The sequence below is a fragment of the Ipomoea nil genome, unplaced genomic scaffold, assembly GCF_001879475.1.
Source record: "Ipomoea nil cultivar Tokyo-kokei standard unplaced genomic scaffold, Asagao_1.1 scaffold0302, whole genome shotgun sequence".
Classification (NCBI taxonomy): Eukaryota; Viridiplantae; Streptophyta; class Magnoliopsida; order Solanales; family Convolvulaceae; genus Ipomoea; species Ipomoea nil.
In genome coordinates this window covers 4193414-4265502 of record NW_017616730.1, presented here as the reverse complement: position 1 = coordinate 4265502, position 72089 = coordinate 4193414, and the positions used below count along the sequence as shown (strand labels likewise).

Here is a 72089-nt window from a genome sequence, read left to right as displayed (position 1 = left end):
GGGTCATGAATGGGCCGGCCCTCTGGGTCAAAAACTAAGGCCGAAGGCCCAAGTAGAAAGTGGGCCATGTCCAGGTCCGCCACAGTAACGACGGACGGTGGCCCGGACGGCCGGACGATTGAATCGAACTTGCCTCGCGGCCGTCCGGCACCATCTGGCAGAGCCGCCACCGTCGTTAGGGGAGCGGGGCTAATAAGAGTAACCGCCCCGGAAGAAGAGGGGGTCGGTGGAAGAGAAGACGTCGATTGAAGATCTGCCGGAAGTTCCATGCGACGAGGAGAAGAAGAAGAAGAAGAGGAAGGAGAAGAAGAAGACGGGGAATTCGCCGCCGGGTTATCGACCGAGCGACGACGAGAAGAAGAAGAGTGTGAGGAGGAAGACATTTACCAACCTGAGTGTGTGGACTGAAGAAAATGCAGAAGAGGATCGGAGGTGCTTGACGCTGAGTATGGAGAGTTGAGAGAAAAGTGAGAGGAAGATGAAGAAGATGGCAATTTAAAAGGGGGGAGAATCCAAACGGACGGCCACGTGTCACCCTCTCATTAGAGAAGAGAAGGGTGACAAGAAGTGAAAGGACGTCGTAATTAATGCCTCGGAAGGCGGAAAGACGGTTCAGGCCTAAGGCTAGACTGCAGGCGGCGCGTCTACCCTAGGCTTGGTCCGGTGACACTGACCCGGCCTGCTAAGCCAAAAGCCCATAGTAGGCCGCGGCCTTTGGGCCCACCGGGTCTAGTTAGAAGCTTCCAGAAAAACCCGAAGGAATCTGGTCCGTCAGTCAACGCAAGCAAGGCTCACGAGAAGATTCCAGTCTCGGATTCGGACCACCAGATCTGGCGACTCCCCAACAAGAAAGATCCCATTAGGGAGGGAGTGGAAATCGATCAAAGAAAGTACAAGTATCAAACAAAACGAAAAGCATACAGTTTATTCGATAAAACACGAAAAGTACAAGGCCGAGGACTCGGCCAGAGGCAAGATACAAGGAAAAAGTAGATCAGGACTTGGCTTCTTTCTCCTCCGACGGGCGAGCTGGCGGGGGACCCTCCAAGAAGTACTGAGGTCGGAAAGGCGGAGGACTCGGCTCAGGCTCCGACACCTCGTCCAGATATACAGCCGGCTTCCCATCATCGATCATTTGCAGGGGCCTCTCTAGGGCGCTCGTAGACATAGCCACCCCAAAGAGCGGAGGAACCTCCCACACTTCTTCCTCCTCTTGAACTGGGTCGTCCATCACTGGTTCCATTTCCGCGACAGCAGGCTCCTTGCACATCAGGTCCAGCATGTCCGGGGGCACCACTGTAACACCCCGTGTTACGGCCTTCAATCCCGGATTAATTATTTAATTAATCCCGTTAATAATAATTAAATATGATTTAATTATGTTAGGTTTACCTTTAATTAATTAGTAAGGTCCACCATGAACCGTGGACCCTTACCCGAATAAGAATCTTAAGCCTGTTAGGAATAAAGGAAGTAGGCCTTTTACTATTCAGATTATGATTAGGATCCTCTTTAATTAATATGGTCCACTATGGACCATGGACCCTTATCCCTAAAACATGCCCTAGCCCTATAAGGAATAGAATTAGTAAACCCATACCATTCAGGCCCTAACTAGGAGTCTTAAATATATAAATAGGGAACTTAGGAGGCACCTAGAATCCCCACCACAATAATCTCTCACCACCCAAAGAGTTCCAAGAATCCCCTTAGGAGAAATCAAGAAATCAAGAAAGCTTAAAGAAAGATCCTTCATAGCCAAGGAATTAATTAAGGCTAAGAGGTAACCCATGTCTCAACAAAACCTATTTTCATAGTTATAATTCCCCCTTAGGGTTTCCCCATATTATTGTGTATTAGCAAGTTATGATGATTATTATTGGTAATTGATGTGATGATCCCATGGGGGATCTTGATAATCTTGATATTGGGAGATTCTTGATAATTATGGTGTTCTTGATGATTATGTGGAGTTCTTGATGATTATTTGTCGTTCTTGATAATTGTATGGCGTCCTTGATGCTTATGTGTTATTTGTACCGAATCTCGCAATTAAAAGACGAACCGTATTCTTGTTGGTATAAAAGTGATTAGAACCCTAGGTTGTATCGTATGATCTTATTCTTGGATTATCGGGTGGGAAAATCGCATGTTTGGGTGTTGATTATATTTAGAAAAGCATGATAGGTTATGTGCCGTTCGTTTCTCGTATTTGATCCGTTAATTGTCTACGTGTTGTCGTTAATTACGTTGTAAAGTGTCCAAGCATGGTTTCGGGTTCCACAACGGTTCCCGGGGCGTAAAGTGTGTGAAAAGAGTCAGTGGGGGGTAGGGGACCCGCCACCTACCCACGGCCGTGAAACACCGCCCGGCAGCAGGTGGCCGGCGGGCGGGCAGCTGCCCGCCGGCGACCCGCTGCCCGGAACAGTAAAGTCCGGCGGGTGGCCCCCACCCACCGGCTACCCGCTGGAAATTATCCCACCTCGGGATCCCGGCTTCCCCGTTTGATGTTCCCCCATTCCCCGTGGTGTCCCAACGGACTCCGTTTATCGTGCCTATGTCTAGTTTGATGTTTCGGGTACCGTTCGTAGGTTTATGAGTCTATTATATTGCATGCTAGTTGAATTGGTACCCCGTTGACCTAGGTGGCAGAAGTATGAATCCCTTAGGACTATTCTTAGTATGTGATGGATCACGCATAGGTTTTGTTATACGTTTCCTCCCCCTTCCCAATGTGCAATGTGGGTTGCATGTGCTTGCTATGTGTTATATGTGTGTGTTACCCCAATTCGGTTGCGATCGGATTGGTTATCCTAAGCTGCGGTTCAGAAGCTGGCTGCGGTCAGATCGATACTCTTGGGCTGCGGTCCACCGTTTGGTTGCGATCAAACGTTTCTATACGAGCTGCGGTTCGTCCTTTTTCCTGGCTGCGGTCAGATGACATTCTCTTGGGCTGCGGTCCACTGTTTGGATGCGATCAAACACTATGATGAGCTGCGGTTCATCGGTCGGTTGCGATCAACCCCTCCGTGTTGCGATACGGGGCAGGGTGCTGCGGGGCCGTGTCAGAGCTATATGCGCTGACCCTCATGTATGGGCATGCGATTGGTCCTGTGGCGCCAACAAAGTGTGCTATGTGTTGTGATATGGATGAGTTGTGATTACGAGTGTCTTGGGGGATGTGACTATGGGATTTATATGGGGGATTGTTCACGTTGGGTTATGATCATTGTTTATGCTTTGCCTTATCTGCCTTATCTGTTGTGAACTGCATATGCTCGTTATAACTGTTGCTTGTGTCTGGCCTTATCTGTCGAGTCATTCCCGGTTTTTAAAGCTAGAGTTCGTAGGATATATCTTCATGCTCAAAATGGTTTTCGTATATCTATATATATCTCTATATGTATTGTATTTCAATGCGTTGGAGTGGGTTACCAGCATCTCTCGCTGAACAGATATATTTGGCTTTCAGGCACAGAAGATTAAGTCACTGGAGTGCGCTAGAACTTAGAAGTAGATAGTTTCCCTTTTGGCCTGCGTGTCACGTTTACGTATTTACGCTTTGAGGATATTAGTTAGTTAGCCTGTGCACTTGGGTTCTCTAGCCCAAGTGTGGCATAGCACCCCGAACGCTTGTATTTATATCTTGGGATTTAATAAGATTCTACCTTTAATATAAGTTTTAAATGTCTTGAAAATCTGGGGTGTTACAACCACAATGGGGTCTGAGGCCGAGTCGCCTACCAGACGGCCTCCGTTAGCTAGCCTCTTTTGCTTCAACTTCTCCAGTCGAGCATGCTCCTGGTTACGAATGGACCAGCGGCGATCACCGTCTCTGTAGCTCATAGCTCCATGCTTTCCAAAATGAGATGTATTGTCATTTGCACGAACCATGAAGGGTCCTTATATAGCCCAATGGAAGCGAATACCTAGGCGAGAATCACGGAGGAAATTGTAACTGACATAACTGAGCCGGATTGGACGGAAGGCGCGAATCTCTGTCAGAGATTAGTTCCATCAAATCCGCCCGGGAAGAGCAAGATTCGCACACCGTGCAGAAAAGATTAGATTCACCCAAGATATGGGGAATCTTGCAGATGTCAGACTGAAAAAGGCCTGACGATGCGGCCGACTCCTTAATCAGTCGGCCGGAGGGATACACGACAAACACAAAATATAATACAGGACGGGACATTAGCAGTTTATTGAAAAGAAGGGGATACAACGGGTCGGGAGCTTATTACAACGAAGATAATTAAAATGCTCCTAAGTAAGCCCCTCGGAAACATGAAGTCAACACTGGTCAAAGATGATCACTCGCCGGGTGAGGAGGAGTTGCTTCCAAAGAACCTTCCCCCAGGGATACGTCTCCAAGTAACGAGCATAGTCCTCATCGTCCATCAGACCCGTGACTGGCCCGTCGGGGTCATCCAGAGGAATAGAGAAAGTCATGCGGAAAGTCAATTGTTCGGCGACGGCCACCTCCACGAAGGATCCATCTTGAGAGGTCACCCTGGCGGTTGTTGGAGTCGGCGGACAAAGCAAGGGCGGCACGACCTCTCGCTGAGGCGGGGTCGGCGGCTGAGAAACTGAGGAGGTAGCACCAGTAGGAGATCTCCGAGGAGTCGGACGAGAAGCTTTTTTCTTGCTTCCTCCCAGGTCGAGTCCGCTTCGAAGGAAGGGGACGTCGAGGAGAGCCAAAATCGATCCGCTTCCCTTTCAGAGGTGAGTGACCCATGGTGGACCAGTGGATAAGACGAGAAGAATAAGAGACCATTTATAGGAGCCGCACGGAGCTAGGAGAATCGAAACGGTTCCGATGAATCCGGAAAGATGGCAGAGAATCCGGGCGTCATAAGGGATATTCAATGCATGGATTCGGAGATTGAGAAAGACGATCGGTTACTACTTTTCCAAATCCGGATTAGCGGACCGGATGTGGAAAAGTGAGGGACTAGTTGATGGAGTGAGAACCCCGGCCCAAGAAGGATTGGCCCAAGAAGGGAATCCAAGATAAGGAACGTGGGCTAGCAGTGAAAGAAGCCCAGTGGGAACTTGGGCCGAATCCAGGAGTCGGCCCAGGCCCAAGTCCACGAAGGGACGGCTCAGAGCCGTTAGGCGAGCGTCGAGAGGCCTCATTTAAGAAGACCCGGCCCCGGAGCCGTTGGAGGCATTCAAGGCAGGACTCGGTCAGACCGTTATGGATCCAAGGAGCCGTTGATCAATCCGGTAACGGCGCCCAACGGCTCGACGATTGTAATTAGCCTTGAAGTCAGTCATTAATGGCCTTCAAGTCGGTAGGAGGGGAGCCTGCTATAAAAAGGCTCCTCCACCCTTGTAATCCAGACAAGTTTATCCGGAGAGAAGAGAGAGATACACTGAAAGCTATTACGAGTACTGTCATTTCTCTGCAATTTTGTGTGAAAGGTGAATCGACCAACTAAGGTTGTGTTGGACCTCCCTGGGCCTGAAAACCCAAAAACCAACATAAATCTTAATATTTGCCAATAATTGAATGATAATTTAATTATTAATTTAATGCTAAAAAAATAAATTAATTAAGAACTTAAATGGCATCAATATTCCAAAACAAGTAATTATCATATATTTACCATTTGCCAACAATAATATACAATATTAAATATGGTAATACTGATATGGAAATATTTAAACCACATTATTTCTATTTACCAAAATTTAATAAGTAAAATTAATTATGAAATAAGGCCAATAAATATATATGGTGAATAAATATAAAAGTAAATTGCTTTAATAGGAAATGTACCAATTGCAGTAGCAAGATTGCATCAAGATTCTAAAGCCGCATCAAGTTGCCTATGCCGCCTGCCTCTCCGTCGGACTCGTATATTAAATCAATTCGCCAGAAAAAAAAATCTGGCGAAACAAACGATGATTCTCCAGCGCACAATTTCAGCAAGTGAATCGGCAAATAAATAATTTCAGGCACAAATTTCAGAAAAATTAAAATCCTTCTTAATGTTGAAATTGAATTAGTAGTTCAAAATCAACTAAAATTAATTTTTAACCGTCTTAAACGGTTAAACCAATTAAAAATAATTCATTCAAAGTATACATAATATTTTGCTTAATTATATCAAAAGATATCTTTCATATGCATATTTTGATGAATGTAATTGAAAACCGAAGCATGTACTAAACTTGATGTACATAACATTAATATTGTTTTAGTCAAAACAATCAACCAAGCAGAGATTATAAAGGCTCTGATACCAAATGTGAGATTTAAATATACAGAGCATAATCTACGAGAAACTTAACTCGTAACAGCGGAAGCGGAAGCACTGTAGATCTCCAGCCATGGTTGATATCATATTGTGTTGCCTCTTGAACGGTAGATCTGCAGAATAGGGTTAGCCGTTTTGTCTCATACTTGACTCAGAACCCTAGATGGTGTACTGGTATTTTCTGAGCAGTATGAGTACCATAACTTTATGCTATATAATGAATGTGTCCTGTATCCCATCAATACAGGGTTTATATAGGCATATGGGTGGAATACACACTTAACCTGATGTCCAGTCCAACCAATTACTTAATGGGCCTAGTCCACTTGCACCACATAATTAAGGCCCATATGGGAAAGTCTTACAGTGAGAAGAAGAGAGACTAGGGACATGTAAAACATCATGTAACTTAAAAGACATAGAATCAATAGCTAACGAAGCGGAACTAACATTAACAATAGGCAAACATGTACCACTGCCGACTCGCAGAGTCTCCGGGCCATCATAACGTGTTGCAGAAGTCATCAAAGAAGAATCAGGCGTAGCATGATTTGTAGCACCAGTGTCAGGGAACCCCTGATGAGGACCGTTGGAATCACCATTATCACCAGAGACGGCCACATTAGCCTGAAAACTCAGAGCCCCTGAATAACGCCGAAAACAGTTGGCTCCCGTGTGACCAAAACATTTACAAATTTGACAAGGATCATCATAGCGCCAAAAACAATTGGCTCTCGTGTGACCAAAACGTTTATAAATTTGACAAGGATCATCATAGCGCCAAAAACAATTGGCTCCCGTGTGACCAAAACGTTTACAAATTTGACAGGGATCATCAATGCCACGTCGTTCACTGGACTGCTTCTCATACGGTGTATCTTGGTTTGATGCCATCGGCTATTGCTACGAAGCGAGGTGACGTCGTGTCTTTACAAGAAATTATTTTGGTTTGTGCTTCCGTTATTTTGGCCCTCATAATAACCCTAGCTAACTGATACCAGATGAGAATATAATTGTGTTGTATTCAATAATAATGTCTGAGAGTACAGAGAGCGAATATATAGATATGCTAGATAGAATCCTAGTCTAACACGAATAATATAGTTCTAGTCTAATATGGATAATATAGTCCTAATATTAAAAAGTTTGGACTATACTATACTTTAAGGTACATTTGAAACTCATGTGAGTTGCTATCTTCTTTAGAAAGGCCTCAAATACAATGTCTCTAAACCTTATGTGCTTTCTATTTTTTCCTAGATACATTGGAAGGGCTATGGTTCAGATTTTGACACATGGTAACCTAAGGGTTTGAGGTATAATTGAAAAATGTATGTTATTAATATGTATTTTATTTTATGGTATGTAGTCACCATCTTTCTATTTTTTAAAATACAGATTATGAATTGCTTTTGATTTTGTTAATATCTTTTTTATTAATGGATTTGTAAACTACATTTTGTAATGTAGGTATCAAATGAAGAAAGTGGTCTTCAATCTTTACTTGGATTATTCTGGGTTGAGCTCTGTACAGCAGCAAGCAGTCAACAAGCCAAAGCTTCAGTGGATTCCCCCATTGGGTTCAGCCAAGAAGGAAGAATTGGCAGCTATGACTCCTTTAATTCTTTCTGCATTACATAATTTGAGTATGTAGTTTGGAAGGCGATACTTTTAAAAAGTATGTTTCACAATTTTTGGTTGATTTAGTCCGGAGTGAGCATATCTCTGGAGAAGTTGAGCTAGTTCTGTAGACTTTCAGTACTTGAATATGTAGACTTTTGTACTTGAATATTGTTTGATATTATTATTTGACAAATATTTGTTATAATTGATTTTCTTTTAAATTGAATGTGTATATGAATTTGTTTGTGGTTGCAATGAAAATTTGAATGTAGGGAATTATATTAAAAAAAAATTAATGAGAATCATAAAAAATAAAATGAAAAATTTAGTGGCAGTTCAAAAATGTCACAATTATTAAATAAGAAAACAATTTTAAAAATAAAAATATATTTTAGCGGCGGTTTTATTAAAACTGCCGCTAATATTTATGGTAAAAATAAAATAAAATTATATTTTAGCGGCGGTTGTATAACTGCCGCTAATATTTACAGTAAAATTAAATAAAATGTTTACCGGCAGTTATATAAATGTCGCTAAAAGTTAACAAAAAAAAATGATTAATTTTTCGCGGTGATTCACGAACCGCCGCTAAATGTAGTAAAAATCGCCGCTAAATGATTGACGAACTAATTTTCGCGGTTGTAAAAAATCGTTGCTAAAGTCTTCGTGACACACTATTTAGACGCGTTTGGATAACCGCCGGGGAACGCAATAGTGACGGTTTTTAACCGCCGCTAAATGCCATATTTGGTGTAGTGCTAGTCCAGGTGTGTGCATCTGACCATTCCTCCGATCAGCAGTTTTCATTTCATTCTGCACCCAATTGTTTATTTCAGGTTTGTGGTCTGGAACGTTTCTATTATCAGTTTCACCCTTTGCTCCCAGGTGCTGATTTCAGGTTTGCAAGTTAGTTCTTTTCTAGGTCCACCAACTGTCCCATAAGAATTGAAGCTAACTATTTGCAGTCTGCAAATAAAGAAGAATATGCCAAGGCTTAAGCTGATGCAAAATAGTGCATTACCAGAAACTTTTATTGTAATTGACTAGCCCGTTGGCCTGTTAGCTCCTAACCGGTGAATTGAGACAAAGAGACAAAGAGCAGCATGAAAGTAAAGGGACAATGTAATGTATCATTCTCATTCCAACCAACTTCTCAATACAATGATACAACATATATATAAATACAATATGTAACACCAAATAATAATGGTGGTAATAATAATGCCATGACCGTTACATCCATTTTGTATTGAATGTTCATAATGTCCATATAATATATACTTATAACAACTTTATAATAATTTTAAATTTCAATTTTGATCCACTGACTATTGAATTTATATTTTTTCAAAAATGTTAATTTAGTACCTTGACTATGCAATTTTTTTCAATTTTGACCACGCCGGCCAAATTATCGGTCAAATGTGATTGAAAAATATTAATAAACAAAATAATTAGAGTATTTTAATCATTTCACTACTCTTTTTTTCTTCTCCGGCGAGTCCATTTTTTCCACCATGCTTTCCAGTGAATGCAATGAGCGGGAATGCACGTGCCGATCCGAAGCGGCATACCGCCATCGCGTTGAGCCCTCAGACGTGGTTGTGCTTTGGAAAGGTCTAGGGTTTGAGTCCTACTCGGGTTAATGTAATTTTTATGACATTTTACTAACTATTATTAGTAGTGAGCAATATATATATATATATATATATATATATATATATATATATATATATATATATATATATATATATATATATAACATTCTTTTATATTAATAATGAGATGTATTTTATAGGTTTCATATTTTGTTATTAATATTTTTATAAAGTTTTGATATGTTTTATTTTTTACTCATATCCAATAATATTTATGATTATACTTTTTTTAAGTGTTTCATTTTTTTTCAAACTATCTATTTTGTTGTAATGTTCCGTCCTCACTGAACAAAAATTCTGGCTCCGCGCCCTGCTTGCCAAAATAAAATTCCAAAATGAAAACAAGGCAAATGAAAATAATACTTCATTTCCTTTTCAAATAAATATATAGCATATTGGCCGAATTTTGGTCAGTGCATGAATTAGAACTTCCTACACTACAATCTACTAAATTAGTAGCCGAAACGTCGTAACAAAACCTTATTTCTGTTATATACGTCCTACCATTAGAAGCTGTCCGGCATATAACCGCTGGACGCCTAATATTAGTGAATCCCCGCTTAACCTGAATTTGACTGAATGCCCCCAAAATACTAGTAACGGTTGTAGGTGCACTATTGTCTGGGAAAATTTTCCCGCGTGCAAGGATAGTAGTTATATTGTATGCAATATATAACTGTACGGTCTTTTCAAAATAATCTACTTGGGGGAGTAGATTATTTGAGAGCATGCCATGAGTATTCCACTCGTACCTCCAAAACCTGTTATTGTAATTCCCATAATAGTCTAACCAAAAGCGATTTAATCTGGACAGCAAGTTTGGATACATCTGCAAATGCCATTTAAAATAAAAAATTAATTACTACAAAATGTATAAACCAATCAAAGTTTACATGTAAATGGCTAAGAATTGAGTTTATAAATTAATATAAATTATATATATATATATATATATATATATATATATATATATATATATCAATATTTTCTTTTTTTTTTTTGAAATTGTTTCTGGAAAGTTCACTAAAAACAGGTGTACCATGTTAAATAATAATAATAATAATAATAATAATAATAATAATAATAATAATAATAATTTTACCAAGTTAGGATTATATAACGGTGCCGTTGGAAGATTTTGACCTTGCGTAACTTGTGGCCAAAGGCCATGAATAGTGAAATCCTCTCTTATTTTAGCATATATACAGTTCACATGTGCACTCATTATAACTCTACAATAGCCCGGAGGCCAAAACAGTGATAAATGAAACCCATGCCAATGTGGAGGTGGAGGTGGAGGTGGAGGTGGAGGTGGAGGTGGAGAGGGAGGGGGAGGGGGAGGAAGGAGAGGAAGCTTAGATAGTTGCATATGTGAATTCAAATTTGAACAGATGGCATCACTCACTTTCAAACAAAGAAGAAGAACCACAAACACAAACCTATTCATTTTTTTTTGGAATAAAAACTCTAGTAATGAAGGTTGGTCATTAAGAGTGGCATATAATACCCTTTTATAATAAGATTTGTTGATCTCTTCTATGACACAACTAAATATACTAATTAGGTACTAATTAAGTTAGTCATGAAGGTTAAATATTAATATATATATATATATATATATATATATATATATATATATATATATATATATACTTAGGTACTAATTAAGTTAGCCATGAAGGTTAAATATTGATAGTTAATATATATATATATATGTAGACAACTAAATATACTAATTAGGTACTAATTAAGTTAGTCATAAAGGTTAAATATTAATATATATATATATATATATATATATATATATATATATATATATATATATATACTTAGGTACTAATTAAGTTAGCCATGAAGGTTAAATATTGATAGTTAATATATATATGTAGACAACTAAATATACTAATTAGGTACTAATTAAGTTAGTCATAAAGGTTAAATATTGATAGTTAGGGATGCAAATTTATTGATTTGCTTTCATGCTGAAATAATTATTGTAATTATTACACATTAAAAAGAGCTAATACCACATAATCCTCACTAATTTTGAATCATAGACAAAGCAAATCATTATTTAATTAACTTTTATGGAAGCATTAATTAAGGCAAAATTAAAGGTAATTCACTGAACCTCCTTGCAAGAGAAAAAATTACTAAATTTCTTTCTTAACCTATACATCAATACATGCATCGATGCACCAATGAACTTTGAGCTAATACTATACCTATCCTACTATACTATAATAATAAAGCCACATCCCTTTCGTAATTAAAATTAGATAAAAGTTTCCCGCTCAAGTAATACGGTGCCGTTTTATTGTTAATAATAACCAGCGCATCTTTTAGGTTTTAAGTGTATTGTCATTTAAACATCCGATGAAGCGTGGGTAATATAACTAGACAACTTTAACTGATCAAGCATCACCATCTGTGGCTATTTTGAAGTTAATGTCAGATGAATTCTCTCTTGTTTAGAGCATCCATAATAGAGAAGAATATGAAAATAATGTCAGATGAATTCTTTCTTGAAGATAATAATTGATGTAGGAAAGAAATAAATGAAAGAGATTTAAGGAGAAAGCGAGATTTAAGGAGAAAGCCTTGTAACAGCAAGGCAACAACCAAGCCCCGTGCACGCACCCGGCTGTGCGTCAAGCGCACCTGACATGCGTTTGGGTTATATATTTTTTTATTTAAAAATTCAGTTTTAGTTTTTTTTTCTCCCCTCCCACATTATCTTTCGTAATCACTCTTACATTCTCCCCTAATATCCCAACTGATAAGGATGCTCTTAGGATAATAGCAAATGTAGGGTGAATGATTTGAGAAATAAATCTCCTGCAACAACCCACATCATGTCAGATCCAAAAAAATAAAATAAAATGGAAGAAACAAGGGCTTAAAAATTAACACGTGAGGCGCGTCAGGCTGTGAATGAATAAATATTTAGAATACTGAATACACATTTAAGCAATAAAGCCAACTAAAACATTATGCACAAATAAATAGCTCAGTTTGATGGGTTGGGCACAGGTCAGGTTCAGGTTCGCCCCGAGCCTAAATATGTTACTCGAAAGTTTTCGGGCCCTGTGTTTTTAAATCCAAAACTGAACCCAAATTTAACGGGTTCTTTTTGGATTCAGGTACATCGGGTTCGGGTGATTAAACCCAAAAATATAAATCTTTTTTAAAAAATCAAAATTTCTAAATGTTCTGAGCTGGAAAGTTATACAAGTATTAGAAATAAAGTAATAAGACCCCCCCTATTACATCAAAAGGCATTGAGAAAATAAAGAAAGAAAATAAAATTCTAAAATAAACCTAAAAGATCTAAATTAATAATTTACAACAAAAAACTTTTTTAACATTACAACAATTTACTAATCTAATAAAATAATGATTAGAGACATGAAGCATAAATAACAATTTTTTTTTTTAAAAACAAAAAAAAGCAGTGAAAAATCCTTGTCAGTTCAGTTAAAGCTGTTGAAGTTGTATTCCCCCTCCTCAAATTCCATATGTTGCTACAATAAAAAGAAGAAAAGTGAGATAAATATCATTTCAATGTGTCATTTTGTAGTGCGACAATTCATGCATATATTTGAACCAATATCACTGTTATTTGAAGAGAGAAAGAACATAAATAGAGAAATGGTGTGACAAAATAATGTAATATTAGATTGGTTTGCAGATTCAAATAGCATTGCAGTATAAACAAGCTATTGCTATTCCAAAAGTAGGGAGAAGCAATTCACACTTCATTTGTCAAAGCACAAAAGAGAACAAAGCAAGTTAAGCAACTAAGCCAAAATGGTATTTCTTTCACCAATACAAATAAATACTTACAATATTTAAATGAGATAAGGGAGAAAAATCACTTGAATCAACCTTAATGCACATGAATTTGTAAGATCTACTTATTTTCAAATCAAAATTGATCTACTTGGCTATATCTACTAATAGTGTATTCGAAAACTATTAATAAAAGAGAAATTATACCAAAAGCATTTGGCAAATTAATAAAAAAAAAAAAAGAATTTTTTTCCAAACACAATTAAAAAACCCAAAACATATATTTTCGAGAAAATAAAAAGCCAAAAAAAATAGTAAATTACCTGTTAATGAGACATAGATTTTTTAGATATTTATGGCCAAGTTTGGTTTTTTCCCTTTGAGTAGGGGACCGCCAGTCGAAGCCTCAAAGATCTGCCCAGATCTACGTTGTGCTTAGCAGATCTAGGGTTTCCTGTGAAGAAAGTGTGAGAGAATGAACGTCAAAGACTATCCGTATGAGTAAATTAAAATTTAAAAGACTGAAATTGATAGGTTAGAGAGAACTCACCGAGAATGGGTTGAGTGTCTGAGAGCCTGAGCGAAGGCGAGAACCGAGAGGACCGAAGTCGGAGTCGCATTCCGGTGGAGAGGCGGAACCAGTGAACCACGGCGGAGAGTTGGAGAGGGTGTGAGAACTGAGAGCTAAGAGGCGGAGACTGGAGATTGGAGATGGTGAGACTTGAGAGAGTGATGGATGATATACTGAGATGAGATCTGAGAGACAAAGAACAGAGGAGAAGGGAATCGCAAGAGAGAAACAAGGCGGAACTCGAAAGCATAACACAACACTCCAGATTATCTAACCCTAACTATTATTTATATACTATACGTATATTACGGGTATCGAGTCGAATCCGAATCTAATATTTTAAACCCGCGAACCAAACCGAATTACTAGCCTTCAACACAGTTTTTATCGGGTTGGACCCGAACGGTTCATATCCGAACCGGACTGCATTTTTCCGAGTTGAACCCGCGAAAATTCGGGCTAGACCCGAAATATGCCCACCCCTGACCCAGTGTAAAAAGTAGAAATGGTTAGGGGTGCATCGTTCGGTTCGGTTAGGCGGATGGACAACCCTTTCGTTTCGGATGTTATTATGTAAACCCTATTTCATTCTATAACTAGTATTTGTCCCTGTGCGATGCACGGAATGAATTTGTTAAAATATTTTAAGAATATTTGAATCGATATATAATTATATAAATTATTATATCGAATATTATATAATACAATTGATGAATTGAGTTGGATCGGTTGTATTTTCTAATGTTACCATTGCTTGAATTCGATCAAATAATTGATCAAAATTAATAGTCAATGTGTAAATGTGCGCTTTAAGTACTGAAACTTTAGATATTTTAAATATCTGATCATTGAATTATATCTGGGGATCATATTTAATTTTGAGTGAAATATTAATATTCATTACCTTTTCCAATTGGTCTAATTTGTTTTCCATCTTTAAGCAAAATCTTCCTTACACATTCTATACATAATTTTACATCTTTATATATGTGTATTGTAATGAGGTCCTATAATTTTGAATAAAGATGTGCTACAAAATCAGTCATAATTAATTTCTTTTGAATCATCCATACGCATTGCAAAAACATTTCCATCTTTAATTACACAATTTTCCTTATAAATTGTGGATACTAAACGATTCTATTCAATTTTTCATTTGTAAATATATATATCTTTACACAACTATATTTCTAGTAACATATATACACACGTTTTTTTAAATATTTCCAGTAACTTTACATTTTATAAAATATATAACCGAGATTAATATTTTTTCCATCTCGGCTAAACTTTTTTTTTTTTTGACATACTCGGCTAAACCTTATAATTACACAATCCTTATATTCTTAGTATAAAATAACATTTGGTGTAAAAATTATTAATTTTCATATCAATTAATATTATTTCCATCTCGGCTAAACCTTATATTTCCATCTCGTATTGCAAAACATTTTCCATCTTTAATTACAAAATTTTCCTTATAAATTGTGGATACTAAATGATTCTATTTCATTTTCGATTTTTAAATACATATCTTTACATAACTATATTTCAGTAACATATATATACATATTCTTTTTATATTTCGAGTAACTTTATATTTTATAAAATATATAACCGAGATTAATATTCTTTCTATATACTGAGTCAGTTTGGAAGTATTTTTCATTTTCAGTCAATTATTAATAGTGATTTCCTATTTCAATTGGCCTAAATTTTGTGTCATTTTTATTCTCAGTCAATTATTCTTTTTAATACATATTAATTAATTAATTAATATTTCCACAAACTTTACATTTTATAAAATATATAACCGAGATTAATATTTCTTTCTATCTCGGTTAAACATTAAGATGCAAACTTCATTTTACATTTTTATTAATACATTTTATACTAGTAATTTTTATATTTTTAGTAATTTATTAATATTCAAGTATTAATATTCATTTCCTTTTTCAATTGACCTAATTTTCATAAAAAAAATTTATATTTCCAGTAATTTATTAATATTCAAGTATTAACATTCATTTTATTTTTATTTTTTAATCAATTATTAATATTCATTTCATTTTGTGCATTTGAGTCAGTTAAAAACATTTTTAATTTTCAGTCGATTATTTATAGTCATTTCCTATTTCAATTGACCTAAATTCCGTGTCGTTTTTATTCTCAGTTAATAATTATTTTTGTAATATTCTTTTAAATACTATAATTTCACTTATGGACATGCATGTGTGGGTAAATGAATAAAACAAATGAATATTCAAAGGAATGTAAACCCATTAAATCTTTCAATTTAAACAAAAGACATAAATTTAAAATTTAAAATTTAAAATATAAAATCTATATGCTTATTTGTGCAGTTTACTGATTATGTTTATTACCAATTAATTATATTACCAATTATATTATAAAATACAATACACATTATTACCAATTATGCTATTATGTTATTGCCTAATTAATATTTTTTGTACACAATATTATAAATAGAATATTTAATTAATTGAGTACAAAAGTTTGAGCGGAAAAATGAAATAGGAAGATTATATATATATATATATATATATATATATATATATATATATATATATATATATATATATATAAGAGGTATTATTTTTATAATTAAGGTATAATATTATTAAATCGAAATTATTTAAAATATATAGATCCACATTAAGAAAAATCTTATTAATTTTGTTTATTAAAATTATATATTTATATTAAAGGTGAAATTATAAATAATTAAGTTCCAATAAGTTTAGTTACTTCCTAAGTTATATATGGGTAGTAATGAATATTTTCTATATTAGATTATGCTTATATATGGTTTACCCGTATTAGCCATCACTATATTAGATTAATATATAATTATTTTAATATAATATATAATTAAATCTAAACATATGGTAAATATATTCAATATTATTATGAAAGTAGTACAATTCTAAATTTACAATTATAGCTTTGTATATGAAAAATAGAGAAACTTAAATAGTTTAAATCAAAATTATTAAAAACAATGCGTCTACCGTACAAAATAAATATACTTGATTTAATAATTAATTATTAATATAATTTCCTAATATAAATTTATAATTATTAATAATTATTTGTGGTAATTATTATGCATTAAAAAAATAAATAAAAATAATAAGAAAAACAGAAGAGAAAATAATATATAGATGCCATACGATATCTTACATATGGCAAATCAATAAAATTTAATCTAGAATTATAGTAGAAATAGGAAAAGTAGGAAAGAAAATATTATATTATGAGTTGTATTACCATATTTTAATGTACAATCTATATCTATATATCTATATATATATAAAAGTAAAATCCTCCAAACAAATTTTCCCCCTAAAACTTAGGGTCATTTATGTAAATTAATATATATTATGTTGTTTATGGAAAGAATAATTTGGGATTGGTACGTGTGAATTAATTAAGAATAAAATTAATTAGGAATATTAATATAATGACTTAATTAAGAATAAATCAATATAATAAATTAATTATGGCAATACTTTAAAGAATAAATCAATATAATAAATTAATTATGGCAATACTTTAAAGAATAAATCAATATAATCTATATATATATAAAAGTAAAATCCTCCAAACAAATTTTCCCCCTAAAACTTAGGGTCATTTATGTAAATTAATATATATTATGTTGTTTATGGAAAGAATAATTTGGGATTGGTACGTGTGAATTAATTAAGAATAAAATTAATTAGGAATATTAATATAATGACTTAATTAAGAATAAATCAATATAATAAATTAATTATGGCAATACTTTAAAGAATAAATCAATATAATAAATTAATTATGGCAATACTTTAAATAAATAAATACAATTTCCTTTTGAAAAATCTTACAAATTTACAATTCTCATATTTTTTACCTATAAATACAATGAGATGACTAAAAAAATTAAACTCTTCATTTTACATTGCATCCTTCTTTTCCCTTGAAGGGGACTCTCTCATCACCAATTTAATCATTGTGGTTCAATAGTTGCTCAAACTAATATGCATATTTCAATGCATTAAAGGTACAATTTCTCTTTTAGCTATTTCTATTTCTGTGAAAAAAATATATTATTTTTTCATTTACATTCTTTATCATGTATTTGTCCAGGTCGATGCCACTTTAGACCAGCTGTAGTTGCTCTGACTAAGCCGATGCAGAAATGTTTAATTTTTTTAGAAACGTATATTTTTCGTATTATTTTTGTCTGTAATTGATCTTCCATAGTTTTTAATTATTGTTTTTTTTTTTTAATTTTGTATTATATGTATTTTTTTTTTTGTATTATTGTTTTGTTTCAAACAATAATTTTGTAATATTGTTTATCTATTTTATTTTCAGGCATGATTTTTGTTATTTGTGCGATGCAATGGTTACGGAGTCAGTAGGGGATACTATAGAGAGAAAAAAATCGATGGCAAGATTCAGAAGAATGTTGTGGAAAGTAGTTCCTCTTCATCTAATGAACATACTTCTTCTTATTCTGAGAAAGAATTGAAGGCCAATAAATTAAAATATCTCTATATGCATACTTAAAAGTACCATTTAGTGTTTTTTGCTTTTATTGACCTAAACTTGATTTCCTGTAATTAAATTCTTATAAAACCAATGTTCTTATATTTTTTGTTTGTTTCTAGAGTATGGATTATTTGTTCCATACATTTTTTATTTAAATATATTGGTTGTGTTTTAAGTACTGAGTATCTGATGGTATTTTTTTATTGTTCTCTTTGTGTTATGCAGGGAGGATTTTATTTTTTATTAATAGAATACAATATTATATGATTAATATTATTAAAGTAAGAAATTTATATATGACAAATTACTATATATAATTATGGTAACGTTTTATTTAAAATTTAAAGAAATTAATTTTTTTCTATACTATTAATAAAAATAAATTTTTTCTATGTACAATAATTGTATATTAAAATATAGTAATACAATACCTAATATAATATATTCTTTCTTACTTTTCCTGTTCTTACTATAATTATAGATTAAATTTTCTATCAATTTGCTTATGTAAGATATCGTATGACATCTATATATTATTTCCTCTTCTGTTTTTCTTATTCTTTTTATTTTTTTTAATGCCTAATAATTACCACAAATAATTATTAATAATTGTAAATTTATATTAGGCAATTATATAAATAATTAATTATTAAATCAAATATAATTTATTTTGTATTGTAGACGCATTGTTTTTAATAATTTTGATTTAAACTATTTAAGTTTCTATGTTTTTCATATACAAAGTTATAATTGTAAATTTACAATTGTAATACTGTTATAATAATATTGAATAAATATTACCCATATGTTTAGTTTTAATTATATATTATATTAAAATAATTATATATTAATATAATATAGTGATGATTAATACGGGTAAATCATATATAAGGATAATCTAATATAGAAAATATTCATTACTAACCATATATAACTTAGGAAATAACTAAACTTATTGAAACTTAATTATTTATAATTTCATCTTTAATATAAAATTATAAATATATAATTTTAATATCCAAATTTAATAAGATTTTTTTATTGTGAATCTATATATTTTAAATAATTTTAATTTAATAATATTATACCTTAATTATAAAATTAATACCATGTAGTCAATTAATTAAATATTCTATTTTATTTTTCCGCTCAAATTTTTGTAGTCAATTAATTAAATATTCTATTGGTAATACCGTGTACAAAAAATATTAATTAATTAATTAGGTAATAACATAATAGCATAATTGGTAATAATATGTATGGTATTTTATAATATACTTGGTAATATAATTAATTGGTAATAAACATATTCAGTAAACTGCAGTAAACTGCACAAATAAGCATATAGATTTTATATTTTAAATTTTAAATTTTAAATTTATGTCTTTTGTTTAAATTGAAAGATTTAATTGGTTTACATCTATACTATTACTAAAAACAAAATCATCCTTTCCAAAATATCTATACTATTACTAAAAACAAAATCCTCCTTTCTTATTTTCAAAAAAAAAAATCCTCCTTTCTTACTTTCCTTCCCAAACAATAAAAAAAGCGAAAAAAAAATTATATTACCAATTAATAATACTAATAATTAGTAAAAATGTTAGTAGTAAAATAGAAAACAAAAACTTAATTCACGAAAAGTAGAAAAGGAAATTAAATTCACTGATTAATTAATACTAACAATAATCAGTAAAAAAAAGTTTGTAGTAAAATAGGAAAATAAAAAATACCCTTAATTCACTAAAAACTAAAAATATAAACGGAATTTACTGATTACTAATAACCAGTAAAATAGAAAAATAAAAAATGAGTCTTAATTCAATGAAAATGAAATAAAAAATGGAAGATTGTGAAAAAAAAAAAAAGAAGATCATAATAAAGATAACAGTAAAATAAAAAGCAAAATTCTACCCAAAATTAGAAATATAAAAAAGATTCTTTTTTGAAGTCATAAAAAAGATTCTTAATTCATGAAAAATAGAAAAGGAAACAGAATTTACTGATTAATTAATACTACTAATAATAATAATCAGTAAAAAGGTTAGCAATAAAATAAGAAAATAAAAAAAGATCTTAAATTCACTAAAAATCTATACTCTATACTATTATTAAAAACAAAATCATCATTTCTTACTTTCCCGCCCAAACAATAAAAAAGAGGAAAAAATTATCAATTAATAATATTAATAATAATTAGTGAACAGGTTCATAGTAAAATAGAAACAACAAAATCCTTAATTCACAAAAAATTGAAAATGAAACGAAATTCACTGATTAATTAATACTAACAATAATCAGTATAAAAAAAAAGTTGTAGTAAAATATGAAAAAAAAAAAAAAGAATCCTCAATTCATTAAAAATGAAAAAAGAAACGGAATTCACTGATTAATACTAATAATAATCATACAATATTTAAATGCACTATAATTTTTTAATTATAATTCTATCAATATAAATTATAATTAATGAAATTATATTATAGAATTTTTCTATATACATATTAATAAATATTATGTGTATATACAATGTATTATACAATCATATGAGGAAATGCGTCCGATTAGAGTTTAAATTTATTCATACAAAATTTAAAATTTATATATATATTTTTTATTTCTAAGTACAATTCTCTTAGTTAGTATTCATATTTTTAGAATTATAATATATATAAAATACAATTAGGAATGAATCAACTTAATTATCTGAATTTTTACAATAAATTTATCTAAATATGTACATGATTAGAGATTATATTAAGTATACAAAATTTTAATTTTAATTTTGTATGTTATGAAAATAGATACTTGACCAAATATATAAAAGTCCAACTATATTATTATATTGTACATTATAACATCTTTTAATTGTTTTCTATTTTTATTTTTAAATTCATAATATAAAAAATTCATGTGCAACACATGGGTAAAACACTATATTTTTAAAAATACAATTTGATAAACATCATAAATTAATTAGTACAATATCATTTATGTTTATAATAATTAAAGAAAAAATAAATAATTCAAATATGTGAAGCAATGATTTCAAAATGAAATTAATATACAGTTACAAATAAATATAACATGATTAGATTTACTTTAATTAGTTTTAATTTTCTTAATGAAGTGACTTTTCTTTATTCATTTTTTTATGGGATACTAAGGGAGTGTTTGGATTGCTAGAAAATCTATACTATAATTAAAAACAAAATTCTATTTACCTGATTTCCCGCCGAAACAATAGTAAATAGTAAAGGTAAATTAAAAAATGAACAGAAATATTTCACAATAATTCTCTACATCATCATCAATTAAAAATTGAACAAAAATTAGGTAAATTGGAAAATAAATGAATATTAATAATTGACTGAAAATTAAAAATGAAAAAAAGAAACAGAAATTAGGTTAATTGGAAAACGAAATGAATATTAATAATTGACTGAAAATAAAAAATGATCCATAATTGACTAAAATGGAAAAAAAAATTGTCAGATTATTGCATTTTAATTTTTCACAATAATATTACACAGAAGAATAAATCAAATCACAATTATATCATAAATTTTTCACAAATTTTAACAATGGAACAGAAATTAAAAATGGAACGGAAATATTTCAATAATAATATTCTACATCATCAATTAAAAATAGTTCGGATAGGTAAAAATATCACTGCATCTGATATTCTAATTGACTGGAAATAAAAAAGAATAATTATTTGAAAATGAATCTGATATTACTAATTGACTGAAATTATAAAAGAAAATGAATATTAATAATTGACTGCAAATAAAAATGATTCATAATTGACTAAAATGAAAAAAGAAATTGACAGATCATTGCATTTTAATTAAAAAAATGGAACGGAGATTAAAAATTGGACGAAAATATTGCAATAATAATATTCTGCATCATCAATAGTAAATTTATATTTTAAACAATAGTAAATGTAAATTAAAAATAGAACGAAAATATTTCAATAAAAATATTCTGCATCATCAATTAAAAATGGAACGAAAATTAGGTAAAAATATCAATGCATCTAATATTCTAATTGACTAATTGACTGAAAATAAAAAAAAAAAACAAAAAAAAAGAATAATTGACGGAAAATTAATCTGATATTACTAATTGACTGAAAATAAAAAAGGATCACTAATTGACTGAAATTCTACCATTATATATTTTTACCCGAGTCACCCATACTTTTGGACTAAAGGTGTTAGCTCTAGACGAAGATGGAAAAGATTGTGTTGTTACTACCAATGTTGTCTACAAAGAGGTTTTAATAGTGTGCATGTAAATACAATATGTGATATTATGTTTTTTTTTTTTAATGACAAAATTGTTATATATCTAGACAAAAATATATATTTTCCGTACAAATAAATTAGAATATCAATTCATTTTTATAACTGAGTTGCTACACATTTGTCTAATTTATAAAAATACTGAACAATGATAAATAAAATCTTCAAACTTAAAGCACCGCGTGCGTACATCTACATATTAGCTATTAATTTGAACAATTAATAACATAAAAACACATAAACGATCCAAACCATACCTTCAATTGCAATATATAATATTTGATGTTTTAATTTAAATAATTATATATCGATCCAAATATTCTTAATATATTACAACAAATTCATTCCGTGCATCGCACGGGCGCAAATACTAGTTGTTGTAAATAGAAGAATTTTATTTTTATTAATAGTATAGAAAATTTTAATTTCATTAGATTTTAAATAAATGTTACCATAATTATATGTAGTAATTTGTCATGTATAAATTTCTTACTTTAATAATATTAATCATATGATAATCTATTCTATTAAAAAAAAAATTCTCTGTGCATAACACAAAGAGAACAATAACAAAACATCATCAGATACTCAGTACTTAAAACACAACCCACAATATATTTTTTTTTAAAAAAACTTTGAAATGAACAAATAATCCATACTCTAAAAACAAAAAATAAAAATAAAATATAAGAACATTGGTTTTTATAAGAATTTAATTACAGGAAATCAAGTTTAGGTAAATAAAAGCTTTAAACACTAAATGGTACTTTCAAGTATGCACATATAGAGATATTTTAATCTATTGGCCTTCAATTCTTTCTCAAAATAAGGAGAAGTATCTTCATTAGATGAAGAGGAACCACTTTCCACGGCAAATTATATCATGCACCGCGCGTTCTTTTTTTAAATGAAAAGAAACGGTGTTTGTTTTCCGCCGTTTCGCACCCTTTCGCAAAAAGTAACTTTGTTATTCAGTGTCATTTTGTATACACTGCAGTTTCGGTTCAACACAACTACAGTTTCATTTTGATATAACTACAGTTTCATTCGATATTTATAGACTCAAATATGTGAAAATGTTATTTAATTTTATTTTATATACACTATAGTTTCATTAAAACACAACTACATGATCATTTTGATATAATTACAGCTTCATTGTACAATATACACTCAAATATGTGAAATGTTATTCAGTCTCATTTTATATACACTACAGTTTCATTTCACTACAACTACAGTATCATTTTGATATAACTGTAGTGTCGGTTTAGATATACTGTAGTGTCAATTGGTGTTTAATACACCAAACAAGCAGACTCCGTTAACAGTAACGGCGGGCCGTTTTTTACCGTGGTGCATGTGCACCGCTGTCTATGATATAACGACTGACTTTCCACCACTTTCTTCTGAATCTTGTCATCGACTTTTTTTTTTTCTCTTTAAGATTTTACTTTTAATTATATATAGATTTCATTAATTATATTAATTATAATTACCAAATATTGTGGCAATTACCATAATAATTTCATTAATTATATTAATATTAATTATAATATTTGTTCTCTTCCAATATTTAAGTACATTACCATAAAACCACCTTAATAATTACACAAAAAGAAGGAAAGAAAAATTATGAGAATAATTACCTGTAATAAAAATTATGAAATTATATTAAAAATTAATTATAGGGAAAATGACACTTCTTCCCCCTAAGTTATATACTTATAACACTTTTTCCCCCTGAATTATTCAAGTGGCTATTTTTCCCCCTGAAATGTTAAATGGACATATTTACCCTTAAAATAAATATTTCATTTAGTTTCCTTCTCCAACAAATTATGACCATAATTTGGTTCAAACCAAACAAACACTATAGCAACCAAATCGAAATATTTCAATTACAATTTAGAATCGAAATTCGATATTTAGAGTTTATTAAAATTGCAAACCGGAACGGAAGGTTCATGTTCCGAACTGAAAAAATAAAATACATTTATTGTTGAATTTAGACTATTTAAAATAAAAAATAAAATTTTAAAATAAAGACGGTTCAAAATCGCGAACCGGATCCAGAACCGCCGATTCACGGTTCAAGATCCAATTTTTTTGATCCATAATTTTAATAAATTGAAATCCAAATATTCGGTTCTAGATCTGAATCATAACCGGAAACTTTTAATTCAATTGCTATAGTGTCCAGTTGTTCAGTTTGATCTGAACCGTGGTCATCCCTACGTATACGCGATAATTTGTTGTAGAAGTAAAATAAATAAAATGTTTACTTTAAGGGTAGAAATGTCAATTTAATATTTTAGGGAAAAAAACCACCACTTTTAGAATAATTGAGGGGGCTAATATGCTTACCTAAATAATTGAGGGGGAAAAAGGGCTATAAGTATATAACTCAGGGGAAAAAAGTGTCATTTTCCCTTAATTATATATTAAGGTAAGTATAATTTATTTTGTGCCAATAATATTATACATTAAGTATAAAAATATATATGTATATAAATTACCATAATAATTACACCGAAAAATGTGACAATACATAATTATTAGACAATAATATTAATTATTACATAGTAATTATTAAGGCAAGTATAATTGATTTTGTACTAATAATAATATACATTATATATATATATATATATATATAATATATATATATATATATATATATATATATATATATATATATATATATATATATATATATATATGCACTTTTAATTCTATTTTGATAAGCATTGTTTGTGTATATATTTTAAGAAAATATTCATTATGAAAAAGGGGATATAATTTAAAAAGTAAATTATTAATTAAATTAACTAATATAATTGTCCTACTAATTGATTCCATGCTACTATGTATAATTCATATATTTGAAAATTTTTTAAAGCTAAATACCTATGAATTGTCTTAATAATTTAGATAATTTTTAGCCAATCAATAGTTAATAGTACTAAAAGTATTATTTTGAAATTTTTTAAATAAGATATAATATTATTAAACGAAAATAATTAAAAATAATGTGTATAATTTTTATTTGTTTTTAAACCAAAGGATTTTTCATTTCCTTCTTGAACATAATGTGTACATATTACCAAAGATTTTATAATAGTAATTTTTATTGCCTGATAGAATTTGTCAATTATTAAACATTGTTTATGATATGATATTTGATACTAAAATTATTAGGTAAAAATTAAGGTATAATATTACTCTTGATAAAATTGCCACATTGGCAAAATCTATTACTCCGTAATACACATTAAAAAAATCATATTTGTCCAAAAATGCAGTGAGATTTCAATCTTAAAATAAAACATATCATTAGAAAAGAAAGAACCACAATATTTGAGCACAAACTTACTTAGTACACTAAATATGTAATTCGTTCCACAATTCCGTTTCTTTGTCCGGTTTAGGTACTTTTTTTATTCATTATATTGAAATCAAATTTATTTAAAATAATGTGTCCTCAATATAAAATAAATTATACTTGTCTTAATAATTATTTATTAATATAAATTTATAATTATAAATTTGTATGACAAAAACATAGAAATTTATGGTTAAAAAAAAAAAAAAATCTCTCAATTTCCTTTTTCTCTTTTCTCACCATCACATTCTCACTCTCTCTAGAAAAAGGGCAAAGTAGGATGATAAAAGGCCTTCATCTATAGTGTCCTCACCCCTCAATTCGATTTAGCTTTTGCTTGATTGCTCTTTTGCCCAGCGAACCACGTAAACTCTTAACGTTGCTTGTTAAAAAAAACATAGACTCACACTCTCAGTCTGTAACTGAGCAACTCTACAACTCTAGAAGAGACTCAGAGGGAACGAGAGAACGAGAGAACTCAGAGAACTGGAGAAGAAAGAAATAAGAACTAGGGTTTCAGATTTCAGAGAAGAAAGACGAGAGAACGAGACTATGAGAGTCTAGAGAGTTCTCAGGAGTCACCGCTAGAGGAAGCTGCGCAAATGACTAGGGTTCCATAAAACGCAACATATATACTAACCTTACATGACGTCGTATACCTAAGGGTATACGAAGTCTAACCCTAAATCGGGTTGTCGGACGGGTTCGGGTGGATTTTATAACCCCCAACCCGGCTCCTTCTAATAGGCTAATGTGCGTGATGTCAGATTGGGTAACCTTGTTCGTTTCGGATTCCCCCAAATTGCGTTACTTCGGATTCGGGTCGGTCGGTTTTTTCGGGTGGGTCGATTTTTGCACAACCCTAGAAATGGTTATAGGATTTATAGCATAAACAGTCTTTCTTAAACAACTGAAACTTTAGATCTAATGAGAATAATTCTAAAGCCTGAGTATGCTGTAAATGAAAACAATACTAACAAGCAACTAATAGAGTTATTATTATTATAAAATTCCAACACAATTACATAGAAACAACTAAACCATTATCAAATGAATAGAATCTAACCCTTCTAAACCATTATCAAAGGACAATAGAATTAGAAATGCAAATATATTCTGAAGATATTTGGTACTCCATAGGTAATATCTTGATAACAACAAAAGCCATAAAAATGCATACAATATCTTGCAATGCCATCAAAAAATTTTGATACATCATTTTTCAACGTATCAATCTGCCATGAGAGCATATCAATGCAGATTAGAAAGAATAATATCCACCAAACACAACAGTGCATGAAGAGCTGGGGGTGTGGGGTGTTATTCAACTTACTAGAGAATACCCAATCTTGGAAGATGCTAATGAAACACCGCCGACAATTGGGTCTCTCAAGTGATGTTTCTGCTAAGAAAAATTAATTGGGTAAATAATTAATAAATCACAACGAAATCAATTAGCAACTAAGAATTCATAGAGGAAATACATCAATTTTAGTAACAGAATGCAATATTTTTTTTAGAGTTAATACCATCTAAGGTCGTCCGAGTATAGTGGTTTTGCCACGTTTAGTCCTAAACTTTCAAATTGACCATCATTCGACTTTCAAATTTAACCATTCGTGGTCCAAGTTAACCACCCATGGTCCTTCAAGTTTCAAAATTTAACCAGTGGTGGTCCTCTTGAAAGGACCATAGTTGGTTAAAATTTAATAGTTGAAGGACCATGGGTGGTTAACTTGGACCACAAATGGTTAAATTTGAAAGTCGAAGGACCACATATGGTCAATTTTAAAGTTTAGGACTAAACATGACAAAACCACTATACTCGGAGGACCTCAAATGGTATTAACCCTTTGTTGGTCCCGATAGATTGTATGGTGAGTCTAGAGGGGGGGGGGGGGGTGAATAGACTCTCGTTTTTCTTTAAGTTCTTTAACAGAAAAACCTTGACAACACTTTTGAGAAGGATAAGCACAGCGGAAAGGTTATTAAGAGAGGGTTGCACGAGTTTGATGAGAAGATAAGATAAGTGATGAAAAGGATGATATGCAAGCAGTAAATTAAAGCAGTAAGTAAAGAGAGGAGCGAGACGAGATTTTATAGTGGTTCGGCCAAACTTTGCCTACTTCCACTCTTCTTCCACAACTGCTGGAAGGATTGCACTATCACTTCTTTAGTACAAATACACAAAGACTTCCTTGATCACTAAGCCGGACAGCCTTTGAAGGTTTTTCAACTCCGAGAGTTTACTCCGCCTCTATCAACTTCTTCTTCTAAGTTGAGGTTGGTGAGAAAGAATTTCTTGATTCCTCCAACTGTGAAGTCTTGTAGGTGTGGGATGATTGCTTCAAATATGCAAGACTTCTTACAAGATGTAGGGCAGTGATGGATGATCTACTTCAAATGCCTTAACACCTTAACTAGCTGGTTCACAAAAAGCTTTAAAATTTGTTCACTTATAAGAGCTTTTTGCAAGAGAGAGAGTAGTGTGATAAAATGAACCATCACCTTCTTAGTTGATGAAGGTTGGTTTATATAGGTGATGAAAATTCATCCGTTGGAGGGAAATGAATTTTTAAATCTTTTATCTGTTGGACAAGAACCATGGAGCCTCATGCATTTAATGCTTCATTAATGGGTTTGTACTTTGTAGCCGTTGAAGGTATGGAGGATCTGATGACTTTTGTCTTTTAGTTCCAGAGATAGTACAACTTCATTAAATGCTCTTCGGGTAGCGTGTCCCATGAGTTGAGGTCCTTATTGTCCTAGGATGTTGTCACATCAAACAGGTAGAACATTCTTCTTGTTGATGAGAAGAAGGATACTTGTTGAAAAGAACTGTCTTCTTAATGACAACTCCTTCTTTCGTTGCTGTGGAGTCTTCTTTCGTCTTGATCAGCCTATCTTCTATTCATAACTCCTTTCGTGTGTTTGTTCTAGCTTAACACGAATTACAAATGAGTTATGGCAACTTTCGTCTTAGAACGAAAGTGGCGATACAATAAAAACGAAAGAGTTAGGGGTCTACTTTCTACATTACATTGGTATCATCAAAATCCTAATACATGGTTCCTAACAATTTCCCCCTTTTTGATGATGCCAAAACCTATACTCTTCTTATAAGGCTGAGAAAGTGCTCCTTAAGGATAATTCTATTAAAAGCACAGCCATTATCGAGAGTTTACAAGTATTTTCTACGAAGAAGCAGCAGAAATAAAGACAAGGACTTTTTAACTCAGAAAAGTGACACGAGATGTGTGACAATGAGAGTTTCATAGATATTCAGATAAAGTCATTACAAAAACTCTGTCAAAATAAATCAAAATAAAGGATAACTTACATTTCTAAAAGATTCAACTTTTGCTGAGCTTCCTTCTTTCTTTCTTGATTGTCCTTCTCTTCCTGTCTTCTTTGTGTTCTTTCGTAGTCTATCTTCTCGTTGATTCTTGCTCTGAAAGACCTGATTGAATTGTTTCTGACGAGCTTTTCATATCCTTCTTTGATGTTTAAACTCGTGTAATTGTTGTAGGCTTCTCGAATGTTGTTGCCATCCACTACTCCAGACTTCCACCAGGAGATTAGTTCAAACGAATTCATTCCTTCTTGATAACTCTTGCCTGACTCTTTATGCACTTTGAAAGCTGCATTGTACGTGACATTATCAGGAGAGTCTTTGGTTATATTTGATAGATCTTTGATGAGATTCTTAATCCTTTCTCTTTCTCTAGTTTCATCATCTCTTCTCCTGATCTCTTCATCGTGTTTTTCTCACAACTCCTTGTTTTGTCTTTTAATCCTTTCGTTCTGGGTGCTCATGTAGTTTTGCCTCGTGTGGTTATCTTTCTTCTTCAACCAAATGGGATTGTTACAACCTTCAAACCTCTTACCGCTTCCTTCTTCGTATGGGACATAGTCCACGAAGTTTCCAATGCCATCCATGGTAACTGAGGTATTTTTCATGAGCCTTTGTCTCAGACTTGCTTGATCTCTTCTTGACAGTCCTGTGAAGAGATATTTGGCTTCAGAGCCGAAAGATTGTCGAGCCTTGTGAGGTCTGTTTTGAGTGTGACCATAGCGTCTTTGATCATGAGACTGTCCACGAGACTTAGGTTGATGAGAGTGACCCGAGACTTTGTGAGGAGAGACTCGCTTTTCTGAAGATTTTTCTTTCGTGTTATCCCTTCTTGGTTGGTTGTCATCATCCTTATCTCTGTCATTATCCCTATTTTCCCCCTTTTTGGCATCATCAGCGCAGGCAGAAGGAGGTACAGAGGGGATTTGTTTGATTGCAAGCAGGATGTCTTGAGCATATCCTAGAATCTGAAGAGCATATTCACCAAGTTGATAGGAATTGTCTTGATAAGTGTCAATCTTGTACAGGCTAGGTCAACACGTTCCTTGAGGCCGTAATGAGAATGCTTAATCTTGTGTTGCTGCCTAGCGACTTTGTTTGAACTTTCTTCAAGATCAGAAACTCTTTTTACCAATTGCTTAAGAGCTTTGTCGTGAGAAGGATTCGGTTGCTGCGATTGAGATTGTACATCAAGGAGTAGATTGACTTTTTGACACAAGTCATTCAATACTCTCGTGTCCTTCTCCCTTAGAGCGAGATATTGCTTGTGAATCAGTTCAGCTGAATGAACAGTTTCTCGCATGAGGTTCATAATGGTCCGTGGGGACTCAGCGATAGAATCGTCCTCAATGTGTGTTGGAGAAGAGTTCCTGCGTTCGTCATGATGTGGTGCTTCCAGATTTCCACCATGCATCGAGTGGCCAGGTTCAGGTGAGGCTTCCTTTTTGTCCTCATGAACTGGAACGATAACACGTGATGAGTGAATTGGATTTTTACTGGATGCTTCATCCGAGTCTTCGTCTTCAGATGGTATTTTCAAGAGAGGTGGTCTTTGTGGGCAGTTAGCATAGTCTGTTTCGATCAAGATAGTGTGGCTATCTTCTGGTTCTTCGTCTGCAGCACCTTCTCCTCCTTGTGGATTATTGTCATCATCATTATTATCATCAGAATCACTGTTGTCGTCTTCTGTTTCATCATCATTGACATCATCTTCATTGTCGTCTTCATTGCTCTCGTCTTCACTTTCTTCTTCATCCTTTTCGACGATTTCGTTGCCATGAACATCTTTCGTTCCACTAGCACTTCCTTTGGGATCTCGAGGATGATCTTCTGCCATTTGGGCTTTAATTTTGGATAGCAGCATGATGTAGCGAAGTTGTTTCAATTCGGCTTCAGTTGCTGGATCCATCGGAGGTTTATGAAGAGGTACTACCAAAGGAGCTTTTTCCTTCCCGAGAGATCGATGAGTTATTCTATAAGAGTACACTCGATGGATCTCCTCAATTCGCACAGCCTTTGTGACGTCCTGAGTTTCAAGCCATTGAAGTGCGAATTCTTCTTCGTCGAACATGGCTTCAAAAGATTCGAGAAAGACTCTGAGAGGTGCCGTGCGCCACTTGTGCCATTGTAGAACTCGATTGTAATCTCTTTCAATCGATTCTCTGAGAGATTTATCAAGGGTGTACTGGTCTGGAGAAGATTGACGAGCAGATGGTTTCGGGGTAAAAGATGTTTGAGCAGCTGTCATCTCGTCTACTAGTGCAGGTTCTTGTGTCAGAATCACCTGCTCTGCAATAGTAGGTTCTTGTGGGAGAGAATGAGCATCAGTTGTAGCATCTGAGGCTGCTTTCGGGATGTTTTCTGGAGAGCCCGGCTCTTGTGGAAAACTTTGACATCTTCCCTCCATTTCTACAGTAGCAGGGTCTTGAGTCAACTCTCGTAGGAGTTGCTCTGCTAGGATAGGCTCTTGTGAATGAGGAACAGGAGATGCATTCGAATTGATGGGTTTGTGAGCAACGGGACTGCTTTCGGGCAGAGAGGTTTTCAGTTCCCCCTCAGAGGTAGCTGTTTTCGAAATATCTTCCCCCTGTGAAGTTGTTTCTTTTGACAAGGGTTCCCGAATTTGAACAGATCTCATTCGACTTCGTTTGCTTAGACGAATGAGAGGTTGATCATCATCATCTTCAGAGGAGTTCTGCACTATCAAGGTTTCGAGAGAAGGATCAACTTTCGTCTTTGATTGGGTGGTATCTGACTTTTGAGACTTAACCCGAGAAGAGGGTTTTTCTTGTTTCTGCCGTTTTGGTTTTGGTTGAGCTTCTTCGTCAGCTTTGGGGGTTTTTAACTTTCGTTTGGACTTCCCTTTGGGTAGATTGGGTTCAAGAGGAATGCCCAATTCCAATGCCTTCTGTTTGTCATATCCAGATGGCTTGTGTTTCATGTGACAGACCTTTTGACCAGGTGGAGCACCAGCACGTAGAAGCACTCCTTTCGTGGTAAGAAGATGGCTTATAATGAAACCGAAGCCCATCTTCTTTGCAATGTCTCCAGGACTCTTGCGATTGTATGTGATGGTGTGAGCGATGTTGTGAAGAATGATTTTGGACCAATCAACCTTATGCTCATGAAGAAAAGCGTGCAGCATTTTCAGTTTTTCTCTTGTGACATCATCTGTGCCAGAAGTCTTGTGGTCCACAATCTTGTTGAAGATGTCTACTGCAAACTCATAATCTAACCGGAACCATTTTTTCTTGAGGGGCCAAAAGATTTTATCTTTGGAAGGTGCCTCCTTGTGTCGTATGGATTCATAGAAATCCTCCGGATCCAGATGATAATATACCAGATTGGACTTGTAGGACTCATCTCGTCTGGGAAACCCAAAAGTTGATCGAATATCCTCAGCAGTAAACACAATATGATGGTTATTAACTTTTGAAGATATGCTTGAGAAATCAGAAGCCACATAAGCATTTAAATAAAACTGAGTGACATCAAGAGGGTACCATTCATCATAGCGGTGAGTTACCAAACCAAATAAACCTGTTTCAAGTAAAAGAGCGATTATCCGATCTCCAAAGGCTTTATCCAAGACATACTTACGAAACCCTTCTTCGTCCCACATACTTCCTCCGACGATAAATGGAATTCTGGACGTAATAAACTCTATGTCTTCGGTGGGAAAGCTTGGTATAACTGGAGTGGATGATGGTTCAGGGTTCTCTGGGTTCTTTTCGGAAGGAGCCGCCATTGATGATAGAAAGCTTGACTATAGAGATTTTTGAGGGGAAGGGATGAAATTTGAGAGATGTAAAACAGACGGAGTAAGGGTTTGAGCAGGGTTTATAAAGCTCCGGGTTGGAGATCGTAAAACAGCCCATTAAGAAAACTTATTTAAAAAAAAAAAAAAATTCAGCGGTTCTTCTTCCTCAAAAGGTAACTGATCATCATGGTTACGTGATAAGAACGTGTGCAGATCTGAAACGATCATTCCCTCATTCAATGAGGAGAGAGAAAAAGCACTCAAGTGCTGAGAGGTGCATTAAATGCACGTCTTTGTCCTGTCAGACTAGTGGGATAGAGGCGATTTTCTCGGCCATTTGATCCCAATGATCCTTTATGAACGGTTCAGATTCAAGAAGAAGTAGCGTCTTGAGTACGATTCAAAAACCCGAATGTTGTTCAGAATTGCATAAGATGCACATAAAGTTGCTCGAGAGATTCATGCTGAATGATCAACATAGTTACCCGAAAGATTCGAGTAAGATTCGATCAGAACAAACGTCTAAGACAGTCAGCAAGGTTACACAGATAAGACATTACATCTTATTAGCACATAGATAGGCACGCTTTTATTCAACAAACGAGAAGAAAAGACACATAAACATAGATGATGATTTTAAGAAAATCACTTTTTCTTCCTCTCAACCTTCTTGGATGAAGAACATTCAGGCTTGTCTTTCTTCACCCTTCCAAACACTTCCCTATACCATCTTTTATAGCGCGGAAAGTTGGAACCAGTGGAGGATTCAGCCTCATCATCTTTGTCATACTTCTCTTCCCAATTTTCTTGTGCCAGAAAGGCCATGTAGTCCTTGTCAATCCATTCTTTTGGGATCTTTTCTTCATTCTCTGATTCAACGATGAATCCAGCCATATCATCGTATTGAAACGATGAGTCTGAATCAGAGACGAGATTGATAGGAACATTAGGACTATTGCCTGGATATAAGTCACCTTGCTCCTCCCTGAGGCGCCTAGAGGCCTCTTGGAGCTTGCGAGAGTCATTTCTTGTGAACCTTTTCTTAGGTGCCATTGAGAGAGAAAGAGAGGATGGTGAGAATTATGTGAAATTCTCTCCCTTTTTATAGCCAAGAATTAAGGGGCTTATCCGTAACTCTGTCAACATTGCAATCAATGCTCATTACAGTGTTCAAGATAAGGCTGATTTCAGTTTGGACTGAAATTTTGATTCCCTGTACGGCCTGAGTTCCAACGTACTTAGCATTCAATAAATTCATAATGAATTTTTGAACTCTTTTTGACCAGATATAATTTGCAATGAATGCACATAACAGTAAACCTTTCTGTGATCCGAAATCATAAGAACTTATGCAAAGCATTTATTTGGATAACACAGTCATCATACAGGATAGAAAGAGAGAGAGAGAGAGACTTAAACATAAAAGGCTCAACCTACTACGGTTCAAAGGAAACGATAGGGCACGTGAAGTTCTAATCGGGTCATCTCATCAGTCACATCAGCCAGATTTGTTGTTTTGGCGAATTCATCCAACTCTTCTAGAGAGAGAGTGGGTTCGGGTGGCTGATCTGTGACCCGAGAGTGGACCCTTGAGAAATCCTCATAGGATTGAACATTGGGTGGAGGAACTTCAGGAAAGGGATACCATCGAGAGGTTGGTGTCGATGAAGAGTCTTTGTTGGAGCTCTTCATCATCATGATTCTTTCATAGGCCTCCTGACTGGCTAGTTCCAGACGATACCTCCTTTTGGCCCTAGATTCGTTGACAATAGTGTCAAGCGTCTCCTTTTCGGGGTTAGGCATTGAGTAGGTTACATTGATCATCTCTCCTTCTTCTTTCAAGCTTATGATGGTGGCATTAGGGAGCTTGCTTGCTTCCTGTAAGTGATGCTTCAGACGGGTAGCCCTCATTTCTGCTTCGTTCATTTTTCCTTTCTCTTTGTTCATACCTGCAATCCTGTTACTTAGAAAGAAGTGAGTGTGTCTTATGTGTGGCAAAACGATTTTATAGGCAAATGAGTGTCGTGGAGATCTATACAAAATCTTTTGGATACTGACACTTTCTTGCGTGAGAGACACGAAAACAAGGGTACATAAAAAGATATGGTAAAATATTATGAAGCATAGTGAAGTAACATCACATATTAGGTCATTTCAATCATTCCGATCTCATGCCTTAAAAGAGAGAATCTTGTCTCACTCAGAGGTTTAGTGAGTATATCTGCCAATTGATCATCGGTATTAACATATTCAAGAGTAATATCTTTCTTTTCAACATGATCACGAATAAAATGATACTTGATATCAATGTGCTTGGTCCGAGAGTGTAGAACTGGATTGTGTGTGATTGCTATAGCACTTGTATTATCACACTTAATGCTCACTTCTTGGGCATTTATCCCATAGTTTCTTAATTGATGTCTCATCCATAAGATTTGAGCACAACAACTTCCAGCTGCTATGTATTCGGCCTCAGCCGTACTGGTAGCAATGGAATGTTGTTTCTTGCTAAACCAAGACACAAGTCTTCCTCCTAGGAACTGACATGTTCCCGAGGTACTTTTTCGATCGATTCGACAACCTGCGAAGTCTGCATCTGAGTATCCTATCAGATCAAATGATCCTTCTTTCGGATACCAGAGACCGACATTTTGTGTGCCTTTAAGATATCGCAATATCCTTTTAGTCGCACTCAGGTGACTTTCTTTCGGTTTAGCCTGAAAGCGAGCGCATACACCAACAGCAAACGAGATATCGGGTCTACTTGCTGTTAGGTATAGAAGAGAGCCAATAATACCACGAAAATTTTTCTGATCAACTTCCTTTCCTTCATTGTCAATGTCCATCCTAAGGGATGTACTCATAGGTATTTTGACGGAACTTTTTCCATCAATGCCAAACTTTCGGATCAGATCTTTTGTGTATTTGGCTTGGTTTATAAATATCCCATCAGGACATTGCTTGACTTGTAAGCCTAGAAAATAATTCAGTTCTCCCATCATACTCATTTCAAATTTTCCTTTCATGAGATTGGAGAATTTTTCACATAGATATGGATTCGAGCTTCCAAAGATAATATCGTCAACATATATTTGAACCAGTAGGATATGATCATTATCCTTTATACGAAAGAGTGTTTTGTCAACCACTCCTTTCGTGAAGCCACGATTGATTAGAAAACATGATAGTGTATCATACCAAGCTCGTGGAGCTTGTTTCAAACCGTAGAGAGCTTTCTTAAGGTGGTACACCTTTTCGAGGTCATTGTTGTTAGCAAAACCAGGAGGTTGTTCAACATATACTTCTTCTTCAAGAAGTCCATTCAGGAAGGCGCTTTTGACATCCATTTGATAGACTTTGAAATTTTTGTAAGCTGCAAAAGCTAAGAATATTCGTATAGCTTCCAATCTGGCTACGGGGGCGAAGGTCTCATCAAAATCAATACCTTCCTCCTGACAATATCCTTTAGCCACAAGGCGAGCTTTGTTCCTAACAATGAGTCCATCTTCACTCATTTTGTTTCTAAAGACCCATTTAGTTCCAATGACATTTTGATGTGATGGTCTTGGTACTAGTTCCCATACTTCATTTCGTTCAAATTGATGAAGTTCTTCTTGCATAGCTATTACCCAGTCAGGATCACATAAAGCTTCATCTACAGATTTCGGCTCTATTTGGGATAAGAAGCATGCCATCATACTTTCGTGTAATGACGCTCTTGTTCTAACACCTTCTTGAACATCTCCAATAACTTGATCTGGTGGATGATCTTTCAACCATCTAAGATCTGGCTCAAAGACATCTTGAGAAAGCTGAGTATTCATCTCTGGGATATAGGGAAGGTCTATGTAGATCATTGGTTCAGATGGTGCGTTGCTAGAAGGATTGATAGGTTGATTTCCATTTGCTTGTTCAGATGACATTTCGGGTTCTGGTACTTTCGTCTGATACTTCATGTAGGACGAAAGTAAGTCTTCTTCGTCTGAGATGTCTTCATCTACGGATTTCTGGGTATTTTGAGCTGAGATAGCAGGTATCTTGTATCCAGAAGGGTTTTTCTCAGATTGCTCATCAAATTTGACATGGATGGATTCTTCGATAATCATTGTTCGCTTGTTCAGAACTCTGAATGCTTTGCTTGTGGATGAATATCCCATGAATAATCCTTCGTCAGCTCTTTCGTCAAATGTTTTAAGATAGCTTTTGCCATTGTTGTGAATAAAACACCTGCAACCAAAAACATGAAAATATCCAATATTTGGAGTTTTACCTTTCCATAGCTCATATGGTGTTTTGTTGTGAGACTTGTTGATTAAGGATCTGTTCTGTGTATAGCATGCGGTGTTTATGGCTTCAGCCCAAAATCTCTTTGGTAGACCTGAGTGTGAGATCATTGTTCGTGCTGCTTCTTTTAGAGTTCTATTTCTTCTTTCGGCTACTCCGTTTTGCTGAGGCGTTCGTGCTGCCGAGAGTTGATGAAATATTCCATTTTGAGCACAGAAATCCTTTATCACTTTGTTGATAAATTCGGTTCCTTGATCCGATCTGGTTCTTGTTATTTTGACTTCCTTTTCTGTTTGAAGTTGCTTCAGAAGATTTGGCAGAGCCGTTTCTGTTTCATTTTTCTTTTTCAAGAAAAGAACCCATGTATATCTTGAAAAGTCATCTACTACCACAAGGGTGTACTTTCTTCCGGCTTATACTTGCTGGATCTATTGGTCCAAAAAGATCCATGTGCCAGAAGGCTTAGAGATCGAGAACTTGTGTCTACATCTTTTGATTTGAAGGACGATCTCAGCTGTTTTCCCTTTTGGCAGGCATCACATAACCTATCTTTCGTGTAAGATGTTTCGGGTAAGCCTCTCACAAGATTCCTTTTTGGCAAGCTTATTTATTGTCTTCATGTTCAAGTGGCTTAGCTTGTTGTGCCATTCTTGATTGAGATCTGCATTGCTCTTAGCTACTAGACAAATGTTAGTATTTGAAGAATTTAATGAAATTACATACATGTTCTTCTTTCGTTGGCCTGTAAGTGCTGTCCTGCCATCCTTCGTGTTTATGATTTTGCACTCTTCTTTAAGGAATTCTACTTTGTATCCTTTATCGCAGAACTGACTTGTGCTTAGGAGGTTGAATTTAAGTCCTTCTACATAGGAGACGTCTTGTATGATTATTCCTTTCTTGATGATATCTCCTTTTCCCTCGAGTTTGGCCACTTGTTTCTCCTCCAAAGATGACTTTGGGTCCATTTATTTCTTTGAAATTGCTCAAAATTGTTTTGTCACCAGTCATATGTCTTGAGCATCCACTGTCTACATACCATATGACCTGTTTCTCCTGCATCAAAGATCATGTTATTTTTAGTACCCACTTAGTTTCGGGTCCTTGGGGTTAGTAGTCAATTTTGGAACCCACATTAACCTAGAGTGCACATGACTCATCCTTGGTCCTTTGTATCCGTTGGAGGTGCGATAATCGAAATAAACATTGGCAAAGATTTTGTCCTTATACTTCCTTTGTTGTTCCTTTGGTGGAGGATTTTCATAATGCCACCGATAATTGGTTTGTTTACGTCGATGTGTTATCTTAAGAGCTTTCCTCGAGAGGAGTTCCGGGTAAGCAAACCAATCTTCTTCTGAAGGCCCAATCCTTCCATTCCCATACCCAGATCTTCTGAGGATCCTTTCAGGTTGTCCGTTCTTTGAGATTTCCTGAGCAGAACTCTTTGGACGAAATTGCCTCTGGTTAACATTTGTCTTTTTATAGGATCGAGAATTCCAGTTAGGCTGACTCAATTTTTTGGTGTGGACTTTTTCCACTGCCATTTGGTCCATTCCTTTTGACACATATTTGTCTAGGATTGCCTTTACTAGGTTTTCTCTTTCCTGTTTCCACAATTCGTTGTACAGCCTTTCCTTTTGGTTGGCTTGTTGATTGTGGTGCTGTGACATTGTTATGTACCATCATAGGCTCGGGCAGCTGGGTTGGTCCTTGAACAAATATGGTTGCAAGACTCTCATGTGAGTATGCATTCGTGGATTTGTTCGTTTCGACTTGTGAAGAGGAGCTGGAGTTAAAACCAATTCCGGTTTTCTCTCCGGCAGTCTGGATTCGTTAACATTCTGTCCATTAAGTTGGATGACTTGTTAAACTTGTCCAATACTTCAAGCAATTCTTGCTCTCTCTTTTCTTTTGCTGTGCACTGCTCCTTAAGGCGAGAACATTTTCTCGAGCTGCTCCTTAGCAATGATCAGCATTTTGTTCTCAATGCGAACTTGCTCTAATTCATTATGGCTAGTCATGAGCCGAGAGTTCTCCTCTTTTAGCTTGGAGTAAGTGCTATTTATTAACTTAAACCTCCTCATCATTTTAGTGACAGATTCACTGGAGGTTTGACTCACTAAAGAACTTGATTCGGCTGAAAGGCAAGAAGAAGATTGAGAGTTTACCTCTTTTCATCTGCCATGAGGCATAGATCCTCTGATTCTTGGCTGTAGAGGCATAGTAGTCCTTCTCCTCATCACTGCTTTCGTCTTCTGAGCTTGAGCTTGAGGAACTACTTTCGGTATAGCTTTTTCAGTGTTTTCGGCAACCACCATTGCTTTTTTCTTCCCTCACTCTTGAATTTGATGATTCTGGCTTATCATTTTCTTGTGCTTTTCTCAGTTCCCTTGAGAGCTTGTGGATCATTGTTGCCATCTTGATATTTGCTACCATTGGATAGGGGCAGTTATGCTTTGAATGCCGCTGGCTTTCAGGCAGTTGATAGCCACAACGGTGTGAATCAGTGGTTTCGGATCTTTGAGGCCTGAGGAAAGCTTTTCATGCCTCTTTCGCTGGCTCTTGACGCGTTGTGGATCTTGACAGTTAGTTCCTTTCTCTTGAATCTTTTATCTTCCTGACAAATAGGGCATTGTTCGTCAGTTAAAAAATCACAAGAGTTAGAATTTACGACCTGTTAGGAAGGGTTGCGCCGCCTGATTTGCTCAGCAGTGGGTGTAATATTTCTCTGTCTCTTGGTTCCGTTCACAGCACTTTTCGCGGTTCTATGTTCGAGACTCATATGCTTTAGAGATCACTTGAGATTTTGGCTCGTGGGTGTTGTGATTCTTCATGTGTCACGATTTACCTTCGATCGGCAGTGTACACTTCTCATGTTCCGCCAGTTGGACTTCGGCACATCTCACGCGATAGAATTTTTAGATTCATCTCTTTATTCCGGTGAGTTCTTTTCTCAAAGGTCTGATACACCGTTCCCATTAAGTCTCTGTGAATCTTAACTCCTCTTCCATTGGATCGTCTCAACACATGTGTTTCGGTTGAGCATCTTAAAGTCTATCGAACTTCTTACATGGGCTTATTGTCAGTATGTTGTCCTTATTCTTGTTTCGTTTTTTATTTCCTTCTCGTCAAATTGTATTACCTTTTTCATCATTCCTAAGCAATTCCCATTAACATACTTTTTTTTTTTTTTTTTCTTCACACTTCTCATAGCATTTTTACTTTTTCTGACTTCTGAGGGAGTGTGAATCATCTAGAGAGTTGTAAAGAATGTTTCCTTGCCCACATTGTCCAGGTTTGCTTTGTTCTTTCCTTTCCGAGTTATACTGCTCTTTCGGCTTTGGTATTATATGTGAGCATCTGGTCCTGAGCAGCAGCCTGTGCATTTGCCATCATCACTGTGATAGGTCCAGTAGTTATGACGTCCCACATTTCATCATGAATAGAGCACAGAAGAGCCTGCATTCTTAATTTCCAGTCATCAAACTTGGCAAGACTAAAAGCAAGCTGTCTAGAGCGATTTTGTGCATGTTCCTTTTCCATTTTTTTTTTAAAAAAAATCGTGCAACTAGGAAGATCCCAAAAAAAAAAATCAAAGATGGATCTACCAAGCAGAAAACGCAAAAAGCCTTCACCGTTCAAGGTATTCGGCTCTGATACCACTTGTTGGTCCCGATAGATTGTATGGTGAGTCTAGAGGGGGGGGGGGGTGAATAGACTCTCGTTTTTCTTTTAAATTCTTTAACAGAAAAACCTTGACAACACTTTTGGGAAGGATAAGCACAGCGGAAAGGTTATTAGAGAGGGTTGCACGAGTTTGATGAGAAGATAAGATAAGTGATGAAAAGGATGATATGCAAGCAGTAAATTAAAGCAGTAAGTAAAGAGAGGAGCGAGACGAGATTTTATAGTGGTTCGGCCAAACTTTGCCTACTTCCACTCTTCTTCCACAACTGCTGGAGGATTGCACTATCACTTCTTTAGTACAAATACACAAAGACTTCCTTGATCACTAAGCCGGACAGCCTTTGAAGGTTTTTCAACTCCGAGAGTTTACTCCGCCTCTATCAACTTCTTCTTCTAAGTTGAGGTTGGTGAGAAAGAATTTCTTGATTCCTCCAACTGTGAAGTCTTGTAGGTGGGATGATTGCTTCAAATATGCAAGACTTTTACAAGATAGGCAGATGGATGATCTACTTCAAATGCCTTAAACCTTAACTAGCTGTTCACAAAAAGCTTAAAATTTGTTCACTTATAAGAGCTTTTTGCAAGAGAAGAGAGTAGTGTGATAAAATGAACCATCACCTTCTTAGTTGATGAAGGTTGGTTTATATAGGTGATGAAAATTCATCCGTTGGAGGGAAATGAATTTTTAAATCTTTTATCTGTTGGACAAGAACCATGGAGCCTCATGCATTTAATGCTTCATTAATGGTTTGTACTTTGTAGCCGTTGAAGGTATGGAGGATCTGATGACTTTTGTTTTTAGTTCCAGAGATAGTACAACTTCATTAAATGCTCTTCGGGTAGCGGTCCATGAGTTGAGGTCCTTATTGTCCTAGGATGTTGTCACATCAAACAGGTAGAACATTCTTCTTGTTGATGAGAAGAAGGATACTTGTTGAAAAGAACTGTCTTCTTAATGACAACTCCTTCTTTCGTTGCTGTGGAGTCTTCTTTCGTCTTGATCAGCCTATCTTAGTCTTCTTTCGTCTTGATCAGCCTATCTTCTATTCATAACTCCTTTCGTGTGTTTGTTCTAGCTTAACACGAATTACAAATGAGTTATGGCAACTTTCGTCTTAGAACGAAAGTGGCGATACAATAAAAACGAAAGAGTTAGGGTCTACTTTCTACATTACATTGGTATCATCAAAATCCTAATACATGGTTCCTAACACCCTTTTTTATATAATGATGTCTATTAGACAGTAGAATAGCAGTAAAAAGTATATTACCTGCAGCATAATAGCTAGACTCAGGAGTATTGGAATTATAACACCGCGTCGCCACTTTCCATCACTTTCGCTGAGAGCCCACAAATAACAATGTCAGTTAGGCATTCAGAAGAAATATGTTAATAGCATATGACTATATAAGTGTAGTAACAAAAGCAGTGGTATCGTACGTAGTATCTATCCAGGTCCTTGTTTGCCATCTCAGTTCTGTCAAAGAACATATATGTTTGTTATACAACTACATATAGTAATGAGACAAACAATGAATAACTTGTTAAATACCTCGCCTAAAATTTTAAAGATATTTACCTTAAGCTGGATTATTTAAATGTTAAATACCTCACCTATTTTCAAAAACAGAGATAAAACCACATGATCTATTTAACTACAAATAAAGTAATACATTACTGTAACAAGAGTAAAAAAGCAGATTTACAGACCACAGCTTTGATATGCGAATAGACAAGGTTAGGAAGACTAAATCCTTAGCAATAAAGCAAGTTAGCAAAACTAAATCCTTCCAATAAAGCATATTCAACAATTCACAGGACTAGAAACACCATGTAACCATACCTCACAAAGATATATAGCATATATTATCTAATCTAATCTAACTCTATAATAAGCAAGAAGTTTTTGCCAAAAAAATTTCCTGCCCACAGCAAACGGTGCCGTTTTAATAGCCTAAATGAATCAGTTCACATTTAGGGTCCGTTTGGAAACCAGGGAAAATGACTTCTGGAAAATGTTTTCTGGAAAATGAGTCATTTTCCGGAAAACATTTTCCTTTCCGGTGTTTGGTTGCATTCTGGAAAACTGTTTTTGTGTGTTTGGTTCATTTTCTGGAAAATGAGTAGAATTGTATAATTAAACATTTTAATTATTTTTATTTAGAATATTACAACATGTATAATAATATATAATAATATAATATTAATTTTAAATATAATAAAAAATAGCTAAGTTTTTCAACAAAAAAAAAAAAACTAAATAATATATCAAAAATATTATGGTGGTGGTGGTGGTGTAGTGGTAGTGGTGTTATTCGTTATATAATAATAATAATAATAATAATAATAATAATAATAATAATAATAATAATAATAATAATAATAATAATTGGTGGTGGTGTGATGGTGTGGTAGTATGACGATGGTGTGGTGGTGGTGGTGGTGGCGGCGACGGTGGTATGGTGGTGGCGGCGGCGGCGGTGGTATGGTGGTAGTGGTGGCGGCGACGGTGGTTGCGGTGGTATGGTGGTGGTAGTGGTGGTGGTGGTGGTGGTGGTTGCGGTGGTATGGTGGTGGTGGTGGCGGTGGCAGCGGTGGTGTGGTGTGGTGGCGGTGGTATGGTGGTGGTGGCGTGGTGTGGTGGTGGTGGCGGTGGTATGGTGGTGGTGGCGGTGGCGGGGTGGTATGGTGGTGGTGGCGGTGGCGGGGTGGTGTGGTAGTGGTGGCGGTGGTATGGTGGTGGTGGCGGCGGCGGTGGTATGACGGTAGTGGTGGCGGCGACGGTGGTTGCGGTGGTATGGTGGTGGTGGCGGCAGCGGTGGTTGCGGTGGTATGGTAGTGGTGGTGGCGGTGGTGGCGGTGGCGGTGGTGTGGTGGTGGCGGTGGTGGTATGGTGGTGGTGGCGGCGGCGGTGGTATGACGGTAGTGGTGGCGGCGACGGTGGTTGCGGTGGTATGGTGGTGGTGGCGGCGGCGGTGGGTGCGATGGTATGGTGGTGGTGGGGCGGTGGTATGGTGGTGATGGCGCGACGGTGGTTGCGATGGTATGGTGGTAGTGGTGGCGACGGTAGTGGTGGCGACGGTGGTTGCGGTGGTATGGTGGTAGTGGCGGCGACGGTAGTGGTGGCGACGGTGGTTGCGGTGGTATGGTGGTAGTGGTGGCGGCGGCGGTGGTGTGATGGTGGTGGTGTGACAACGGTGGTATGGTGGTGGTGGTGGCGGTGGTATGGTGGAGATGGCGGCGACGGTGGTATGTTGGTAGTGGTGGTGGTGGTGGTATGCTGTTGATGATGTTGGTGTAAAAGTTGGAAAATGACTTCCCCCAAAAAAAAGGGGAAGTCATTTTCCATAAAATTGCCTTCCTTTTCCATTGACTTCCACCCCATTTTCCTTTGACCAGTCATTTTCCAATGTAACCAAACACCAAAACCCCGGAAAATGACTTCCAGAAGTCATTTTCCGGGTTTCCAAACACACCATTATTGATGTTCACATTGCATATAAGTATTCTAGGTAATTTATCTTGGAACATCACCCAATATTCAGAATAATAAATACATCGAGAACCCAACCTGCAATGCCTAACTATACATCAGATTTGAAATTTAAATTATTTGAACATAAGCATAATGAATGTAATCTTGGGCTATGAAACGTTTTGATCAGCCTTTCATATTTCCAAGATAGTCTTCAAATTTGAAAAAGCACTGTTCAGCCTCTATATAAAGCTCCCATGATAGCAATTTGCAGTCTGAAATTCACCATCTATCCACTTCGAACCACCTACAAATACACAAAGAAAAAAGAAAAAACAGCAGCGAAGATACCATGCCATCTCAGTACATAGATGAGGTAGAGATCCGGAAGTTGATTGCAGACCATGCTGGTATTCATTGGTGTTGGGGGAGCCATTCAGCTTGAACTTGAAAATCATTGCAGTTGAAGATTGCAATGTATATTGACAAAAATTAAACGTATAGTTCTGAGCAATACCTTACTTCAAAAATGGTTGTTACCAGTTATTTTTTTTTTGAAAGTTACTGGCTCTATTACATTGTAGTATCTGTTCATATACTTTCTCAACCTACTGAAACACAAAGAACCAATAACGCCTCCACTGAGGCTCGAACTTATAATCTTCCAAATGGAAGTCCAACCCGGGTACCATTAGACCACATAGTCATGTTACCACTTATTTAATCCTTCTCTATCTCTTTATTATGTTTATCTTGAAAGTAATTTTTTTTTCAAATTTCTCAGCTTTTCCTCTACATCTACATTGAAGCACAAAAGAAAGATCAACAAACAAGAGGTGATTATCATTGTTTTCTTTTATATCATTTTAAAGCAGCTCTATTTCATGAAGAATTGAAATAATTGTAAAAGTTTTACTATATGAACTTCCTTCATTTTAAATATTTATGCAGTATATAAACACTTTAGTTTTCTATGATATTGAATTGCACAATTTAGAAAAAAATTGATACTCTAGATGGGGTATTTTCATTATGCATAATTTTCACAATGTAGAAAGAAATCTGTTTCTTGAATTGTTAAGAATCTGTTTTCAGTCGTTTGGTTAATAATCATTTTATTTATTTATTCTTAATACTAATCTGTTTATTTATTATACTAATAGTATACTAAATAATATTTTTTTTGTTATTAAACTAATCTAATCTGTTTTTTTTTTTTTTTTTTTACTAATCTATTTACTCTACTGTGAATGATCAGACACAAATTGTTAACTAGAAAGAAGCAACTATTAAAGGTACCTAAGTGCAGCCTCCCTAACAGCATCCCTGGCTTCTGGTTTTTTAGCTCTCTTCTTCTGAATGACCTCCAAGGTTGCACCAACTATGGATCTAGAGTAAGGATTCCTTGTGGTACGTCTCCTCTTCTTAACAGATTCTTGTGCAAGTAGAAAATAGAATCATATTTTAATTACTATTTAGAGTTGGAACAAAAAATACTGAAAAGATTAAAACAGTACCTACATATAAGTTGTAAAATATATATAACTCTTAGACACATGCAGTAATTGTACAAAAAATACTGAAAAGATTGCATGCATCTTATAACTTTCAAATTAGCTGTATCACATGGCTTAACTATAGACATACAATAGACTATTGACATCAATTCAAACATGTGAACAAAACAAATTAGCTACATAATTTTATTTTTTCAATTAATCCTATATTCATGTTTGATTTATTTTCTATTTCTTTATCTATTTTTTGTATTAGACTATTGGTTTCTGTCACTTCGAAATGTTGTAGGATGTACTCTCCAACAAGGCAGTGAAGATGAATACATTTGAATTCCAAAATGGTATTAAAGCTTCATTTTTATTTCCAATTCTAATATAAATATGTAATTAATATATTGTTTTCTAGATAAAATAAGAGTAAATACCCAAAATGGTCCCTCGACTATAGCTAAATTCACAAATTGGTCCTCAACTTTCAATTTCACCCAATTAAGTCCTTAACTTTGTAATTTTAACACAATTTGGTCCTCTGTCTATTTGACCGTTTGTTGACTGTGATTTTTGAGGATATATATGTAATTTCATGGTCCATCGTCGGTTTTTTAAGGTTCCGGTTGCATTTTCGGACCGCACTGTTACATTTGAATCCACCGTCGAAAGCAATCTACCAAACCCGGTCACTTTCTTCATCCTCCCTTTGGATTCAATGTAGTTGAATTCGTACCAGAGCGAAGAAGACGACGTGTTTCCGAACCGGTGCAACGTCATCCTGGAGGCCTCCACGTGCTCCGACGAGAGCTAAAGGTTCTTCTGGAGATCGTCGATCACGGTCAACAAACGGTCAATTAGATGGAGGACCAAATCGTGTCAAAATTGCAAAGTTAAGGACTTAATTGGGTGAAATTGAAAGTTGAGGACCGATTTTTGAATTTAGCTATAGTCGAGGGACCATTTTGGGTATTTACTCGTAAAATAATGTAAGGAGAACATTCCATGATGTTGAGGTGATTGCGGCAAAATCAGGGCTTTATTGAAGAATAAAGTCATAAAGCAGGCCACCAATATTGTGTATTAGTCATAAAACATGCCACCAATATTATGTTGACAATAGCTTTTCTGTGCAACTTTATTATTTCATAAAGTGTACACAACTTTACTTTACTACATTGTAAATCTAACTTATAACAACATTAGAGATTTAACTATATAAAACACATGCAAATTGTAAATTTAAAATTACAAGTAGGGGATAAGTTTACACTTACTCGGGTCGCTCTGGATATCAAGCTCTCATTTTGAACCACATATCCTATTATTTTATAGATACATAGCCTGCATATAATGAAAGGACATTGTAAAGTGACATCCTTGCCTATTTCATTGACTATTATCACTACCTTTGAGAACATGCATGTTTTTCTGCCATCTATTAACTTCAACAAAAACACATGAGATTTATAGTATTAAATATAAGAAAGAAATATTCAAAAAAAAATTAGAAGAAATTATTTTGAGTCTTGCGAGTTGCCTGTTTCGAAAACAAATATTTTCTAAAGATTCCAAGAAAAAAAAAAAAGAAACAAGTGTAAGGGAAACTGGTCAAGAACTTGCATTGAAAATAATCAGCTGCTAACAAATCAGTGCTGATGTACAGTCTACATTAAATAACTGCACAAAATTAAAAATCACATAAAGCAAACCACAAAATTATAATATGTATCTATTTATATAACGATTAACATTGCAATTTGTTAAATCTGGACTTTAAAATAACAAATTAAAAACAAATTGTGCAAAACAAATTAAAAACTGTGTTTGCAGGAATAAACATGTCTGGACTTAAAAAAAAAAACTAAAAAGTTTGAATTTGTTAAATCAAAATATAATCCCAATGCAAAATGCCTAAATTGGAAAGAAAATACTTAGAAGAATGTTTCCAAATCAAAAAACATATGTCTACCTTATAAAAGACCTTTAAAGAAAACTGTTGGTTAAAAAATAAAGTTAAAAATTGGAAGGATAAATACATGGTATTGATTTTACTATCAGACCATTACATATTAAGTTTGACTATCAGACCATTACATAACTTATAGAGCTTATGGTTTGGTTATAGCCACTATCAGTTCAAAATGACTACCGCTTTGATTGGAAAAAATATAATCTTATGTTAAAAATCACTAAATTGAAAAGAAAATACTTAGAAGAATGTTTTCTAAGTAAATAAACATCTGTCTACCTTAAAAAATGTAAGTTACAAAAAAGGGTAACAGACTAATATGGACTAATGCTAGGTTACAGTGGTTAATCAGCAGTAAATTAAGAAAATGGTTTGTTAGCAACTATCCGTTCCAAATGGAAGAACTGATGTTGGAAAAAATACTATCTAAAGTTAAAAATCACTAAATTTATATTTTACATACTTTGAAGAATGTTTTCAAGTCAAAAAAGTTATTGAATGATACCAAACTTCAACTTTAAATTAAGTTTACAAAACCATTAACAAAGATGGTAACATTACTCTTCAACAAAAGAAAAAATTACAAAATTTACACAATATACTATAACTACAGAAGACTTGGCCCATCTAACTATCAACTGTGTACACGTACAAACTGAAATGATAAAAAACTGAAAAATATTTGACATCAGAATTGGGATTCATCATTTGTCAAAATCTGAAAACAAACAAGTGAGTAATCTTTAAATAATCTAAAATAAGGCAAAATTGGGAACACAATTGTTTAATGAAGAAATTAAGTAGCACACATTGATAGCAATTTTATGGAAAAAATGAACTGTCATCATGTTAATGGTTTAGTGAAAAACTTTTTGACATCTGTAATTAATGAATATAAAATAAGAAAACTACATAATGCAACTATCAGGCTTCATACATCTCAAATACATGCTGACCATCAAAAATTAGCTAACAACATCAACGATATGAGGCAAATCAAAACATCAAGAAGCAGTGTATTGACAACAAAGGTACAATTAGAACTCTTACTTGATGTATGCATGTTACATTAACAGTCTTTACATTTCTTTAACTACCTTCTGATGTTTAGCCTTCATCTTCTAAATCAATTATTTTTGAAATTGCCTTAAGCTGCAAGAATTAGTAGTTGTTAAATTAGTTAGTATCAGTTTACAACTTAGGATAGGATACATGAACTACAGAACTCATGCTCAATAAGCATGAATTTATATTCCCAGTTTCTAATAAAGAACTGTAATTAAACATACATGATCCACAGTATTAGGACTCTATTATTATTAGTATTCGTTACCTATTGTTACTAGTATTAGTCTTGTATTAGGTTTGCTATTCGCTACTATATATATTCCTGTACAGACTTATTATTTGATTCATTCAGAAATATTATATCCTCATCTGGTATCAGCAGGTTCTTTTTCTCTCTCTATGGCGCACCTCGGTTCTGATGGCGGTTCTGTTGGAAGTTCTGAACGGACTGTTTCTGAGGCTGCGCTTGTGGCACCCCTGCAGTCCGGGGTGTCGTTTTCTTCGGCTCATCACTTCGTTTCCATCAAATTGACATCCCGTAATTTTTTGTTTTGGCGCACTCAGCTTCTTCCGTTCCTGGATGGCCAAGGATTATTGGGTTTTGTCGATGGAACGTCTGTGTGTCCCTCGTTTACTGCGATTACGGTACCTTCTGCCGAGGAGGCTGCTGCTGCCGTGTCTTCGTCGGCCGTATCGTCCGCCGCTCGGAGTGCATGGTTTCGTCAAGATAAGGCCGTGCTCTCCTTGTTGATCTCGTCCTTGTCCGACGAGATGATGCATCTTGCCATCGGTAAAACCTCCTCTCGGCATTTGTGGGTAGCGATCGAACAGGTTCTTGGTTCGACGACTCGGGCCCGTGCTCTTCGGTTGGTGGGCGAACTGCAAGGATTGCGGCAGGGGGATGCTTCGATCCCGGATTATCTTGGGCGTGCTCAGGTGCTTATTGAGGATTTGGCACTTGCCGGCCGTCCGGTGACACTAGAAGATCAGAATATGTATATATTCCGGGGCTTGCGGTCCGAATATCGCCCTTTGGTGGCGTCGCTGACGAGGGGTGCTCCGGTGTCTTTACCCGAGTTATCCGATTTTCTTGTTTCGCAGGCCTTTATATGTGCTGATGATGGTGGTGACGTTGCTGCTGCTCCGGTCGCCATGGCGGCTCAGCGAGGTGGAGGTCGCTCGGGCGGGCAGCAGCGTGGCGGCGGCAATCGAGGCCGAGGTCGTGGCAAGGGCCGAGGCCGCGGTCGAGGTGGCGCCGGGGCTGTCCAGTGCCAGATCTGCTCCGGCGAAGGCCACTCGGCCGCTTCGTGCTATCGTCGTTATGATGGCGCTCCGGGGCCGCGGGCACATGTTGCATATTCTGTTGATGATTCGGCTTCGGTTAATCCTCAGCAGTGGTTTCCTGACACTGGTGCGTCGAATCATGCCACTCCGGATCCGTCTTTAATGTCCTCGGCGGTTCCTTATAATGGTCCGGATCATCTTCGTGTTGGTGACGGTAAGTGTTTACCTATTGTTAGTACTGGTTCATCTTCGTTAGCCGCATCTAAAACACTGTTTCGATTGTCTGATGTTCTTCATGTTCCTGGGCTTTCTGCGTCTTTATTGTCTGTGCAACGGTTTGCTCGTGATAATGATGTCTTTTTTGAGTTTCACCCTGATTGTTTCTTTGTGAAGGATCGTTCAACCAGGGAAGTTCTATATAAAGGGCCGGCTTCGGGGGGTCTCTATTCTTGGCCTGTCTCTCGTTCAAGTCCCGTTGCGTTTGTGGCCTCTTGAGTCTCCTCTGACGTGTGGCATAGCCGGTTGGGTCATCCTCACCCGCGTGTCTTGCGGCAGATATACAATTCATGTTCTATTCAGTCTAGTTTTAGTGATACTTCGGAATTGTGTCGTGCTTGTATGCTTGGGAAATCCTCACGGTTTCCCTTGCCTCGTGTCAATACTACTACGTTTCATGTTTTAGAACTTATATATACTGATATTTGGGGCCCAGCGCCTTTTCTTTCCGTCAATGGCTTTCGTTATTTTGTTTTGTTTGTTGATGACTATACGCGCTATGTATGGTTTTATCCTATGCGTTTGAAAACTGATGTGTATGCTATCTTCGAGCAGTTTCGGTCACTAGTTGAGCGTTCATATGGTCGTAAGATTGTCTCTATTCAATCTGATTTAGGGGGAGAGTATAAACGGTTGCACCGTACTTTTGTCTCTTTGGGTATTAATCATAGGCAGTTTTGTGCCTATACCCATGAGCAGAATGGTAGAGTTGAGCGTCGGCATCGTCACGTTGTGGAAACGGGTTTGGCTCTTTTGGCCCAGGCTTCGGTTCAACAACGATATTGGGATTATGCCTTTGAGACTGCGGTCTATCTCATCAATAAGATGCCGACTCGGGTTTTGGATAATGATAGTCCTCATTCTCAGTTGCATCGTTCTAGTCCTTCTTACTCTTTCTTGCGTGTGTTTGGCTGTCTCTGTTATCCTCTGTTACGCCCGTATAATCGTAACAAGTTGCAGTATCGGTCTTCTCCGTGTGTGTTTCTTGGTTATCCGTCTTCGTTTTGTGGCTATCGTTGTTTTGATCTTGCTACTAACAAGGTATTCATTTGTCGTCATGTGCGGTTTGATGAAACCATATTTCCATTTGCTTCTTCTGTCCCCTCTCAGGTCTCTAGCTCTCGCCCGATTGAGCCGTGGGGTGTTGGCGCCGTTCAGGTTGGCGCGAGCTCCGGTGTTTGTTCTGCTCGGCCGGATCCTCGTCTGGAGATGGACACGGATTCCGGGGCTGCTGGTGCTGCTTCTGATTCCCGCACCGAGACTGCCGTGGCTCCAGATGTGGCAGTCTCGGGTGCTCCTAAGGCGCCCAAGCGAGGTCGGCGCACGGTAAAACCGGTTCCACCTCGGTCTCATGTTATGGCGACTCGTTCTTTGGGGCCGACGCAGCATGTGGCTCTTATGACTGTTTCTGAGCCGACCTGTTATTCTCAGGCAGTTCGGTATCCGGAATGGCGTGAGGCCATGGATCTTGAGTTGAATGCCTTGCTCCAGAATCACACTTGGCGTCTGGTTAGTCGCACACCTGGTATGAATGTTGTAGGCTGCAAATGGGTGTTCAGGACGAAGCGCAAGGCTGATGGCACGATTGAGCGGCACAAGGCTCGGTTGGTGGCTAAGGGGTTCAATCAAGTCGCAGGACAGGACTTTTTTGAGACCTTCAGTCCTATTGTAAAACCCACAACTGTGCGGCTTCTTCTCTCCTTGGCTGTCTCTCGCGGTTGGGTAATTCGGCAGTTGGATGTTCACAACGCCTTTCTGAATGGTAATCTTGCAGAGACAGTTTACATGCGACAGCCGCCTGGCTATGAGGACTCGTCACGACCGGATGATGTATGCTTATTACAGAGGTCACTCTATGGTCTTAAGCAGGCTCCTCGCGCATGGTTTAACAGGTTACATGCTTTCTTGGTGTCGGTTGGTTTTTCACCTTCAAAGACTGATGTCTCTTTATTCATATACACTCGTGACTCTATATCTTTATATGTGCTTGTTTATGTGGATGATATCCTTGTTATGGGATCTGATGCTTCGCGTGTTACTCGGCTTCTGACTGACTTAGCCTCGGAGTTCAAGATTCGTGACATGGGTGCTCCGTCCTTTTTTCTGGGCATTGAGACGGTCTCTCGTGGTGATGGTTTGTTTCTTTCTCAGCAGCGATACATGCGAGATATCTTGAGCCGTGCAGGTATGGTGGACTGCAAGCCGTTGGCTACTTCGGTGCCTGTGACTCGACCCGTTTCTGAATCGGTGGTTCCTTATGCCGATCCCACGCAGTATCGCAGTCTTACTGGGGCTCTGCAGTATCTTACTGTCACTTGCCCGGATTTATCTTTTGCTGTGAATCGGGTCTGTCAGCATATGCACTCCCCGACTACTGAGCATTGGGCAATGCTCAAATGTGTTCTGCGGTACATTAAAGGCACTTTGCATTTTGGTCTGTTTATTCGCCCATCCTCCTCTGTTGCAGTGCATGCTTTTTCGGATTCGGACTGGGCTGGGGACCCCGCTGACAGAAAGTCTACTAGCGGCTTTGCGGTTTTTCTTGGTGACAATCTGATCTCTTGGTCTTGCCGGAAGCAACGTACGGTTGCTCGTTCGTCTATAGAGGCCGAGTACAAGGCACTAGCTGACGTGTCTGCTGAGGTCACCTGGTTGGTTTCTCTATTGCATGAACTTCGGTTGCCGTTGGCAGCTCCTCCCACTCTCTGGTGTGATAATCTGGGTGCAACTTATCTCTGTTCCAACCCGATGTTCCATGCTCGTACGAAACATGTGGAAATTGACTATCACTTTGTTCGTGACAAAGTGGCAAAGAAAGAGTTGCAGGTTAGCTTCATTTCTACTAAGGATCAGCTGGCTGACATGTTCACTAAAGCTCTCCCTGGTCCGCGTTTCTCTACTCTGTGTGGCAAGCTCAATGTTGTAGCTAGTCCACCTTGTGCTTGAGGGGGAGTATTAGGACTCTATTATTATTAGTATTCGTTACCTATTGTTACTAGTATTAGTCTTGTATTAGGTTTGTTATTCGCTACTATATATATTCCTGTACAGACTTATTATTTGATTCATTCAGAAATATTATATCCTCATCCACAGAACATTGAACCAAATCACCAAAATATAGCATAAAGGTCTAGAGTTTAAATAAACAACTTTTGAACCAAATCACCCTATTTGATGTACATAGGAACAGTGGCGGAGCCAGGAAATTTTGTCAGTGGGGCAGAACATTACAACAAAAAAAGATAGTTTTTACAAAAATGAAACACTTAAAAGTATAATTATAAATATTTTTTGGATATAAGTAAAAAATAAACCATATCAAAACTTTATAAAAATATTTATAATAAAATATGAAACATAATTAATTTGATAAAATAATTAGAATAGAAAATAAATTATAAAGTACACATCTCATTATATATATATGAAATTGTGTTGAAGCAGTAGCCTAACAATTAATAATAAAAAGTCATAAAACTTATTTAAGCACAACAAGATTCGAACCCTAGACCTTACCAAAGGCCAAACACATGCCCAACCAACCGAACTGAAGCAACACTTGTTTAAATTCTTGTGTTTTATTATACTAATACTTAAAACCTGTTCTATATATACATATATACATACAAGGATAATATAATGGTGGGGTGGGGTGGGGTGGGGTGGGGTGGGGGAGGGGGGCAGCTGCCCCCACTGCCCCCATGCTGGCTCCGCCCCTGCATAGGAAAACACTAATCTAATCTTGAACTAACATGAACAACAAAATAGACAAGAAAATTGAAATAATTAGTCAAAAAATTAAGTATAAAATAGATAGACTAGGATAACTTATCTCATAGGTTTTCTGAAATTAGGGTTTGAAATCAACCTCGCGATTTTATAGTACAAGTGAAAGACTGATGTAGAGAACGATTATTGGCATATGAGTTGCTCTACAAACACATTTATAGCCTTCTACAACCAAAAAATGGTGGTAGAGCTGAGATTATAGGTTGGATTGGACTTTGGAGACATTCGGACCAAGAGACGGAGAACGGGAGAATGTTCGAGAGAGAGGAGAAAGAAGACGAAGCGTCGGCTCTAGGTCAGAAATGGAGCCAAAATCGCTTAAATACTCCCGGGCGTTGGGTCGGGTAAGAAATTTGGATTGGGTTAGAAGATTGGGTCACCGGCATGAGCTTGGATTTTTAAGTATATATTGTATTGTTTTATAATATAGAATTATAGATAGACCTGATTGTTTAATTATATTAATTGGCCTAATTATTTAAGTGTAAAATTTTGTTGAATAATGGTGCAATTAGTTGTGTGGATTCTGAATATCGAGTACATTTTAAATACACTAAATCTACACAATTAGGGGTGGGCATATTTCGGGTCTAGCCCGAATTTTCGTGGGTTCAACTCGGAAAAATGCAGTCCGGTTCGGATATGAACCGTTCGGGTCCAACCCGATAAAAACTGTGTTGAAGGCTAGTAATTCGGTTCGGTTTGCGGGTTTAAAATATTAGATTCGGATTCGACTCGATACCCGTAATATACGTATAGTATATAAATAATAGTTAGGGTTAGATAATCTGGAGGATTTAATTCCAGCAATGGTCCCCTGAGTATGGTGATTTTCCACAATTGGTCCTCAACTTTTAATTTGGACAATTTAACCACCCGACTATTAAAATCTTTCCAATTGTAATCCTTCCGTTAGATTGGAGTTAAGTGAAAGTTAATTTGAGGGGTAAAAACGTCATTTCCCTGAATTCATCATCATCACCGCACGCTGTTCTGTCACTTCTATCCAGCACGCAGCGAGGAGAGGGGAAGGCGGCAACGGCGAGGGAATCCGGTGGGTTCTCGACTTTCTTGCCTCTTTCCACTCTCCCGTCTGTCTTTGTTCATGCGTTCCTTCACAAGCGTAGAAACAATTTTCAGTGTTGTTCTCACATCTCTGTAAGGAGAAAATGCATTGGTGAAATGCTCCAATGGATAGAAATAACAGAGCCAAGCAACACCAAGGCATAATACGTAGAGGGAAGTAATGTAAATGTTCATATCTGATTTGTTATAACTGCCCCTTTTCCCTCCTTCCTTCTTGTATATATTGGATGTATTCTCTTTGTATGAGTAAGGTTCTGGACATTCTGTTTCAATGAATAACACCACACATCATTGCTTCATTTCGCACCTTCCATAGCTCATTCCATCATGGTATTAGAGCACAGACACAGCACCTATGCCGCCGCACTCTCCGGCGTCGGCAACACTAATCAGGAAGCACAAGCCGCTATTCCAATCACTCAAACTCTGATGCAAGCAGCTTCCGACGCGATTCCGCAGGGGAATCTATCCAGTCAGACGCCAAGTAGCTTCCAAGCGAATTCTATGCAGGGAGGAAGTGGGGTTCATGTAGCACACTTTTCTTTCCTCGCAACATTTAACTTGTTGGGAAACCTATTTCTCTCTCACGATTTGGTAGATCTTATGTCAGATAAAGCTTCAAAGTTTTTCAATGCCTTGACAGGCGTCGCACAGTGGTTTGGCACTCCAAACATTTCAGACATATTCCCAGGTCTTAGGTGGCTAGACTTGCAGAGTTTAAAAAGGAAGGCTGATAGAGATGTGAGAACAACACTGAAAATTGTTTCTACACTTGTGAAGGAACGCATGAACGAAGACAGACGGGAGAGTGGAAAGAGGCAAGAAAGTCGAGAACCCGCCGGATTCCCTCGCCGTCGCAGCCTTCCCCTTTCCTCGCTGCGTGCTGGACAGAAGTGACAGAACAGCGTGCGGTGATGGTGATGATGATGAATTCAGGGAAATGACGTTTTTACCCCTCAAATTAACTTTCACTTAACTCCAATCTAACGGAAGGACTACAATTGGAAAGATTTTAATAGTCGGGTGGTTAAATTGTCCAAATTAAAAGTCGAGGACCAATTGTGGAAAATCACCATACTCAGAGACCATTGCTGGAATTAACTCTAATCTGGAGTGTTGTGTTATGCTTTCGAGTTCCGCCTCGTTTCTCTCTTGCGATTCCCTTCTCCTCTGTTCTTTGTCTCTCAGATCTCATCTCAGTATATCATCCATCACTCTCTCAAGTCTCACCATCTCCAATCTCCAGTCTCCGCCTCTCAGCTCTCAGTTCTCACACCCTCTCCAACTCTCCGCCGTGGTTCACTGGTTCCGCCTCTCCACCGGAATGCGACTCCGACTTCGGTCCTCTCGGTTCTCGCCTTCGCTCAGGCTCTTAGACACTCAACCCATTCTTGGTGAGTTCTCTCTAACCTATCAATTTCAGTCTTTTAAATTTTAATTTACTCATACGGATAGTCTTTGACGTTCATTCTCTCACACTTTCTTCACAGGAAACCCTAGATCTGCTAAGCACAACGTAGATCTGGGCAGATCTTTGAGGCTTCGACTGGCGGTCCCCTACTCAAAGGGAAAAAACCAAACTTGGCCATAAATATCTAAAAAATCTATGTCTCATTAACAGGTAATTTACTATTTTTTTTGGCTTTTTATTTTCTCGAAAATATATGTTTTGGGTTTTTTAATTATGTTTGGAAAAAAATTCTTTTTTTTTATTAATTTGCCAAATGCTTTTGGTATAATTTCTCTTTTATTAATAGTTTTCGAATACACTATTAGTAGATATAGCCAAGTAGATCAATTTTGATTTGAAAATAAGTAGATCTTACAAATTCATGTGCATTAAGGTTGATTCAAGTGATTTTTCTCCCTTATCTCATTTAAATATTGTAAGTATTGTATATTTGTATTGGTGAAAGAAATACCATTTTGGCTTAGTTGCTTAACTTGCTTTGTTCTCTTTTGTGCTTTGACAAATGAAGTGTGAATTGCTTCTCCCTACTTTTGGAATAGCAATAGCTTGTTTATACTGCAATGCTATTTGAATCTGCAAACCAATCTAATATTACATTATTTTGTCACACCATTTATCTATTTATGTTCTTTCTCTCTTCAAATAACAGTGATATTGGTTCAAATATATGCATGAATTGTCGCACTACAAAATGACACATTGAAATGATATTTATCTCACTTTTCTTCTTTTTATTGTAGCAACATATGGAATTTGAGGAGGGGGAATACAACTTCAACAGCTTTAACTGAACTGACAAGGATTTTTCACTGCTTTTTTTTTTTTTTTTTAAAAAAATTGTTATTTATGCTTCATGTCTCTAATCATTATTTTATTAGATTAGTAAATTGTTGTAATGTTAAAAAAGTTTTTTGTTGTAAATTATTAATTTAGATCTTTTAGGTTTATTTTAGAATTTTATTTTCTTTCTTTATTTTCTCAATGCCTTTTGATGTAATAGGGGGGGTCTTATTACTTTATTTCTAATACTTGTATAACTTTCCAGCTCAGAACATTTAGAAATTTTGATTTTTTAAAAAAGATTTATATTTTTGGGTTTAATCACCCGAACCCGATGTACCTGAATCCAAAAAGAACCCGTTAAATTTGGGTTCAGTTTTGGATTTAAAAACACAGGGCCCGAAAACTTTCGAGTAACATATTTAGGCTCGGGGCGAACCTGAACCTGACCTGTGCCCAACCCATCAAACTGAGCTATTTATTTGTGCATAATGTTTTAGTTGGCTTTATTGCTTAAATGTGTATTCAGTATTCTAAATATTTATTCATTCACAGCCTGACGCGCCTCACGTGTTAATTTTTAAGCCCTTGTTTCTTCCATTTTATTTTATTTTTTTGGATCTGACATGATGTGGGTTGTTGCAGGAGATTTATTTCTCAAATCATTCACCCTACATTTGCTATTATCCTAAGAGCATCCTTATCAGTTGGGATATTAGGGGAGAATGTAAGAGTGATTACGAAAGATAATGTGGGAGGGGAGAAAAAAAAAACTAAAACTGAATTTTTAAATAAAAAAAAATATAACCCAAATGCATGTCAGGTGCGCTTGACGCACAGCCGGGTGCGTGCACGGGGCTTGGTTGTTGCCTTGCTGTTACAAGGCTTTCTCCTTAAATCTCGCTTTCTCCTTAAATCTCTTTCATTTATTTCTTTCCTACATCAATTATTATCTTCAAGAAAGAATTCATCTGACATTATTTTCATATTCTTCTCTATTATGGATGCTCTAAACAAGAGAGAATTCATCTGACATTAACTTCAAAATAGCCACAGATGGTGATGCTTGATCAGTTAAAGTTGTCTAGTTATATTACCCACGCTTCATCGGATGTTTAAATGACAATACACTTAAAACCTAAAAGATGCGCTGGTTATTATTAACAATAAAACGGCACCGTATTACTTGAGCGGGAAACTTTTATCTAATTTTAATTACGAAAGGGATGTGGCTTTATTATTATAGTATAGTAGGATGGATGCGAAGGAACTTGATTGATCCTGGTATGATTTTTTCTCTCTAGAAACGCTTCTTTCCTTTGGCTTTCTGGTTCTTTTTTGGTAAGTTCCGCTGTACGCGTCCTAGCCGTTATGGCGGCCAGCGGCGGTCCGGCGGGCATGCAGACGTCGATGGAGAGCGCCACCCCCCCACCTTCGGATCCCATGGAGGAGGTGGTGACGGATCAACGCTCCCACAAGAAGGCATGCACGTCCAAGCGTTCATTCGCGGAAGCTATAGCATCTCCAGTGCTGTTGAATGGAGACGTACCCCCCATCTCGGACCTTAACGACTGGGCGTTTGAGGACCCAGAATTAGAGCCGGATGGCGACATGAATACGCAACCTAGAGAAGATGGGATCCCAAGAGTCTATATTCCCTTGGCAACAAGAAGGGAGCTTTGCCAGAAGTGGAAGCTCGCCTTGATCATCAGATATCTAGGCAAGAACATCAGTTTCAATGTGTTGAACAAAAGGCTGCCAACGATTTGGGGCCTGCAGGAAAAAATGGAGCTTATCGATATTGGGTACGGCTGTTTCGTGGCTCGTTTTAGCAGCCGAAGGGACTATTTGCATGTCCTCATCGATGGTCCCTGGAAGATATTCGATAACTACCTGGTTGCCCAACGGTGGGTGCCACAGTTTGATCCATCTAAAGCTAAGCTGGCAAAAATGGCCGTGTGGGTGAGACTGCCCAAACTCTTTGTGGAATACTTCAGAGATGACATCATCAAGCAGATCTTGAATAACGTAGGGAAACCGCTGAAACTCGATAGAACCACTACTGCTGTGACCAAGGGGAGGTTCGCCAGAGCTGCGGTGGAAATTGACGTCGACAAACCTCTGGTTTCAGAAATCTGGGTGAATGATCTACTCCACGAGGTGGAATACGAAGGCCTACATGTTTTATGCTTCGGATGTGGCATTGTCGGGCATCGCCAGCAAGCCTGTCCGCAGTCAAAAGCCCCTACGATGCCGGCCGAGAGCACCATGGATCTCAATGCAGAACCAGCGGGGGAGAAGGATGCGGTTCCGGGCTCGGAGCCGGCAGTGCAGCCGCCTCCAGCTGAGACTGCTAGGGCCAAGTACGGTCCGTGGATGGTGGTAACTCGAAAACGCACAGTGGAGGCTGCCAAGAAGAATCACAATCAGAACAAAAGTAAGAATGCAGCTCCCCGTCCCAAAGGTAATCAATTTCAATCCTTGAGTGGCTTGAAAGACTCGAGGGATGACAATCGCCATTTTTCCTCAAATAACAAACAGAAGAAAAAGAACGGTGAAAGCGGGAAAGGTAAGTCTCCTATCTCTGTTCCTTCACGTCCGCCAACTCCCCCTGACAAGGGATTGGCCCACACACCTAACCTGATGGCTGCGCAGGAGGCTCGGTCGACGGCGCCACATTCCTCCGGCCAAGTTGGCGGAGGCCGTGGGGGCTCTCGCACGACCTTCCGAGGCGGTTCTAGAAGGGTGGGTAGAAGTGGGATGATAGGTAATTCTGTTTTGTTTGACGCTAGCAGTTTTGCTCCGGGTGAAAGTTCTGGCCTTGGTGCATCAACTTCACCCTTCCAGTTTGGGGGCTTGAATGCCACCTTTGCTGGTTTTGGCTTTGGGGGTTTGGATAGTCAACATCCGGTCGCCATGACATGTTTCACGCCGGGAGAAGGTGGTTATCAAACTTCTCCGCCTACCGATATCTCTCAATGATTGCCATCTCCTGGAATTGTAGGGGTGTTGTCAATGGGCGTGTAAGAAAGCATGTAAAAGAGCTTTTACGCTCGTCCAAAGCTGATATCCTTTGTCTCCTGGAGATCCGTTCCCCCAGAGTTGAGGGAATGGTTAATATGGCTAGTTCTATGGGATTCACTAATCATTTTTTAGTTGAGCCCATTGGTTTTGCAGGTGGTTTGCTCCTCTTCTGAAAACAGGGGCAAACAGATTTACAGGTTGTTAAACACTCTTCTCAGGCGATTCATACGAAGGTGGATGGAGGACACGTCACCTTTTCTTATGTTAGACCCAACCTTTTGGCCAAGTCTAGATTCTGGGAGGAATGTAAACTGTTCAGTAACTCTATTCAAGGCCCTTGGATCCTCATGGGCGATCTAAACGACATAGCTATGGTAGAAGAACAATGGGGAAGTGAGTTTATTAACATCCCGGGTATGCAAAGGTTCACCGATGCATTTAGCAACTGTGGTCTCATAGACCCGGGATCAGTTGGTACCAAATTCACTTGGTGCCGCTTTGTGGGTAACCGAGTTACTCAGATGCGCCGGATTGATAGAGTTCTTTGGAATATGGATGCTCAGTTGGCCTTTCCCGAAGCCAAAGTTGTAATCCTTCCACGGCTTCACTCTGATCACAACCCAATCCTTTTCATGGATGCAGCGGGTTCACCGCCGGATAGAAACCTCCGTCCTTTCCGGTTCGAGGCAGCTTGGCTTAATAGAGATGACTATGGTCTGATTTGGAAAAATGCCACGAATGGAGGTGATCAAGAAATTGTAAACATCCTTGGCGATATCACTGAAAAAAGCAAAGCCTGGAATCGTGATGTGTTTGGTAATATTTTTAAACGAAAGCGTGATCTCGAGGCCAGAATTCGGGGTATCCAATCCAATCCCTACTATGCTACCTCGAGGGGTCTCCAGGCCTTGGAAAAACGGCTTGCAGCTAACCTCAATCAGGTGCTTGACCAGGAAGAGACTCTCTGGTTCCAAAAGTCAAGGGCCAACTGGATTAAAGAGGGGGATAGAAACACTCGGTTCTATCATAACTCTGCCATTATTAGAAGAAACAGAAACATAATCAGGTTCCTCAAAATAAACGGTAATTGGACTGATGATAATACTACTCTTTCTAACCATATCACTTCGTTCTTTGCTTCGCTTTTTGACAGAATTGGCAGCAGTGGGAGCTCAAATCTGGTTCGGATTGCAGAGAGTTGTAAGATTTCGAGACAACAAGCCAGCCAATTGTCCCGGAGTGCCACGATGGAGGAAGTTAGGAAAGTAGCCTTTGGTATGAAAAAATTTGGAAGCCCCGGTCCAGATGGTATCCCGGCGATTTTTTATCAACATTTTTGGGAAGATATTGGGCCAACTCTTACGGGGCTAGTCAACCGGGCTCTGAGCACTAGCAAAGTCCCGACTTCACTTCTGCGGGCTTTTATTACTCTTATTCCCAAAAAGGATGTCCCGGAGACAGCCTCCGACTTCAGGCCCATTACTTTGCTGAATGTGAACTTCAAAGTTGTTTCAAAAGTTCTAGTCAACCGTATGAGACCCATTATGTGTCGGCTTATTGGGCCTCACCAAAACAGCTTCCTCCCGGGCCGCTCAACCTTGGATAACGTGATTCTTACACAAGAAGTCATCCACACGATGAATAAGAAGAATGGTAAGAAAGGTCTTATGGTCTTCAAAGTGGATCTCTAGAAGGCCTATGATAGTGTGGATTGGTCCTTCCTTGAAGAAACCCTTGATGGATTTGGTTTTCCCAGAAGCATCACTCAGCTCATTCTCTTCTCTCTTAGTGAGAGTGACATTTCTATTCTTTGGAATGGTGGACGCCTGCCCTCCTTTTCCCCGGGTCGTGGGCTCCGTCAGGGGGACCCGCTTGCCCCGTACCTCTTTAACTTGATTATGGAAAGACTGGCCTTTGACATCCAAAAAGAAGTAGCTGCGCATAACTGGAAGCCCTTATCGGTGTCTAGAGGCGGTATTGGTATCTCTCACCTTTTCTTCGCAGACGATCTTTTGCTCTTTGGTGAAGCATCGACACAACAAGCTAAGGTGATGATGGACTGCCTTAACAAGTTCAGTCACGCCTCCGGCCTAAAGGTAAATCTCTCTAAGTCCCAAATTTTTTTCTCTCCCAATACTTATGCAGGGATCAAAAGAGACATTGGAGAGCACACAGGAATCCCGGTAACATCCTCGTTAGGTACCTATCTCGGGATCCCCCTTCTTCACAAGAGGGTTTCCAAGACGACCTTCTCATCCGTTATTGATAAGATGCGAAGAAAGTTAGCTAACTGGAAAGCTAGTACCCTGAGCATGGCAGGTAGAAGGGTTTTGGTCCAGTCCTCTCTAGCCACAACCCCAACCTATATCATGCAATCCATGGCGTTACCGGTAAGTACTTGTAATAGTATTGACAAGATTTGCAGGAACTTTTTATGGGGGCACTCTGAAGACTCTAGAAAGGTTCATTCAGTCAGCTGGTCGGAGGTGTGTGCACCACGAGACAAGGGGGGGTTGGGTTTAAGGCAAGCCCAAGTGGTTAATAAAGCCTTCCTCACTAAGCTTGCGTGGCAAATGGTTTCCAATAAAGATAAACTCTGGGTCCAGATCATGACTCAGAAATACATAAAAGATGGGAACTTCTTCTCGGTTGGCACTCCCAATAATTGCTCCTGGGGATGGAGAAGTATTATCAAAGGACGCCAAATTCTCCAACAAGGCGTTAAATGGAAGATTGGTAATGGTAACACCCTCAACTTTTGGCACGACCACTGGGTTAGGGACGCCCCGCTTGCTTCTCTCCCAAATATTGTGCCTCCCCATGATGTGGCACAACAAAAAGTTAGTCACTATATCTCCGCAAATAGAACCTGGAACATCAGATCCTGCTCCGAGTTGCTGCCGTCCTCTGTAGTCAACTCTATTCGGGCGGTCCCGATCAGCATCAACAGCGAGCAACAAGATACCCTTTCGTGGCCTCTTTCAGGTACGGGACTTTTTTCTGTTAAATCAGCATACTCTTTAATTGCAGGTCATAGCGGGGAGTCTACTGATCAAGGCTGGATGTGGAATCTGAAATGCATGGAAAAAATAAAAATTTTCATTTGGAAAATTATCAACAACGGGGTCCTTGTTAATGCCGAAAGGAAACACCGAGGCCTCACCAACGATGATTCCTGCCCAAGATGTGTGAGGGAACAAGAATCGCTTGACCACCTCTTCCGTAGATGCGAGTTGGCAGTTGAATGCTGGAATCTCTGCAACCCTCCGGCTTACTTTGATGCAATCTCCACCCGCTCCCTGACAAGCTGGATCAAAAATTCTGGTTGTTCATCGCCACCTTCTTCCAGTGACATCAACTGGAGCATCTTCTTCCCTCACATGCTGTGGAACCTTTGGAAAGCAAGGAATGACCTCGTGTTCAACCATAATGATGTTCCAGCGGGGGAAATCTGTAGACGAGCTGCACACCAGACTGAAGAAGCGAAGCACCACCTGCTTAAACATGGAGGCCCGATCATAGGGAGACAGATTTGGGTTCACTGGTCACCACCACCGCTAGGATGGACGAAGCTTAACTCGGATGGCTCTAGGAGAACTTGCTCCGGTATGGCCAGTGCTGGAGGTCTGCTTTGTGATCATCTTGGTAACTGGATTAGGGGGTTTACCTCTAAGATTGGCATTACGAACAGTTTCATTGCTGAGCTCTGGGGTCTCCGAGAGGGGCTTATTATGGCTAAAAATGAGAGGATCTTGAATATTATTATAGAATCGGATTCAGAAGCTCTTGTTCAGGCTCTTCGCATGGACTCGAGATCCAGTCCGGAGGCAGATACCTTGATTCTGGACTGCAAAGCCTTAATGGAAGGTTTCCTCAACCATGAACTCCGGCATGTCCTCCGGGAAGGCAATCAAAGTGCTGACTACCTAGCGAACTTGGGGCATGACAAACCGTGGGGAACATCATTGCTGGACTCCCCACCCCCAGATATGATCTCTTTGCTTGCTCGTGATGCCAATGGCGTGACAACTAGAAGAATTGCTTAGTTTCTTGGGACTCAATGTCCCTCAATCTCACCAAAAAAAAAAAAAAATTATAGTATAGTAGGATAGGTATAGTATTAGCTCAAAGTTCATTGGTGCATCGATGCATGTATTGATGTATAGGTTAAGAAAGAAATTTAGTAATTTTTTCTCTTGCAAGGAGGTTCAGTGAATTACCTTTAATTTTGCCTTAATTAATGCTTCCATAAAAGTTAATTAAATAATGATTTGCTTTGTCTATGATTCAAAATTAGTGAGGATTATGTGGTATTAGCTCTTTTTAATGTGTAATAATTACAATAATTATTTCAGCATGAAAGCAAATCAATAAATTTGCATCCCTAACTATCAATATTTAACCTTTATGACTAACTTAATTAGTACCTAATTAGTATATTTAGTTGTCTACATATATATATTAACTATCAATATTTAACCTTCATGGCTAACTTAATTAGTACCTAAGTATATATATATATATATATATATATATATATATATATATATATATATATTAATATTTAACCTTTATGACTAACTTAATTAGTACCTAATTAGTATAAATTAGTACCTAATTAGTATATTTAGTTGTCTACATATATATATTAACTATCAATATTTAACCTTCATGGCTAACTTAATTAGTACCTAAGTATATATATATATATATATATATATATATATATATATATATATATATATTAATACTTAACCTTCATGACTAACTTAATTAGTACCTAATTAGTATATTTAGTTGTGTCATAGAAGAGATCAACAAATCTTATTATAAAAGGGTATTATATGCCACTCTTAATGACCAACCTTCATTACTAGAGTTTTTATTCCAAAAAAAATGAATAGGTTTGTGTTTGTGGTTCTTCTTCTTTGTTTGAAAGTGAGTGATGCCATCTGTTCAAATTTGAATTCACATATGCAACTATCTAAGCTTCCTCTCCTTCCTCCCCCTCCCCCTCCCTCTCCACCTCCACCTCCACCTCCACCTCCACCTCCACATTGGCATGGGTTTCATTTATCACTGTTTTGGCCTCCGGGCTATTGTAGAGTTATAATGAGTGCACATGTGAACTGTATATATGCTAAAATAAGAGAGGATTTCACTATTCATGGCCTTTGGCCACAAGTTACGCAAGGTCAAAATCTTCCAACGGCACCGTTATATAATCCTAACTTGGTAAAATTATTATTATTATTATTATTATTATTATTATTATTATTATTATTATTTAACATGGTACACCTGTTTTTAGTGAACTTTCCAGAAACAATTTCAAAAAAAAAAAAGAAAATATTGATATATATATATATATATATATATATATATATATATATATATATATATATATAAAATTTATATTAATTTATAAACTCAATTCTTAGCCATTTACATGTAAACTTTGATTGGTTTATACATTTTGTAGTAATTAATTTTTTATTTTAAATGGCATTTGCAGATGTATCCAAACTTGCTGTCCAGATTAAATCGCTTTTGGTTAGACTATTATGGGAATTACAATAACAGGTTTTGGAGGTACGAGTGGAATACTCATGGCATGCTCTCAAATAATCTACTCCCCCAAGTAGATTATTTTGAAAAGACCGTACAGTTATATATTGCATACAATATAACTACTATCCTTGCACGCGGGAAAATTTTCCCAGACAATAGTGCACCTACAACCGTTACTAGTATTTTGGGGGCATTCAGTCAAATTCAGGTTAAGCGGGGATTCACTAATATTAGGCGTCCAGCGGTTATATGCCGGACAGCTTCTAATGGTAGGACGTATATAACAGAAATAAGGTTTTGTTACGACGTTTCGGCTACTAATTTAGTAGATTGTAGTGTAGGAAGTTCTAATTCATGCACTGACCAAAATTCGGCCAATATGCTATATATTTATTTGAAAAGGAAATGAAGTATTATTTTCATTTGCCTTGTTTTCATTTTGGAATTTTATTTTGGCAAGCAGGGCGCGGAGCCAGAATTTTTGTTCAGTGAGGACGGAACATTACAACAAAATAGATAGTTTGAAAAAAAATGAAACACTTAAAAAAAGTATAATCATAAATATTATTGGATATGAGTAAAAAATAAAACATATCAAAACTTTATAAAAATATTAATAACAAAATATGAAACCTATAAAATACATCTCATTATTAATATAAAAGAATGTTATATATATATATATATATATATATATATATATATATATATATATATATATATATATTGCTCACTACTAATAATAGTTAGTAAAATGTCATAAAAATTACATTAACCCGAGTAGGACTCAAACCCTAGACCTTTCCAAAGCACAACCACGTCTGAGGGCTCAACGCGATGGCGGTATGCCGCTTCGGATCGGCACGTGCATTCCCGCTCATTGCATTCACTGGAAAGCATGGTGGAAAAAATGGACTCGCCGGAGAAGAAAAAAAGAGTAGTGAAATGATTAAAATACTCTAATTATTTTGTTTATTAATATTTTTCAATCACATTTGACCGATAATTTGGCCGGCGTGGTCAAAATTGAAAAAAATTGCATAGTCAAGGTACTAAATTAACATTTTTGAAAAAATATAAATTCAATAGTCAGTGGATCAAAATTGAAATTTAAAATTATTATAAAGTTGTTATAAGTACATATTATATGGACATTATGAACATTCAATACAAAATGGATGTAACGGTCATGGCATTATTATTACCACCATTATTATTTGGTGTTACATATTGTATTTATATATATGTTGTATCATTGTATTGAGAAGTTGGTTGGAATGAGAATGATACATTACATTGTCCCTTTACTTTCATGCTGCTCTTTGTCTCTTTGTCTCAATTCACCGGTTAGGAGCTAACAGGCCAACGGGCTAGTCAATTACAATAAAAGTTTCTGGTAATGCACTATTTTGCATCAGCTTAAGCCTTGGCATATTCTTCTTTATTTGCAGACTGCAAATAGTTAGCTTCAATTCTTATGGGACAGTTGGTGGACCTAGAAAAGAACTAACTTGCAAACCTGAAATCAGCACCTGGGAGCAAAGGGTGAAACTGATAATAGAAACGTTCCAGACCACAAACCTGAAATAAACAATTGGGTGCAGAATGAAATGAAAACTGCTGATCGGAGGAATGGTCAGATGCACACACCTGGACTAGCACTACACCAAATATGGCATTTAGCGGCGGTTAAAAACCGTCACTATTGCGTTCCCCGGCGGTTATCCAAACGCGTCTAAATAGTGTGTCACGAAGACTTTAGCAACGATTTTTTACAACCGCGAAAATTAGTTCGTCAATCATTTAGCGGCGATTTTTACTACATTTAGCGGCGGTTCGTGAATCACCGCGAAAAATTAATCATTTTTTTTTTGTTAACTTTTAGCGACATTTATATAACTGCCGGTAAACATTTTATTTAATTTTACTGTAAATATTAGCGGCAGTTATACAACCGCCGCTAAAATATAATTTTATTTTATTTTTACCATAAATATTAGCGGCAGTTTTAATAAAACCGCCGCTAAAATATATTTTTATTTTTTAAAATTGTTTTCTTATTTAATAATTGTGACATTTTTGAACTGCCACTAAATTTTTCATTTTATTTTTTATGATTCTCATTAATTTTTTTTTTAATATAATTCCCTACATTCAAATTTGCATTGCAACCACAAACAAATTCATATACACATTCAATTTAAAAGAAAATCAATTATAACAAATATTTGTCAAATAATAATATCAAACAATATTCAAGTACAAAAGTCTACATATTCAAGTACTGGAAGTCTACAGAACTAGCTCAACTTCTCCAGAGATATGCTCACTCCGGACTAAATCAACCAAAAATTGTGAAACATACTTTTTAAAAGTATCGCCTTCCAAACTACATACTCAAATTATGTAATGCAGAAAGAATTAAAGGAGTCATAGCTACCAATTCTTCCTTCTTGGCTGAACCCAATGGGGGAGTCCACTGAAGCTTTGGCTTGTTGACTGCTTGATGCTGTACAGAGCTCAACCCAGAATAATCCAAATAAAGATTGATGACCACTTTCTTCATTTGATACCTACATTACAAAATGTAGTTTACAAATCCATTAATAAAAAAGATATTAACAAAATCAAAAGCAATTCATAATCTGTATTTTAAAAAATAGAAAGATGGTGACTACATACCATAAAATAAAATACATATTAATAACATACATTTTTCAATTATACCTCAAACCCTTAGGATGTGTCAAAATCTGAACCATAGCCCTTCCAATGTATCTAGGAAAAAATAGAAAGCACATAAGGTTTAGAGACATTGTATTTGAGGCCTTTCTAAAGAAGATAGCAACTCACATGAGTTTCAAATGTACCTTAAAATATAGTATAGTCCAAACTTTTTAATATTAGGACTATATTATCCATATTAGACTAGAACTATATTATTCGTGTTAGACTAGGATTCTATCTAGCATATCTATATATTCGCTCCCTGTACTCTCAGACATTATTATTGAATACAACACAATTATATTCTCATCTGGTATCAGTTAGCTAGGGTTATTATGAGGGCCAAAATAACGTGAAGCACAGACCAAAATAATTTCTTGTAAAGACACGACGTCACCTCGCTTCGTAGCAATAGCCGATGGCATCAAACCAAGATACACCGTATGAGAAGCAGTCCAGTGAACGACGTGGCATTGATGATCCCTGTCAAATTTGTAAACGTTTTGGTCACACGGGAGCCAATTGTTTTTGGCGCTATGATGATCCTTGTCAAATTTATAAACGTTTTGGTCACACGGGAGCCAATTATTTTTGGCGCTATGATGATCCTTGTCAAATTTGTAAATGTTTTGGTCACACGGGAGCCAACTGTTTTCGGCGTTATTCAGGGGCTCTGAGTTTTCAGGCTAATGTGGCCGTCTCTGGTGATAATGGTGATTCCAACGGTCCTCATCAGGGGTTCCCTGACACTGGTGCTACAAATCATGCTACGCCTGATTCTTCTTTGATGACTTCTGCAACACGTTATGATGGCCCGGAGACTCTGCGAGTCGGCAGTGGTACATGTTTGCCTATTGTTAATGTTGGTTCCGCTTCGTTAGCTATTGATTCTATGTCTTTTAAGTTACATGATGTTTTACATGTCCCTAGTCTCTCTTCTTCTCACTGTAAGACTTTCCCATATGGGCCTTAATTATGTGGTGCAAGTGGACTAGGCCCATTAAGTAATTGGTTGGACTGGACATCAGGTTAAGTCTGTATTCCACCCATATGCCTATATAAACCCTGTATTGATGGGATACAGGACACATTCATTATATAGCATAAAGTTATGGTACTCATACTGCTCAGAAAATACCAGTACACCATCTAGGGTTCTGAGTCAAGTATGAGACAAAACGGCTAACCATATTCTGCAGATCTACCGTTCAAGAGGCAACACAATATGATATCAACAATGGCTGGAGATCTACAGTGCTTCCGCTTCCGCTGTTACGAGTTAAGTTTCTCGTAGATTATGCTCTGTATATTTAAATCTCACATTTGGTATCAAAGCCTTTATAATCTCTGCTTGGTTGATTGTTTTGACTAAAACAATATTAATGTTATGTACATCAAGTTTAGTATATGCTTCGGTTTTCAATTACATTCATCAAAATATGCATATGAAAGATATCTTTTGATATAATTAAGCAAAATATTATGTATATTTTGAATGAATTATTTTTAATTGGTTTAACCGTTTAAGACGGTTAAAAATTAATTTTAGTTGATTTTGAACTACTAATTCAATTTCAACATTAAGAAGGATTTTAATTTTTCTGAAATTTGTGCCTGAAATTATTTATTTGCCGATTCACTTGCTGAAATTGTGCGCTGGAGAATCATCGTTTGTTTCGCCGGATTTTTTTTTTCTGGCGAATTGATTTAATATACGAGTCCGACGGAGAGGCAGGCGGCATAGGCAACTTGATGCGGCTTTAGAAACTTGATGCAATCTTGCTACTGCAATTGGTACATTTCCTATTAAAGCAATTTACTTTTATATTTATTCACCATATATATTTATTGGCCTTATTTCATAATTAATTTTACTTATTAAATTTTGGTAAATAGAAATAATGTGGTTTAAATATTTCCATATCAGTATTTTAATTTAATATTGATATGCATATTAAATTTCCTGAAGTATTGCAATTTATTTAGGACTTATGGGTTAATATATATTAATATATAAAAATCCAAGTATGCTATGTATATTCATAAATTATTTTATTATAATTGTACATTCATAAAAGCATGCATTAAAGTTGGATTAACATATTATTACATAGTTTCTATATTAAATGTCATTCAATTTTTAGGATCCTTAGGCCAATATTTGACATTATGGTCTATTAAGACAGCTTGTTTGGTTTCTCATTTAATTTTGAGCATATTTTAGTCCTATATTTCACTTGGGACTTTAAAACATATCTTAGACAAGCTATTTGAGACCTATCTTGGGTCATTAAAGTATGGATCCCACCATTTTGATTGATATTTTAATAATAATTATAACTATTTTATTTTGACTTATAACATGTTTATTATGGTAATAATATTGATTATTATGCATAACATGTTCACTAAGTCTTAATTATTACTAACTACCATATTATGTTAATGGTATTAATTATTAAGTTTGGATATATTTCAGTACTAGACCATTTTATATCCATGTCATAACTCACTTGGACCATTGAGTTTATGAGTCTAATTTGAGTGATTAAGTGCTATAATTATTATATTGGGTCTATTTATGAGCCATTAAGAATTTAAGGATTATAATTGATATTTTGGCCATTAAGAATTACAACTATTGTTTAAGTTGATTATATATATTTTAATCTATCAATAGTTTTCAGGGCATTAATAATAATATTAATTCCTTTAATGATATAGTAAGCAATATAGTTGGTATATTGTCTTTACAATGGTAATTTGATTATTACTATAATTTCAGTCTCCCTGAAAGACATTATAG

At 36.3% G+C, this 72089-nt stretch overlaps 4 protein-coding genes and 3 long non-coding RNA genes across 7 annotated transcripts; 5 read left to right on the top strand and 2 right to left on the bottom strand.

The window, feature by feature from the left end:
• Positions 1-9911: 9911 nt before the first annotated feature.
• Positions 9912-10994, bottom strand: LOC109159138 (ribonuclease MC-like). The gene is made up of 2 exons (XM_019307171.1): positions 10650-10994; positions 9912-10376 (listed from the first exon to the last, which is right to left on the bottom strand). Exons 1-2 carry the CDS (start codon positions 10992-10994, stop codon positions 9912-9914), a joined length of 810 nt encoding a protein of 269 aa, XP_019162716.1.
• A 1858-nt stretch (positions 10995-12852) lies between these two features.
• Positions 12853-14162, bottom strand: LOC109159434. Its single transcript, XR_002050564.1, has 3 exons — positions 13890-14162; positions 13663-13793; positions 12853-13071 (listed from the first exon to the last, which is right to left on the bottom strand). It is a non-coding gene; the product is annotated as an uncharacterized LOC109159434 (long non-coding RNA).
• A 3743-nt stretch (positions 14163-17905) lies between these two features.
• On the top strand, positions 17906-18133 carry LOC109159479. The gene is made up of 2 exons (XR_002050585.1): positions 17906-17979; positions 18066-18133. It is a non-coding gene; the product is annotated as an uncharacterized LOC109159479 (long non-coding RNA).
• A 37904-nt stretch (positions 18134-56037) lies between these two features.
• Positions 56038-56607, top strand: LOC109159131 (cytochrome P450 76A2-like). Its single transcript, XM_019307159.1, has one exon. The coding sequence runs from the start codon at positions 56038-56040 to the stop codon at positions 56605-56607; it is 570 nt and encodes a 189-aa protein (XP_019162704.1).
• A 571-nt stretch (positions 56608-57178) lies between these two features.
• LOC109159475 lies at positions 57179-58139 on the top strand. Its single transcript, XR_002050583.1, has 2 exons — positions 57179-57331; positions 57922-58139. It is a non-coding gene; the product is annotated as an uncharacterized LOC109159475 (long non-coding RNA).
• Positions 58140-60939: 2800 nt separating this feature from the next.
• Positions 60940-62676, top strand: LOC109159124. Its single transcript, XM_019307151.1, has 2 exons — positions 60940-61074; positions 61165-62676. The coding sequence occupies exons 1-2, from the start codon at positions 60940-60942 to the stop codon at positions 62674-62676; spliced, it is 1647 nt and encodes a 548-aa protein (XP_019162696.1).
• Positions 62677-65901: 3225 nt separating this feature from the next.
• On the top strand, positions 65902-66980 carry LOC109159463 (ribonuclease MC-like). Its single transcript, XM_019307566.1, has 2 exons — positions 65902-66220; positions 66501-66980. The coding sequence occupies exons 1-2, from the start codon at positions 65960-65962 to the stop codon at positions 66963-66965; spliced, it is 726 nt and encodes a 241-aa protein (XP_019163111.1). The 5' UTR covers positions 65902-65959; the 3' UTR covers positions 66966-66980.
• Positions 66981-72089: the final 5109 nt, after the last annotated feature.

What these genes read in the sequence shown, in the direction of transcription:
- LOC109159138 (XM_019307171.1), bottom strand. Translation starts at nt 10,994, where the DNA reads ATGAATAGGTTTGTGTTTGTGGTTCTTCTTCTTTGTTTGAAAGTGAGT. An exon ending in CGTTATATAATCCTAACTTG is followed by an intron (nt 10,377 to 10,649) that starts GTAAAATTATTA and finishes TGGCATTTGCAG; the next exon opens with ATGTATCCAAACTTGCTGTC.
- LOC109159131 (XM_019307159.1), top strand. Translation starts at nt 56,038, where the DNA reads ATGGTATTAGAGCACAGACACAGCACCTATGCCGCCGCACTCTCCGGC.
- LOC109159463 (XM_019307566.1), top strand. Translation starts at nt 65,960, where the DNA reads ATGCAACTATCTAAGCTTCCTCTCCTTCCTCCCCCTCCCCCTCCCTCT. An exon ending in CGTTATATAATCCTAACTTG is followed by an intron (nt 66,221 to 66,500) that starts GTAAAATTATTA and finishes TGGCATTTGCAG; the next exon opens with ATGTATCCAAACTTGCTGTC.
- LOC109159124 (XM_019307151.1), top strand. Translation starts at nt 60,940, where the DNA reads ATGATTGCCATCTCCTGGAATTGTAGGGGTGTTGTCAATGGGCGTGTA. An exon ending in CCCCCAGAGTTGAGGGAATG is followed by an intron (nt 61,075 to 61,164) that starts GTTAATATGGCT and finishes TTCTGAAAACAG; the next exon opens with GGGCAAACAGATTTACAGGT.